This window comes from Lepidochelys olivacea (assembly GCF_965140295.1).
Source record: "Lepidochelys olivacea isolate rLepOli2 genome assembly, chromosome: 7".
NCBI classification, from domain to species: Eukaryota; Metazoa; Chordata; order Testudines; family Cheloniidae; genus Lepidochelys; species Lepidochelys olivacea.
The window spans coordinates 91,759,410-91,831,498 of record NC_140417.1 but is presented as its reverse complement, the minus strand read 5'-3'; the positions used below and the strand labels follow the sequence as shown (position 1 = coordinate 91,831,498).

At 42.7% G+C, this 72,089-nt stretch overlaps 1 protein-coding gene and 1 long non-coding RNA gene across 2 annotated transcripts; both read left to right on the top strand.

Annotated features, from left to right (window-relative positions):
* The first annotated feature begins 23,684 nt into the window (after nucleotides 1–23,684).
* Nucleotides 23,685–67,087, top strand: LOC311523312. The gene is made up of 4 exons (XR_014712308.1): nucleotides 23,685–23,798; nucleotides 26,490–26,600; nucleotides 65,918–66,022; nucleotides 66,310–67,087. It is a non-coding gene; the product is annotated as an uncharacterized lncRNA (long non-coding RNA).
* On the top strand, nucleotides 61,721–64,729 carry LOC311523311 (uncharacterized protein). The gene is made up of 3 exons (XM_084633121.1): nucleotides 61,721–61,782; nucleotides 63,683–63,922; nucleotides 64,053–64,729. Exons 2-3 carry the CDS (start codon nucleotides 63,785–63,787, stop codon nucleotides 64,602–64,604), a joined length of 690 nt encoding a protein of 229 aa, XP_084489247.1. The 5' UTR covers nucleotides 61,721–61,782; nucleotides 63,683–63,784; the 3' UTR covers nucleotides 64,605–64,729.
* Nucleotides 67,088–72,089: the final 5,002 nt, after the last annotated feature.

Below are 72,089 nucleotides of genomic sequence, written 5' to 3'. Positions count from 1 at the left end.
ACCATAGCTAAAAATAGATGCATACATATTAGAGAGACAATGTGGGAGAAGTAATATATTTTATTGGACCTACTTCTGTTGGTGAAAGACATTCTTTTGAGCTACACCAAGATCTCCAGGTCTGGGAAAAGTACTCAGAGTGTCACCATTAGCTACAAGGTGGAACAAATTGTTTAGCATAAATTAACACATATTGCAAGAGACCATTTAAGGTGAAGTACCCAGTTAACATCTTTGCAGTCATAGAACAAAAAAGGTGGGTTAGTGGGTTATAGATTGTTATAATAAGCCATAAATCCAGTGTCTTTATTAAAACCATGATTTTTAGTGTCTAGCAAAGTTATGAATTTAAGCTCCTAGGCTCATCTTTTGAGGGTTTTGTGCAGGCTTCCTTTGAGGATGAAGACTGAGAGGTCAAATATATAGTGATTGTTTTGTGAAAAATATTAACCCACAGGTGATATGGTGGTTTTTCCCTTTTTATCATTTTTGTACGTGAGTTCATTCAAGAACATAGTGATTGTTTGGTTTCACCCACATAGTTGTTATTGGGGCACTTAGTGCACTAGATGAGGTCCACATGCCTATCACAACTAGTGATGTAGGACCCATTGATCTTGAAAGGTGTGTCATAGGAATGGAGATATTTCTGGAAGTTTTGCATCTGTTTTTATGGCAGGGTCTGGTCTGTGGGAACCTTGCTTCTGATGATGAGCTTGGCAAGGTGTGGTTGTTATCTGAAGGCCAGAACAAGGGGTTCAGGAAAGTTCTTTCAGGATGTGGTCCCCATCACAAGTATGGGTTGTAGTTGTTTAATGAAACCTTGTATAGGTTCCTGTGTGGGGTGGTAAGTATCAACTAGGGGGTGTGCAGTTGTTGGGCTTTTTTTTCTGTATTGAAGCAGGTTCTCTTGGGGTATTTGAGTGGCCCATTCCACGATACAATCTACTTCTCTGGTGGAGTGTCCTTGTTTGGTGAAGGTGGTTTTAAGTGTGTTAAGGTGTATATCCCAGATTTTTTCCTCTGAGCATATTTTGTGGTATCTGAGTGACTGGCTGTAGATAACAGATTTCTTAGTGTGTTTAAATTTGTGAAGGTAAGGGTGGTGAATTTGGCGTTTCTTCTATATAGTTGTCTGTAGGGTACTATTGTTGAAGCTGATCCAGGAAGTTGATGCTGGTACGGGAGTGTTCTAAAGAGAGTTTGATGGATAGGTGCTGGTTGTTGAAGTTGTGGTGGAAATCTGAGGAGTCTGGGTTTTCTGTCCAGAGGATGAATATATCATTGATGTTTATCATTGGTTTTATGATGCTTTTGTCCAGAAATTCTTCCTCAAGATGGCACATGAAGAGGTTGGCATACTGGGGAGCCATCCCAGTACCCACGGCTGTTCCCATAATTTGTACAAAGTATTTGTTGCTGAATGTAAAATTTTTATGGGTGAAGATTAAATGGATCCATTTGGTGATGTGTTTGTAGTGGATATCTGAGTGCTGTCCATTGTCTTGTAGATATTTGAGTCAGGGAGTGATGCAGTCATTCTGAGGGATGCTGATGTATAGGGAGGTTGTTAATGTTAAGGAGTTTCTGGAGGAAGTTGGTTGCGTCCTGGAGAAAGCTGGCCCTTTGTGTGGTGAGTGGTTTGAGGATGGCTTCTATGAGTCCTGCTGTTCCTTCAGTAAGAGTGCCATGGCCAAATATGATGGGTCTTCCTGGGTTTCCTTGTTTGTGTATCTTGGGAAGCATGTAGAAGGTCCCTGGGGTGGGCTTGTGGGGGATGAGGTTGTAGAGTTTTTCTTGTAGTTGTTTGGGGAAGGATCTGATGACATCCTTAAATTCTTGGAAGAACTGGCATGTTGGGTCTTTGAGTTCTTTATAATAGGTGGTGTTGAAGAGTTGTTGGTTGGCCTCATTAACATCGTCATCATGGTTGAGAACTATGATGCTACCCCCTTTGTCTGCTGGTTTAGTCTTTTCTAAGTTCAGTTCATGCAACTTGCTTCATAGATTTTATGATACCTTATACTGAAGGTATACTACTAGTGTAGTAACCCTGGCTCCAGCACTGGCTCCTGCTGTAGCGGTGAGTTATTGAGATGCTATTAGGAACTGCAGCTGTGATTAAGTAGTATGGAATGCTGTCCTGGGAGAGTAGCTTAAGCTGAGAGAGTGGTTCTGAAGGTGTCAGCAGAGAAGGAGAGGGAGGCAGTTGGAAGACGCTGTGAGAGAAGAAGGATTTAGATGCTGAGCTAGTGGAGCAGAGGTAAAAGCTGAGGTGAAAAATGAAAGAAGAAGAGGAGGAGAATAAGACTAGGGGACAGGGAAGTGAGAAAGAGGAAAGAAGAAGCAGTAAAAAAAAATAGAACCGGGCATGTGAGCAGACACTATTGGAGAAGGGAAGTAGTAGAGGGAAATAAAATCTACAGACGTACCGGAGATAGAGTATCAAGGGAAAAAACAACTGAAAAAAAATGGGTGAAAAAGGGAATTGATTGAAAAGCTGTGTTAGATTAAAATAGATCCTGAAAACAGTAAATGAAAAGTCCAGCTGCCAACAACCTACAGGAAATGAACAGAGAAAATGACTGTGTGAATATCTGTTGATGCAATACAGTTTTAAAGTTCTTAATAGCCAAGTGGGGATCACAAGGTGAAGAAACTAATAGAATGTTAGAAACCATTAGGAAAGGGATAGATAATAAGACAGAAAATATCATAATGCCTTTTTATAAATCCAGGGTATGCCCACACCTTGCGTTCAGATCTGGTCACCCCATTTCAAAATGATATACTGGAATTGGAAAAGGTACAGAGAGGGGCAACAAAAATAATTAGGGGTATGGAACAGCTTCCATATAAGGAGAGATTAAAAAGACGGGGACTGTTCAGCTTGGAAAAGAGATGACTAATGGGGGATATGATAGAGGTTTATAAAATCTTGACTGGTGTGGAGAAAGTAAATAAGGAAATGTTATTTACTCCTTCACATAACACAAGAACTAGGGGTCACCCAATTAAATTAATAGGCAGTAGGTTTAAAACAAACAAAAGGAAGTACTTCTTCACACAATGCACAGTCAACTTGTGGAACTCTTTGCCAGAGGATGTTGTGAAGGCCAAAACTATAATAGGGTTTAAAAAAAGATTAGATAAGTTCCTGGTCCATCAATGGCTAGTAGTCAGGATGGGCAGGTATGCAACACTATGCTCTGAGTGTTCTTAGCCTCTGTTTGCCAGAAGCTGAATGTGGATGACTGGGGATGGATCACTTGATGATTGCCTGTTCTCTGTTCATTCCCTCTGAAGCACCTGGCATTGGCCACTGTCGGAAGATGGGTTACTGGGCTAGATGGACCATTGGTCTGACCCAGTATGGCCATTCTTATGTTCTTAACTCTACTTGTAGAGAAACTTGGTGAAGAAAGAGAGAGCCACAGGAACACTGAATCTAAGGATCACATCAAGTCAAAGAGCAGCAAAGACTAGAACAGCAAGAATGGAGCTGGACTTACAACCAAGGAGACCAAGAGTTGATTCTTCTCTGAAGAGATAATGGATAACTTGAGTAATTTCTTTTGTTCTTGTTAGTAATGATGCCTTTGGTGTTAACTGCACAAAGTAAGGAAGAGTAGTGTGTACAAGTAGTGTGTACAAGCCTGCGAAGTAGTGTGTTACAAGCTTCTGGTAACATACAGTTCATTATTATATTATTTATGCTCTGGTACAATTTTGGGTTTCCCTTATAGAGATCAAAAAATTTAAAATGATCCTCACATTTAGCAAAGCCTAGCCTAGCTTGGGGTCACTGTCCCGGGACCATAAAATCAGCTAGCAGAAAAATATTGATGATTTTGGTGATATATGGTGGAAGTCACTAGAAAAGGTGGAAGAAAATTAAAAAGGGAGAAAATGTGTGGAAGGGTGCAGGGGGGAAATGAAGAAAACTTCCTCCCCCACTCCACTTTCTCTCCCTCTTCTGTTTTACTCTCTTTTACAAAGAGGAAAAAAGTAGGGGGGGAGAGGTGAGAAAAGGAACAAAAAATAAAATATTAAATTTTGGTCAGCTTTCAAAAATTGAAATGAAACGTCAATTTGAAATTAAGCAAGTATTTTCATTTGAATTTTTTTTTAACCAAAATAGAAGCTTCTAAAATGGAATTGTTTACAAAATATTTTGATTGGGATGAAACTGCATTTTTATATAAAAAAAAAATTGGCTCAGGTCTACATTTTCCCACCTCTGAAGAAGCTGTTTATTTTCACTTACAAAATACAAATCCAATTAATGCACCATGATTTTACATGTACAGAAACTCTGCGCCTGGGTAATTTTTGTTCAGTACAACACGTGCTGTATTTTCAGTGTCCGTCACTACTTTCTTGATCCGGAAAGTCTCCCCAGATTTGAGATGTTTCCTGAGATCTTTACGTGGAATATGGAAGTTGAATAAAAATGCTGACATATCATGCAGCAACACCACAATGCATATACAAAGTGTCCACTTGTTTCGCTGCCTTTGCATTTTAAGGCTCCTAAACTGGGTTTCAGTCAGAATTCTGACTGAAGAGAATCCTGAAGAGAATTTGTGAGAATCCTGCTCAGTCGATGGCATGTACATTGTCCCCTTAATGCCTGCTTGTTATGTCATCTGGGTGAGTCACCTTCCCTACAAATATAATAACTTAAAAAGTGGAAGGAGTATTCATTTTACTAAGCCAAAATTAGATGTGTGCCAAGCTTCAGACTTACGCAGCTAGCCATGTATGCAGGAAATCATATTTCCATAAACGTAGTTCACTGCCTTTATCTCCGAGGCCTTCACCAAAAAGATGTTTCTGTCACCTGATGAGAATTCTTCTAAGTGTACAGTGTATTCACACATTCTGGTCCATGAACATTTTTTCTTCAGCTTCCACATTCCATATAAGGACCTCAGGAAATATCTCAAGTTTGGGCAGAAGTTCCAGATCAAGGAAGTAGTGACTAAAACTGAAAATACAGCACGTGTTTTACTGAAGAAAACTTAGCCAGTTACAGAGTTTCTGTACATGTGAAATCATGTTGTAGTAAGTGGATTTGTGTTTGGCAAGCTCCTTCCGTTAGTCGTCATTGAGTTGGGAAAATGTAAAGCTGATCAGTTTTTTTTAAATAAAAAACACAGTTTCATCAAAATGAAAATATTTTGCAAACACAGTTCCATTTTGACTTTCTTTTTTTTAGAAACTTCAATTTTTGATGAAAGAATTGAAATGAAAATGTGTTTAATTTCAAATTGATAATTTCATTTCATTTTTCCAAAGCTGACATTTCATTTTTTGTTTCTTTGCCCTCCCCCCCACCATAAAAGACAGTAAAAGTAGTATTGCTCTCTCGCTCTCCACCCAGTTACCTTCTTTAATGACAATCTGCTTACAGGTGTTGATGGACAGGTCTGGGTTCTTCTGGATCCCACCACCAACTCAGCAGGGTGTGTCTTCTTTATTTTTCCCTATGAATTTATATGGCAGTGCCTCCACCCTGTCACTCCTTCCTGGCAGGGTCACCAGGGCAGCTTGGGAGGAAAATTCTAACCACAGGGTAACCCCCACTTACTTGCCACATAGTTGGAAACTCCCAAGAAATAACACAAATACATACAATATATTCAACACAGTAATTATATTAAACAGGAGACAAATATAACATAACAGGGTAAAACACTACTCTTTGGGTCACCGGTGCCCACGCTGATAATACCTGTGACTTTCCCCAGTCACGTGACCTGATGTAGCAAATGTAAGATCAGTGTCCCGTTGGTACACGTACTTTGTTGGGCCCTTGATGACTTATGGCCATCTTTGCAGTGGTTTAGCAGTGTGGCTGACTGGGTTCAGTACAGCCCAAAGAACTCACCAGTGGGAGGAGGTGGTAAGTCCCTCCACAGGTTTGATACGCAGCAGGCTATAAAATCCCCAAACCCTTACTTCTTGGCTTGAGGACACAGTTCAGGGAGTAGGGGGTCCCCAAAACAATTTCCCTGACTGCCTAAAAGATGGTGCACTCACAAACTCCATGAATGATCCTCAGGTTCAGAGATGACTCTGGACTCCTCGGTCACTGCAGAGGGGCTGATCTCTGCTGGCAGGGATCCTCTTCAAGCAGGAGTCAGGCTGCTTCTGGTCCCAGGATTTCCCCTCACCACAAAGGGGTGCAGGGCTCAAGGTGCAGATTACACAACTATACTAAAAATCAAACTGTAGTTTCCTAGCCCAGCGTCCAGACACACTCACAGCAGGCAGCAGCTCTGGACTAGCAGCCAGAGCAGAGCTGACCATGTGGTGGCTGGTCTCACCTAGGGAGCTGGAGGGCTAACTCAGCCTGGCTGAGGAAGTTTCCCAGCAAAACTCTACAAACTGGGAATCATCAGTGGAAAAGGAAAAGCCCAGCTGAGGGATCTTGCTTTCAGGTCCCTAGAGGCCAGTTCTCAGGGGGAACCCTGCATGCAGGCCTGGGACTCACCAGCTCCCACACACCCAGTCCTGCCTTTGCCCTGGCTGGCTCCAGACTGCCTCAAAAATGGCGTCTCCGCTTTCCTGAGCTCCCTGGGAAGGGCATCTCACTCCCTATTGGCATCTTACTCCCTCTCCCAGCGCTATAAAACCCCCACCTCTACCCAGCACTGATGCGCTGTCTCTACTGACACATTATAGCGCTGAAACTTGCAGCGCTCGGGGGGTGTGTGTGTGTTTTTTTCACACCCCGAGCAAGAAAGTTGCAGCGCTGTAAAGTGCCAGTGTAGACAAGCCTTAAATGTTGGACTGGAGGGACTTTTTGTGTTATTTGTCTGTACAGTGCCTACTAGAAGAGGTCCCTCCCTCCTGTCTGAAGTCCCTGTGGTGCTACTGCAACACAAATAATACACAAACAATAGTTAAGTATTCTGACTGTTTTTCAGCTTTGGGAGGAGTTGTTTATTTGGCTAATTGGGAGTTACACTATTGTTGAGATCTGGAAGTGATGATCTACAGGAGTGGATCATGATTTCGTTAGCATTTACTTTTTAATCCTCTGTGATTTTACGGTAAAGGGACTATTTGATGCTATTGTTGAGACAGGAGAAAAAATGTCCTGTTCTTTCTGAGGAGGGGGAATTGACCCCGTTCTGCACTGTAAGCATTGTTGCTGGAGCTCCTGTGGCTGCAGCACTCTAGGGTTTCTCCGGGGTATGCTGGTGTTACTTGTTGGAATTTGAACCTAGACCTCACTCCTGTAGAGCAGAGTGAATTGAATTATACTGTCAAATAATGTTAACAGTGGTTTTACTGGCGATATAGATATACTGTGGAGATATTTCTATATGTACTGTAGTTATCCACCCGTTTCTTTATGGCATAGAAGGCCAGCAGTCTCTTAATATTTTTATAGCCAGTCTGAAGCACATTTAATGTGCTCCTATTAAGCCCAAGCATTTGTTATTTAGGATATGGTCAATTTCCAGAACAGTACTAAACTCAATCCAGTACCAAATGTAATGACGTGGTTCCACCTCTATACTGAGCCAAAAGCTTAATCTGTACACATCTGCACTTTGGGAGTTCAAAATCCGAAATTTGTTGCTTAGACCCACCTCTGCAAATCAACTATCAGAATAGTAAATGCAACATAGAAATAACAACACTTTAAAATTGGAGTCTGATTCCACCACTAGTGATTAGACACTAGTTTAAATCCTGCTGGTAAAATTTTCAAAGGGGAGAGGTTCTCAATTTAGCCTCTACAATTGCCAGCACCATGTTGAGTATGTGTAAACTTTATTGTACATATGCTTTTCAACTTTCACATGAACAATCTCACATGTGTACGCACACTGTTTGCTCCTACAGAGCAGCTAGTTAGATGGCTATGTTACTGATTTACATTCACAACTGAGATTTTGCATATGCAAATTCTTAACACAGCAAAAAATATATGTACAAAAATATACCCATTCAAATTTACAACTGAAATTTCAAAGCCTGCTTTTTTGAAGGTTTTACATTTGAGGGGTTTTCTTGTTTTGTTTCTATTTCTTGGGAGGATTATTATTTTTATTTATTTATTATTTATTATTTTGAAACTTTTATAAAGCTATGGTAGAATCAGACATGGACAAAGGTTAACATTTTTCAAATGTGCCTAAGTTCTATTTTTAAAGGTGTCTTAGAAACTTAGGAGCCTAAATCCCATTTTCAAAACTGACTTAGGCACTAAGGGATGTCTAAACTGCAGTTATATACCCACGGCTGGCCTGTGCCAGCTGACTTGGGCTCACACGGCTCAGGCTAAAGGGCTGTTTAATTATGGTATAGATGTTTGGGTTTGGGTTGCAGCCTGAGCTCTGGGACCCTCTCATCTCACAGGGTCCTAGAGCCCTAAGGTGACCAGACAGCAAGTGTGAAAAATCAGGACGGGGGTGGGCGCTAATAGGAGCATATAAGAAAAAGCCCCAAATATCGGGACTGTTCCTATAAAATCAGAACATCTGGTCACCCTATAGAGCCCAGGCTCCAGTCTGACCCCAAATATCTACACAGCAATTAAACAGGCCCTTATTTTTAGCCCCACAGCCTGAGTCAGCTGGCACAGGCCAGCTGTGAGTTTTTAATTGCAGTGTAAACATACCTTTAAGGGCCTAAATTCCACTCACGTTCAATGAGGCAGGCTCGTAAGTCACTTAGGTGCTTTTGAAAAATGTTACCTCAAATCTTTAACAATTCTGGAGTCTGCGTGGTATGATAGTTAGTAATAAAGTACAAAAGCTTAGCAAATAATCCCAGCTGAAACAAAGAGGCTGCTTTCACCAAATGCTTGCTAGATGAGCAACCCTTTTGGCATGGGTTCAAGAACTGGTATTAAAACATCATATAAAGGTTTTAACATTTCTGAAATTGATTACATATGTTCTTATGGACTTTAAACTTGAACTGGCAGAGCCTACGATTTCTGGGATAGAGGTTCTGTGTAAAAGCAAAAAGAAAAGGAGGACTTGTGGCACCTTAGAGACTAACCAATTTATTTGAGCGTAAGCGTTCGTGAGCTACAGCTCACTTCATCGGATGCACACTGTGGAAAATACAGAAGATGTTTGTTTTTATACACACAAATCATGAAAAAATGGGTGTTTATCACTACAAAAGGTTTTCTCTCCCCCCACCCCACTCTCCTGCTGGTAATAGCTTAAGCGATAGCTCAGTGGTTTGAGCATTGGCCTGCTAAACCCAGGGTTGTGAGTTCAATCCTTGAGGGGGCCATTTAGGGATCTGGGGCAAAAAATTAGGGATTGGTCCTGCTTTGAGCAGGGGGTTGGACTAGATGACCTCCTGAGGTCCCTTCCAACCCTGAGATTCTATGATTCACTACATCACTCTCCTTACAATGTGTATGATAATCAAGTTGGGCCATTTCCAGCACAAATCCAGGTTTTCTCCCCCCCCCCCCATACACACAAACCCACTCTCCTGTTGGTAATAGCTTATCTAAAGTGATCACTCTCCTTACAATGTGGGGTGGGGGGAGAGAAAACCTTTTGCAGTGATAAACACCCATTTTTTCATGATTTGTGTATATAAAAACAAACATCTTCTGTATTTTCCACAGTATGCATCCGATGAAGTGAGCTGTAGCTCACGAAAGCTTATGCTCAAATAAATTGGTTAGTCTCTAAGGTGCCACAAGTACTCCTTTTCCTTTTGCGAATACAGACTAACACGGCTGTTACTCTGAAACCTGTGTAAAAGCAGTCATAAGGTCAAATCTTTTAATTTACTTTATGAAAAACCTCCTTAGATTTAGCTATGTTACAACTGTTATGAATATCATGTGGATTTTGTGAACTATAGTTTTATAGAGAAGAATCAAACCAAATAGCTGGATAGAAAAAAAAATAAATTCATGAAAAAAATATCATAGCTAATATGAATGGTACAGAGTGTAAGGATTTGAACCTGGGCCTGCAGGGATACCAGGCAATGATCCCCCCTGTGCCACCCGTCTGCAGCTGTAACCTGACTACTCCTTGCAATCCACAAAGGTTTTACACCACAAGAAGTTCTGCCTTGAGTGATCTGACTGGCAATGGTTTTAGCAATCCCTGATTGGCTCCTTGATCCTACATAATCCCATGGGGCATACTAGGAAGTGTCTAGGACACAGTATGGATTCCTAGTTAGCTGTCATGACTGCCCTGCTTCTGAACTCCTGGTACTGACCAAGGCTCTGACTTGGATTCTGACTCCCAATTGACCTCTGCAACCCCAACATGGGCCCGATACCTGGTATTGACCCTTGGCCTGATTCCTGACTTCATCTCTGGCTTTGGCCCTTTGCTTCACTCCTGACTCTGACTCTGGCTTAAAGCTCAGCTTGACTCTTGACCCTGATATTGGCTCTGATCACTGGCTCGGCTCCCAAGCTCCTGCCAATTTTCACCCAGGATCTTGACACAGGTAAACTAACTCTTCCCAAGAAAGTTATGCTCCTAGGAAAGTTCCAGGAGCAAACAACCAAACTTTCCTTGTGAAGGTTAGCCAACCAATAATGTAGGGCAGTGGTTCTCAAACTTTTGTACTGGTGACCCCTTTCACATAGCAAGCCTCTGAGTTTGACCTCCCCCTTATAAATTAAAAACACATTTTTTAATATTTAACACCATTATAAATACCAATAAAATAAAAACCAGCAGGATCTTATTAAAGGGAAAAAGGCAAAATACCACATTTATTGTGAATACAGAAAGAATCATAGTAAGCATTTAGTTATAGCTATAACATTCCATTCAATCTCATATTTATTCACACATTCATTCACACACACACACACACACACACGTTCTGCAAGGTTGTTATCATAGTTACCGGCCGTAGAGTTGCTCATGCCAAGCCACTGGCCAGGTGGCCTGGACATGAGGAGGGAGCAGGGCTGTCATAAATATAAAGGGAAGGGTAAACCCCTTTGAAATCCCTCCTGGCCAGGGGAAAGCTCCTCTCACCTGTAAAGGGTTAAGAAGCTAAAGGTAACCTCGCTGGCACCTGACCAAAATGACCAATGAGGAGACAAGATACTTTCAAAAGCTGGGAGGAGGGAGAGAAACAAAGGGTCTGTGTCTGTCTGTATGCTGGGTCTTTGCCAGGGATAGACCAGGAATGGAGTCTTAGAACTTTTAGTAAGTAATCTAGCTAGGTATGTGTTAGATTATGATTTCTTTAAATGGCTGAGAAAAGAATTGTGCTGAATAGAATAACTATTTCTGTCTGTGTATCCTTTTGTAACTTAAGGTTTTGCCTAGAGGGGTTCTCTATGTTTTTGAATCTAATTACCCTGTAAGATATCTACCATCCTGATTTTACAGGGGGGATTTCTTTATTTCTATTTACTTCTATTTTTTTATTAAAAGTCTTCTTGTAAAAAACTGAATGCTTTTTCATTGTTTTCAGATCCAAGGGTTTGGGTCTGTGGTCACCTATGCAAATTGGTGAGGCTTTTTATCCAACATTTCCCAGGAAAGGGGGGGTGCAAGTGTTAGGAGGATTGTTCATTGTTCTTAAGATCCAAGGGTCTGGGTCTGTAGTCACCTAGGCAAATTGGTGAGGCTTTTTACCAAACCTTGTCCAGGAAGTGGGGTGCAAGGTTTTGGGAAGTATTTTGGGGGGAAGGACGCGTCCAAACAGCTCTTCCCCAGTAACCAGTATTAGTTTGGTGGTGGTAGCGGCCAGTCCAAGGACAACGGGTGGAATATTTTGTACCTTGGGGAAGTTTTGACCTAAGCTGGTAAAGATAAGCTTAGGAGGTTTTTCATGCAGGTCCCCACATCTGTACCCTAGAGTTCAGAGTGGGGGAGGAACCTTGACAAGGGCCTTGTCAGATGCTCATCTGATGCTCCTGGAAGTTGGTTTGCAGAATCAGACCCCAAAGTTCTCACTTTCTAGAGTCCATTTTTATAGGAATTTCTTCCTATGCCACTCTATGGGAATTGCTTCATCATGCTGTTGCTGAATCAATCAGCAGAAAGCACATTCCTGACGGCTCCGTGCTGCTAGATGTTATCTTGTTCTTTGGTTCTCCCATTCTTGAGGCTGTTGGGTGGATTCCAGTCTGCCCTCTGGGGGTCCTCTGGTTATTTCCACTTGACGCCTTCTTCAAACAATGGACACTGGATTCTTAGGCTGGCACCTCCCTGATCATTCAGTTATTATCCACACCAAGCATCCATCCACATACACCCTCTATCTCTATTTTTAATCACAATTGTTAATACAACAAAAGGGCGGGGAGTCTCTGGGTGCTGTTTCTGTTGTTACAGAGTATTGCTTTGAGTCTCTCTCTGCGTGAATTGCTTTGAGAACAGACTCTGTCTTAGAATGTACTAACGCAATTAGCAGCTTGCAAGTTTCACACATAGAGGGAGAGAAACAGTACCAAAAACCAAGAGACCTCTTAATTAGTAACACTCTGGAATTTAAACTATGGGGAATCAAACTTATTTGTGATTTTAATACAGAACTTCTTTAATATGATCCAACACTGGAGGCAAAGCAGGGTTTGAGGTGGAGGCTGACAGCTCGTGACCCCCCATGTAATAATCTTGCAACCCCTTGAGGTTGCACCCCTGCTATAGGGCCTGATCCAAGGTCCACTGTAGTCAATAAAGGTCTTTCCAGCTCACTAAGGAGCTGTGTTTTCATTTTGACCATCTCACACTAGATTTGTGAAATTGAGAAAGTTTGCAAGCTCAGGGGTGGCCTGTTCAATTGAACTTATTGATGGAACAAATATTGTCCAACTTTCCTCCCTTCTCCTATATCATAACTCTCCCTCAGCATACTCTTGTTTCTTTGAGCCTCAATAAACCCTTCAGCTGTTGTTGAAAACTTCCTCCAAAGAAAATTGGCTGAAACTCAAAGAATGAGTTTGCCAACTTCTGCACTGTTTATATTTGAGCAGTAGGATAGTTGCTCCCTGATGTCTGAATGATGTTTTCTGTGGTTGCATTCTGCAGCCTAGAAGAATTAATATACTGCTAGTACCTATCATTACAAGGACCATATATAAATATTTTTATAATGTAGTTAAACTTTAAAGAGGAGTACCGACCTTGCAATACATGAGATACACTAAACTCACATTTTCATTGAACACATATACTATATGTTGGGAGGACATATGCTTGAATTTTTTTTCCTCTGTAGCCAGTCATATGTATATGTAGGTAAGATATAAGTACTGAATGATGCAATAATGCCAAGCAGAGGACCAACAGGCCCAGGGCCTGTAAGGTAGTTTGTTTAGCAAAAGTAATCAAGGCTTAGGCTGAAGCTTGACATAATTAACTGATAAGCAAGCGACTGTAAATCACAAGTTGAAGTGTAGCAATAAGTGTAATAAGTCAGTTGGCTGGTATGAAGCAAGAAACTGGAAACACAAGTTATTGATATTTTAAAGTATTTTTTAAGAAATATGTCTACACAAAACTCACAAGCATTAACTCAATATTGCTGTGGCAACTAATTGATGTAATGTTAATGATTGTAAAGTAGAGGAATATTTAACTTATAGGAAGTGGAGACACTAAAAGAACTGGAGTGTGGAAGTTCAGATGAGGAAAAGGAGATCAAAACCATTATCAATATGCATAAGATAAAGTGAGCATTAGTTTAACACATTATAAAAGATGTTTCTCGTCCTGAGAGCCATGGGAGACAGCAGGATGATGACCACATACCAACTCTTGGATATCTCTGCAAAGGATGGTGTGAGTAAGGCAAATATTGGCCATTCTGTATAATTCCTCTCTCCTTTGCCAGATTGCAGTGTGTGTGTGTATCTTTGTTCGGTTGGCTAATAAAAAGTAATTAAGTGGGAAAAGCAGTCTGTTGTCCCAGTGCATCTCCAGGTCTTTATACTAATGACAACCTTTCTACTGTAGCTGATCTGGAGGCTGACCCCTTGCAGACCATTGCATGCTAATTCATATTTAACCTCAGAAGAGCAAACAGTCAAAGATAACTTAATTATTACAGATGAGGCTACACCTCCCAGGGCAAGATTCATTCTGACATTTTTCTCTCTAAATCTTTTTCCCTTGCATGTTTTCATCCCTACTAGTCTTAGAGGGCTCAATTCTGGAGGGTGCTTTTGCCTCCCAAGTCCTAATGCTTCAGGTCCTGGTTTAGCTCCCAGCTCTGGTTAAGGCATTACTGGCTGCTCAGGGCTTCTACGGGCCTTGTAGTAATCAGGGAATAGCTAGAACTGTCTCAGTCCTACTTTACCCATCTATGGAATTTCCCCAGCTCACCTTGACATGACCACAGGTCTCTGGCACAGTGGCTGTCTGTGTTGGGGGAGCTGCAAGCAATGATGAATCAGGTCCAATGTAAGTGCGTAGTAAGTAATAGACAATGTCAGAATCACTGCCGCGAATTACTCTGTCTGTATTTGGAGCATCATCTCTTCTGATTGTTTGGTCTCTTTAAAAGCTGGATCCAGTGTGCTAAAGGCAGGAATCCAATTCCTATAACCTGGCTTGAGCACAGGCCAGGCCTCACTACAGTCAGGAAGAAAAGGCTTAGCAGTTTGGTATTAAAGTTTTGCGTGTCTGGAAGAGAGCAGCGTGTTCAGTTTACTGGGGTCCATAGCAAATCTAAACACACAACCTACACCATCCCTTAGTTTTAATGGGACATTCAATCACCTCTATTTCTCAGTCGTCTTTGTTCTCCACACTTAACAAATCAGGCCTCATGGAGGGATTGACAGAGAGACAGGGCAGCTTCCTGCAATACCTTTGGGAGACCGTAGTGTATTAAGCCCTGTTAATATTAAGTTGCTGTTGATTTCAGTGAGAGCACGTTCAGACCTATATGCATAGGAATGTTTATTGATTTTAATGTTTTCTCTGTAATGCTTTTACCTTAAGAATAAATGTACTTGCTTAGAAAGAGCTGTGCTGTAACTTGTAACTATGGGCAATACACCGGCCATAGCTCTCAGAGAGAAAGCAAAGAACAGGCCCTGGCCTTGTTAGGCAGTCTGGCTTGCTGGGAATATCACAGTGTAAGGCAGGGAACTGTGCATCCTTAAAATCCCTGTTCAGGAGGGAGTGAGACATGGGTCTCCACCCAAGAGAGGTGACAGCTGAGAGCTGGAAGCCTAAAGTAGGTGCCCTTTGCAGACCCTGGAGGGGGAATACAGGTGTAGTTGCCCTGTGACAGAGGATTTCTATCTCCGCCAAGTCTGATATATGGAAACCAAGTTATTTGAGCTCAAAAGAATGAAACAAATCAACAACAAAAGAAACTCTAAACATTTTTCTTGAATTATTAAAAAAAATCACTCTTTCCAATTAAGATAGTGACCTGAGTAAATTTATCAAAACTTCCTTTTAAAAACTTCACCATATTGCTGTAAATAAGCATTAAAAGGTTTGACCCAAAGAAGGAGGACCCTGCTGTTTACCTCTCTCCATTGTGAAAACTGACCATTTTCTCCTACCCTTTTTTCCTGTCTTTTAACCAGTTACTGATCCATAAAAGGAACTTCCCTCTGATCCCATGACTACCTACTTTGCTTAAGAGTCTTGTCAAAGCCTTTTTGACAGTCCAAATACACAATATCCACTGGATCACCCTTGATCACCCTTGTTCACCCCCTCAAAGAATTCTAATAGATTGGTGAGGCATGATGTCCGTTTATAAAAGCCACGTTGACTTTCCCCCAATAAATCATGTTCATCGATATGTCTGATAATTGTGTTCTTTACTATTGGTTCAATCAATTTGCCTGGCACTGAAGTTAGTCTAACTGGCCTATAATTGCTGGGATCGGCTCTGGAGCCTTTTTCAAAAATTGGTATTACATTAGCTGTGCTCCAGTCATTGGGTACAGAAGCTGATTTAAGTGATAGGTTACATACCACAGTTAGTAGTTTTGCTATTTCATGCTTGAGTTCCTTCAGAACTCTTGCGTGAATACCATTTGGTCCTGCTGACTTAGTTCTGTTTAATTTACCTATTTGTTCCAAAACTACTTCTATTGATATGTCAATCTGGGATAGTTCCTGAGATTTGTCACCTAAAAAGAATGGCTAAGGTGTGAGAATCTCCCTCACATCTTCTGCATTGGTGGTCCTCTTCACAATGACCTTGTCTTTCTTGAATCCTCTTTTAGCACCTTGCTTGTCCAGTGGCCCCACTGATTGTTTGGCAGGTTACCTGCCTCTGCTGTACAACACATCTTTTTTTTGTTAGTTTCTGTGTCTTTTTCTAGTTGCTCTACAAATTCTTTTTTGGCCTGCTTACTTATACTTTTACACTTGACTTGCCAGAGTTTATGTTCTTTTCTATTTTTCTTTGTAAGATTTGACTTCCAATTTTTCAAGGATCCCTTTTTGCCTCTAATTGCCTCTTTTACTCTGTTGTTTAGCCATGGTGGAATTTTTTTGGTCCTCTTTCTATTGTTTTATTTTAGGTATACATTTAATTTGAGCCTCTATTATGGTGTTTTAAAAATGTTTCCATGCAGCTTGCAGGCATTTCACCCTTTTGACTGCTCCTTGTAATTTCCATTTAACTAGCTTCCTCATTTTTCTGTAGTTCCCCTTTTTGAAGTTAAATGATACTGTTCTACTGTGGTTGGCTTCTTTGTTATTTCCCCCTGCTGCCCCACCCCAAGGATGTTAAATTTAATTACATTATGGTCACTATTACTGAGCAGTTCAGCTATATTCATCTCTTGGATCAGATCCAGTGTGCCGTTTAGGACTAAATCAAGAATTGCCTCTCCCCTTGTGGGTTCCAGGACAGTTTTCTCCAAGAAGCAGTCTTTAATGGTGTCTAGAAATTTTATCTCTGCATCCCACCCTTAAGTGACATGTACCCAGTCAATATGAGAATAGTTGAAATCCCCCATTATTATTGGGATTTCTATTTTTGCAGGCTCTCTAATCTCCCTGAAGATTTCACAATCACCATCACCATCCTGATCAGGTGGTCAGTAGTATATTCCTACTGTTATACTCTTTTTATTCAAGCATGGAACTTCTATCCATACAGATTCTATGGTGTAGTTTGATTCATTTAAGATTTTTCCTATTTTTGACTCTCTGCTTTCTTTCACATACAGTGCCACTCCCCCACCAGTGTGGCCTATTCTGTCATTCCTATATATTTTGTAACCTGGTGTTACCATGTCCCATTGATTATCATTGTTCCACCAAATGTATGTGACGCCTATTAAATGAATATCCTCATTTAATACCAGACACTCAAGTTTACCCATCTTAGCATTTAGACTTCTAGCATTTGTATACAAGCACTTATTTAGTTGTCTGCCTTCATGTGATGTAATTGAATGGGACTCTTTCATTTGACTATTTCGCTTCAGCTTCTGTACTTTAGTAACTTTTATCCTCCCCTCTTTACTAGGATATAGAGAACCCCCATTAATAGATCCTCCCAGGGGATGTTTCTGTCTGAATGGTGTGGTTTCTGCACCTGTCGGCTTTCCCTCAGCCCTTACTTTAAAAACTCCTCTACAGCTGTTTTAATTTTACATGCCAGCAATCTGGTTCCATTTTGGTTTAGGTGGAGCCCATCCTTTCTGTATAGTCTCCTCTTTTCCCAAAAGGTTTCCCAGTTCCTAATAAACCTAAAACTGTCCTCCAGACACCATTGTCTCATCCACACATTGAGCCCCTACAGTTCTGCCTGTCTAACTGGCTCTGTGCATGGAACTGAAAGCATTTCAGAGAATGCTACCATGCAGGTCCTGGACTTTAATCTCTAACCTAACCTCCTAAATTTGGCCTCTAGGAACTCTCTCCTTTCCTTATGTCACTGGTACTTTGGCAAGGCACCTACTTCATCTCCTCCCTAATTCTCCCTTTGGAGTTGGGGGCATGGAGTAAGACAGTCTGACTCAGACAGGTTTTCTTTATTCTTCATTCTGCTTTATATTTTGATATTTACAAAGTAGACCTCAGGGTAGGCCCAAGGAGTTACCCATCAGTCAAGCAAGAGAAACAAAATCATGACATGAAAAGGGAATACTTTTCCCTACCCTCTCTCTGGGGTAGGGAATCCCCCAGTACTATTGCCGGTCTCTTCTTAATACCTGGGGTCCCCTCCCCTGCAGGGGTAACCTCAGTGCAAGAGGATTCCATGACATCATCTGGAAGGCAGTTTCCCAACTATGGAATTATTTCCCTCTGCTCCAGTTTGAGATGTTCTCCTTCCCAAAGACTTTCATCCCCCTTAGCAGCACAGAGGCCATCAGACTGTGGGTGGGACCATTCTACTGTGTCCCACGAAGTGTTCTCTGTGTACTTCTCTGCCTCTGTTAGCTCCTCCAGTTCAGCCCCTCTAGTCTCAAGAACCCGCACTTGGACTCTGAGGGCCATAAGCTGCTTGCACCGAATGTGCACACATGGCATCTGCCTACAAGGCATGTAATCATACATGCTGCATTCAGTGCAATAAAGTGGATAGCCTCCACTCTGCTCCTAGACTTCTGCCTGCATTGCTTTTATTCTTGCTGGGGGGGTTTTGGAGAGGGAGTGGAGTTTATTGACCTATCTTTAGAGAATGTTAGGGGTAGCTGGCTCTCATGCTCCTTCTCTAAACTCCCTGTTGTCTGCTACTGTTCACTAGCTCCTCTGATTACTTAGTGGCTGGCTTTTTAACCAGGGACGACCACGAGGGCCCTGTGTACTGCCCCCACCCCTAGCACCAGCTCAGCAGCTCCCATTGACCAGGAATCATGGCCAATGGGAGCTGAGGGAGTTGTGCCTGCAGGCAACGTGCAGAGCCACGTGGTTGCGTCTCCACCTCGGAGCTGGAGGGAGATGTCACTGCTTCCCAGGAGCCACCTGAGGTAAATGCTGCCTGGAGTCTGCACACCTCACCCCCTCCCACGCCCCAACACCCTGCCCCAGCCCTGAGCCCCCTCCTACACCCCAAACCCCTGCCCCACCCTAGAGCCCGCACCCACAGCTGGAGCTCTCAATCCCCCTGCTCCAGCCTAGATCCCCCTTCTGTACCCTGAACCCCTCATTTCTGGCCCCACCCCAGAGCCCGCACCCCCAGCCAGAGCCCTCACTCCCTCCCACACCTCAACTCCCTGCCCCATTCCGGAGCCCTCTCCTGCACCCCAAACTCCTCATCCCTGGCCCCACCCCAGGGATGGGAGCACGCAGCCAGAACCCTCACTCTCTCTTGCACCCTGCCCCAGCCCAGTGAAAATGAGTGAGTGAGTGAGGGTCGGGGAGAGCGAGCGACAGAAGGAGGGGGGAATGGAGTGAGCTGGGGCGTGGCCTTGGAGAAGGGATGGGGCAGGGGACAGGGCAAGGGTGTTCAGTTTTCTGCAAATAGAAAGTTGGCAACCCTGCCTAGCAGGCTACCAGGCTTAGTGCACAGCCCCACAACAGACTACACTATAAACTTCAAACAACAGGTACACGGTGCTCTGTTAATAGCTAGTTGCTATTGATTTCATTGATGTGCAGGATCAGACCCAAAGTATTTCCCCTTCCTGGACAGTTACTTGTTCTGTTTTCACCAGACTGTTTGGTCCTTCTTGTGGTTTCCGGGGTGGAATTTTTTGCTGTTTATGACGTACTGGCTCTGTTTTCTCTTGAGGTTTAATATTATGTAACATACTAGGTTTCGAAACAAAGTAATTAGCTTACCACAGGCTGGCAGTGATCTAAAGCCAGCAACTACATTCATCTACTTCCATTCTGTTTCTTGTTTTGTTTTCTTTTTCTTGAGTTCTGCAATAAAGCTAATATCCTGCATACATCTCTTTCATTTAATGGAACTTCACCTGAATTTCTGTTTCCTGTACCCACTCATTTGACTTTCCCCTATGACTCAGACTTCATTTTCTTATCATAGAGGAAATATACCCCTCCTTTCACTAAGGAGTATTTCATAATCACTCCACACTTGGTACAAAAAGCAGATTTGTCTTTAACAGCTTATGCAGGCATTTAATCAGTTTATCATCATAACTAAAAGATCAGAGCATGCAAAACCCAGTCTAAATTTAAGCTGTGCTTCCCATTTTATTTCCTTCGCATATTGAGCAACAGACACTGCTGGGTTTCTAAACATGTTAGTTTTAAAGACTTATGGGGTTATATTAATGGATACTTTCTTGTGCTCCAAAACTAGTATCAGGATCATGTTCAAAAATTATCCCTACTGAGCAAATCAACAGGTGATGGCAATAATAGAAGGTGCAGAATGTGCAGAGGTGAATTCTTAAATAACTAAATTTAGTTGTCTTCCTTCAGCAAGTTTACTGAAAAGTAACATCATTCTGAAATGCGATGGAATAAAATGGAATGCAGTGCTTCCAGAAAATAATCCTAAGTATCTCTTAATAAAAGAAGGCCACACATGTAATTAATAGATGGTAGTTAAACTATTAATTGTGGACACAGTAATTAGTGCTAATGAAGGTAAGGTACTAATATTATTATTATTTATATTAATGTAGTGCCCAGGAGTTCCAGTCATGGACCGGGACCCCATTGTGTTAGGTGCTGGAATAAAAAGATAGTCCTTGACCCAAAGAAGTAGTAATTCTGACTTAAGTTAGGTGTCCTAAGGACCCCATGTATTCCACAGCAGTGGACTCTATATATTTCTGTATAACTGCGTCCTGTATCTAAGGATTAATTTAAAATACATTATGTTTGTAGCTCTTATAGATGCAAAACAAACAAACAAAACCTTTCAAAATACAAGCCAAGTGTAAACCAATGCAGTTTTTCCCTGAGTCTGCAGAGACCCTGAAACTACAGCTGTAAGAAATATAAGAACTCCCCTTACAATATCAATGGGCTGTTAACTCAGAAATGTAATGAGGGCAATTTAAATGTCAACATTCACTATTTCACTGCAAATCTTTGTAACATAAATGTTCACTAATGGGCTTACACCTGAATCCCAAACAGTTGCCAGTGCCTTTCCTGGTGCCCAAATGTCCCTTATCCAACTGCCCACATGTTCAGATCCCTTTCCCCTCCTCACCCCCCGACAGTTCCTACAATGGAGTTATGAACTGTGTACGTACAGAAATTCTGCAGTGTAATTGTGAAGCTTCCTCACAGGACTGTGAGTTACCTTGTTACTCTCATGCCGCAGTGAGAGAGGGATTCTTGTGCTAAACTGGGTGTCATCTCCCTGTCTCTCCAGTTTGTTAGCCACCCAAACAATCTCCTTAGAAGTTCTGCCAGCCTTTACTTTGCCCTGCAGGTTAACTGTAGGTGCACCCTACTCCCTGTGCCCCCTTGAAGAGTGTTCCCCTGTAGCATGCAATCACTGTCACTGGACATGCATAGAATTAAGAAGTTCGCTGTCTCCAGAGACACCGTTTACACATCAACCTGTATGGTTCAGCTGAGGCAGGGCCGCGGGGGTGTGTGTGTGTGTGTGAAGAAACATGGTGACTCTCAATTTTGAGTGCCCTGAGGAAGCATCACAGTTGGGAAGTCAGGCAGGATTTACACACAGTTTGCTGGCTGGCTGAGGTTCACACTTCAAGCACTCATAAACTAGATTTTGAGAGATTCACAAGTGGTGGGAGTGGAAACCAAGAAATGGTTACAAGGCAAGTAGAACGATGAGCAAGGTAAATAGAAAGCCAGAAAACCAGGCTGGGGCAGGCCCTAGTGAATCACACATGAAGTTAGAGCTGGCCCCATTAGAGAGAGAGAAAGCAGACAACGAACATTTGTACCAGCAAGTCTCTGTCTTGCTGAGGCAGGGGGGTAACACAGCAACTTACAGCTCTGGCACTCCAAGAAAGTGTCACAGTATTTTAAATTGAAAATGTACGGGTAGCAGAAAATAAATTCAATTTAATATCGAAATAACACAAATAGTGCACTGTTTGGTATTATTCATTTTCACACTTACTTCAATAAAAAAACGCCATTATTTATTTACCTGAAGCTGCTACTGGATTTGCTGTCTTCCACAACAGAGTCTCTCAGGGTATATCTACGCAGCAATTGGAGGTGTCGCTGCACCATGTGTAAGCAAACTCTTTGATTGAACAAGCTTGAATAACAACAGCGGTGAAGCCATGATACCTCAAGTTAGCTTCTTGAGAACATCCCCTGGGCATGTGGAACTAGCTCCTGCTGCAGCCCATGCTGCCAAAGTTTCAGTGGTGCTGTTATTCAAATTAGCTAGATCAAAGCTAGCTCGGGTATGTGTATCCATGCTGCAATCACAACTCTGATTGCAGTGTAGACATACCCTCAAAGATCAGCAGGTCTTGCCATGGAATTTAGGACTCACTTGCCACACAGCACACAGGAACTAACTTTGTGCAAGGTTCCCCGGAGAGTTAGAGTAACACACCTTTTACATGGCTCATAGTTAACGGCCCTGCCCTTTTGTGTGGAAATTCTCAACTGTGGCAAATGAACAAAAGTAGGATTTGAATGTGGTCCACAAAAGGTGAAAGATAGTTCACTAAACCACTGTTCCATCCAGCTTCCCAAATCTGTGCCTTTCAGAAAACAGTCACATTTTCATCACAGAGGTAGGTGAGTTCATGATGGAAGATGCATAACATGCAGGTACACAACAGTTTAGACAACAGTCCAGCATTGGAACTCCATGAACAGGTAGTTTTTAACACGGTCAGTGTTTAACATTCGCTATTGCTGTGTGATATTTAAAGTGCTTATATTATAGTGGTGTGGTAATTTTTTTTAAAAAGGCTTTTTTTTTTAATGACAGTGTGCTTATTCAGATATCAACATGTATTTGTTTACTGAAGTCTTTTTGATGTGAAATAGTACTAGCAGTCTTTTATAGCAGGATCCTTCTTATCTGCCGCCTTCACTACAACGTATTAGGAACAGCCTTTCTTATCTTTCCACACAGCTAAAACTCTTGTTCAAGCTCTCAGATCCCATCTCAAAACTCTCCTTTGCTATGACACCTACAAAAAACTTGACAATGGTTAGGCTGTAGATGTGCTGAGACCACTGCTTATCATGCTGACCAGTTTTGTCTCATTGTTTTCCTTGTGCTCCCTCATCTATCTGTCTGTCTGTTGTTTCTTGTCTTACACTTAGCATGAAAGCTCCTTGAGACAGGGTCCATCTTTTTGTTCTATGTTTGTACAGCACCTACCACAGTGGGTCCTAATCCATGACTGGGCTCCTAGGCACTATGATAATAGTACTACTACTAATAATAATTAATAAATAAGCAGGTTTCAGAGTGTTAAGGAAAAGTTAGCACATGTGACTCCATTTTGGTTTGGGGCCCACCATTGTTTAAATACCAGCACATCATACACCAGGAGGAGTAATGCTTAGATATTGAATCCCTGTGAAAATCCTCCTCCTTGTCTCCAGCCTGCCTTGACTCCCAGTATCTGGTTTTTGTCAGTCTTTAACTCCCGGTTTCTTGGCCTTGATGTGAGGCCTCCCATCCTGATAATAAAAGTTACTGATGCATGGCTTTAGGACCATGCTGTGTAATTAACATACTGGCATAGCATGAGGAATGCACCAAGCAGGGATAGGTGGTAGATAAAACAAGGGTTTGTTTATTGGCTAAGGTTTCCGATGCACGAGGGCAACATGCTTTGCTAAAAGGTATATAATCTTTGTATAATCTGCATTCAGGGTCCCCTCCTGGCTAGCAGGAGGGCACCACGCTCGAGCGTAATAAACTTAGTGTCTTTTGGGAACTCTGCAGTTGTGGACTTTGTTTCTGTGCCTCAGCCTAGATTCGAACTGTGCGTGACCTATCAGGTATAATTCGCAGCATTTGTGTGCGTGTCCTACAAGGTGTAATTCGCAGCATTTGTGTGCGTGTCCTACAAGGTGTAATTCGTAGCACTTATGTGCGTGTCCTACCAGGTGTAATTCGTAGCACTTGTGTGCGTGTCCTACCAGGTGTAATTCGTAACAAGAGTAACAGCCGTGTTAGTCTGTATTCGCAAAAAGAACAGGAGGACTTGTGGCACCTTAGAGACTAACCAATTTATTTGAGCATAAGCTTTCGTGAGCTACAGCTCACTTCATCGGATGCATACTGTGGAAAATACAGAAGATGTTTTTATACACACAGACCATGAAAAAATGGGTGTTTATCACTACAAAAGGTTTTCTCTCCCCTCACTCCACTCTCCTGCTGGTAATAGCTTATCTAAAGTGATCACTCTAAATAAGCAGTCTAGCTATCCAAAGTTCAAGTGCTGTTAGGGTGGATCCCTGTGTGCTTTTGTGTTTATTATGTGATTTATCATCTGAGCACTTTGATAAGAAGGTTCAAAATATGTAATAAAATGATAGTGTTCAAGCTCTTCAGTGAATTTTTGCAGCTGCTGTTGACTTATGGTAACGCTGACATTTGTTTATTTCCAAAGCTAATGTACAATATGCTGTCTTGGGAAGAAGCTCATGGGAGAAGGTGAATAGAAATGAATACTGGAATAACAAATTTCCACTGTCAAAGTCAAGTGCAACAAAAACATAAAAATAGAACAAAATGGAATCTTTACTGTAGGGAGCTCAAACAGAGCCTTTATACATTGCCTAGCTGTGAGGGACAGTAATAGGTTGCAACAATGACAGGGTTTTCAGTAATAACTATTTGTCCTGTTGGCAGTTGGTGGCAGGCAGCGTCTACCTTTACAAAATAATCTGTGCTCTAAGGTCTTGATCCAAAGAACCTTACAGTCAATGGCAGGAAGGACTCCCTAATGTAGGACGTGTCAGTGCACTTTTCTGCAGTTTGGCAACATTTTGTGTGTGAGAGAAAATCTGCCATTTTACTTACACTGAATTTTAAATCTTCCTTCTGTTTTTGATCATCACTGCCCATTTTTTTAAACAGTTACAAAATCATTGGCTTCTATTTCTTGACAATCCAATAATCGTGTTTGTTTGTTTGTTTTTATACAGGAACTCAGTTTAGATTAGTTTAGGATGCACGGCCAGATGTTAATGATGCAGTCAAAATTAAATAATGTAGCAGAGACTTTTGCCATCAAATGAAGTAGCCTCTTGTGACATCAGTTTAGCCCGGGGTACTCTGAACATAGCATACTTGAAATGAAAGTGAGATCACTGGAAAGAATTGTTACTGCAAATTGCATGCATTGTCCTCTTTAAAATTGGGTCTGTAAGGTCAGGCAGCTGCCATGCAGCTTTAATTTGTCAGACTTGTCCTTACTGTGCAGGATTAACTGGGGTGTCATTGTGCAGGATTAACTGGTGTGTCATTGTCCATAGCTATGGTATTATAGTTGAACTAGTTCGGTCTATATAATATGGGCCTTTTCTTTATTATTAAACATGCTAATTCTCTGCTTCCACCAGTAATTTGCTTCAACCAACGCTCCTCTTGTGGCAAAGCAGGAAAAATCCATTTTTCTTCAAAATCCCTCTAGTTTCCTTACAGTACCTGTGATTAAGTAAGCATGAAAGCTTTCCAGACTGAGTTCCTTTGTAAGACTTTAGTGCAGTCTTAGCAAACAACTGCTAGTTAGAATGTATTGTTATTTTTTCCAGCACCACTTCCTTTTTTTTTAGAATTATTTAAATTTATTACCCTCGTTTTGGCTTGTCAACATCCAGAAAGCAGCCCCCCCCTTCTTGCCAGGAAGTGTGTATTTGGCATTCACACCCCAGGGCATGGCAGCTGCCCAGCTTCTCTTAGCCTGTGTACAGGATAGGTCCCTTAATGAAGGAAAACTGAGTAGGTGTTAATGAACACTCCCAGGAAAGGAGTTCTAACGTGGCAAGATCAGTATAATTAATTTAAATCAATCCCAAAGGAGGAAGTGCTGATGAAGAATTTAGCAATGCTCCCTAATTGCTGCTCTCTGAGGCAAAGAAATTTGAAAAAGAGCAACTTGGGCCAAAAAAAAAGGTGCTTTTGCAACCTTAAAGTACAGCAATGAGGGGAATACCAGACTAGTAGGATGGAGAAGCTGGGATTTTTCTTGTGGTGAAGGAAATTCCACCTACTTACACAGTATTAAATTGGACCCTGAGAAGTGCTGAAGCTGTCTAAATGGATAGCACAAACCCTGGTTAAAAATGTCTGTGCCTGTTTTCCTCTCACACCTTCCTTTTTATGGACCTTAAACATTATTTAAGATTTTGGGAAATAGAAGTGGTATGTCTGAAACATTCACGTTCTTGCAGCCCTTTCCAGTCCTAAGAATTCTGACTCACATCTGCTTTATTTTTCCATCCTAGTTGCCCTTTGCCTCTCTTCACTAGCTCTACATTTCCCATTCTGTAATTCTAGTGTTACCACCACCATCTTTTAAGCTCTTACTCAGTTAAATTATTGTCCTTCTGTTAGACAAAATATTCAAAGATCATCAAATATTAGAAGTAACATCAAAAATATAATTTTGTCATGCATTATAAGCAAACTAATGACTGGAGACAGTGCACTAACCAATGCCTTTCATCTTTATGTTTCAGCTATCAGGATTAGTCGGAGTCATATTCTTAGCTTGTTGAAGGCCTCAGGCTGATAGTCAAAAGGATTACAAGTACGCTGAAAATGAGTGGTTTTTTCCCCCTTATGAATGGGTGAGTTACCATTTTGTATGGCATGTTGCTCTAACTCACGATAGTTGGAAGATTCTGCAGAATTGATGGAGAATATAAATGGTGAATTTTAGTCATGCACATTAAATATGTTAACTACTTTGAGAACATTTAAGAATAAGTTTCTCCTGTAATTATTTTTATTTATTATTTTAATAGCTTAGTTATTATAAGACGCCCTTTTGTGGAATGGAGATGGCGGAATCAAATCTGGGTAGGGTGGTTCTGATGGCAATGGGGTTCAGATTATTATGCAGAAAGATTGATGATTTAGAATAGAATAGAATAACTAAATAATATGAGTCTGGATAAAAGATTTTTTAAAAGGAAAATCACAACTGGCCTCTTCTTGTCTTGTCTTTTGATTACAAGTGGTGGCTTTCAGAAGACCTACAAAATGAAACTTAAATGGATATTGCAGTTTATCAAGAGGTACACTGAGATGTTGCAATAATTTAAAAGTTCCATGCACACATTTTAAAGTAAGTGGAATCTGGTGATATCAAAAATAGGTAGAGAAAAAGGTGTGCTCAGTGGTGATTTAGAGCAGTGGGTAGAAATAATCTTGTAACTAATTCAGAATAGGATGTATTTTAGCCTATCCAGGGAAACCTCCAAATTATGGTAACTTTATAGGGGTCATCACTCTGGATAGTGATTTGGGACTTTGAAACTGAAAAAAGACTAACACGGCTGCTACTCTGAAACCTGAAACTGAAAAGCATCCAGTGTACAGTTTCAGATCAAAGACCAGAAATATTCAAATGATACAAAATTAACAAGGCACACATAAAATGGATTAAAAATTGGCTAAGTTCTCAAAATGTAATTGTAAATGGGCAGTCATCATTGAGCAGATGTTTTTCTAATGGTGTTCCACAAGGATCAGTTCTTGGTCTTTGTTACTTAACATTTTTATCTATGACCACGAAGAGAACATAAAATCATCACCAATACAGTTTGCAGACAACCCCAAAACTGGGAGAGTAGTAAATGATGAACAGAATAGGTCACTGATACAGAGTGATATGGATTGACTGGTAAGCTGGGTGCAAGCAAACAACATGCATTTTAATATGGCTAAATGTAAATGTATACATCTAGGAACAAGGAATATAGGCCATCCTTTCAAGATGAAGGGCGCTATCCTGGGAAGCAGTGACTCTGAAAAAGATTTTGGAGTTGTGGTGGATAATCAGCTGTACATGAGCTCCCAGTGCAATGCTGTAGCCAAAAGGATTAATTCAATCCTAGGATGAGTAAACAGGAGACTTTTGAGCAGAAGTAGAGTGGTTGTTTTACCTCTGTATTCGGTGCTGGTGTGACTATTGCTGGAATACTGTGTCCAGTTCTGGTGTTCACAATTCAGGAAGGACATTGATAAATTGGTGACATTTCAGAGAAGGACCACATTGAGTAAAGGATTGGAAAACATGCCTTAGAGTGATAGACTCCAGGAGCTCGATTTATTTAGCTTAACAAAGAGAAGGCTTAGAGTGACTTCATCACAATCTATGAGTACTTACATGGGGAACAAATATTTGATAAAGAACTCTTTAGTCTAGCAGACAAGATCTTGACAAGAAGTTGAAGCTAGATATATAAGGTGTAAATTTCTAACATTTAGGCTAATTAACTCCTGGAACAATTTAGCAAAGGTCGTGGTGGAGTCTGCATCCCTGGCAATTTTTAAATCAAGACTGGATGTTTTTTTGAAAGATATGCTTTAGTTCCAAAGGAATTTTTTTTGGCGGGAGATGGGGGGAACAGTTCTGTGGCCTGTGTTATACAGGAGGTCAGACTAGATGATCATAATGGTTCCTATAGGCCTTGGAATTTATGAAACATATTTTTAATAGGTCCTGGTACTACAGGCATGTATGCACATGAATAACTTCACATATCTAAGTAGTTCCTTTGAGTTCAATGGTGCTACATACCTGAGAAGTCAAAGAAGCTACTCACATTAGTAAAGCTATTCATATGCATAAGCATTTGCAGGATCAAGCCCTAAAAACGAATGCTGGTTGAAGAAGTAACTGCAGTTGAGCCATATCTTACAGATACCATAATATAATTAAATGTAACATCCCTATGAAAGGGATCATGCCACACACTAGCCTCCCCCATCTTGTTTGTATGGCTAGAGGCCTGGTAGTGCACTTATTGGTAGAAATATAAAACTGAATTTATAGGTACTAAAACTGGGCTAACTCCTAAAGTTCTTATTCAGGCCTCACTCAGGCAAGTCACCTATTGAGTTCAGAGGGAGGTTTGTCAGAGTAAGAGTTGAGGATTTGATCTTCTCATATTACACATGGTTATTTTAGTTATTTCAAATGACAGTGTTTGTAAACTGGAATTGCCCAGCTTGGCCCCCTTCCAACATTTAAAGTAACATTGGATGAATCTGTTATGCTTGGAAATAATTGGCAATAATTTGGAAAGTGCTGGGGAAAAGAAAGCAATTAAATGTACATTGTACAGTGGGGATTTTGTGTTTTTATCTTGGCATTAAGTCCAAGGTCTCTGATAAATATTTGGAATGTGCTTGGGGCCTGTGGCTTTGTGGTTCTGCAGGCTAGAACTTGTTTTATTTTCCATGCATTTCCCTTATTATAAACCTGAAACCAGCAGAACAAATGTTTCTTATCTGATCTTGAGCTTCTCAAATGCCAGAAGGTGCTCAACAGGATTCTTCGTAATAATGTCATCAATATGTTTATTTCCGTAGCTAAAACCTTTCCAAATGATACCGATTCAGATAGTCTGCCCTCTCTCTCTTGGAGTGTCAAGGAAAGAGTAGTGCAGTCAGAATCTCAGAAGAGAGGGACATCAGCAAATTCATGGCTGAAGTATCTCCTTTGCTCAGCATAAAGTGGGCTATATAACTTGTCAGTGGTTCCCTCTGCTTTGTCTGTAATTAAGGTTACCTGATATTCTCCACTAAAAGACCCCATTTTCAGTTGGTTATAACTTTGTAAAACTTCAACCGTTTGGACTGAAATTTTCCATGCTGGGTGTCTACCTCAAACTGACTTTTTTTGAACGTTTCAGCTAAAACAGTTCAGCCACTTCCAAGAATAAGGTCAGGGAAAAATCAGTTGTTTTCCCCGTGAGAAGAAAATTCTAATGACTGTTCTGTTGAGAACTCTAGCACCTACAAGATTTGGAGCAGGGACTTGAAATTTGGCAGAGGTGTCAGGTGTCCCTGGTGTCAGGGAGATGCCTTTTGTTGTCCCCGTAGAAATTTGCACAAATGTGGCTAAATTATAAGATGAAAAATCTCCGTTCACACATGCTCAGTAGAGATGTGTTAGAGGTTGGCAGTTAAATTCCCTGGAGATTCCATCTGAGCTGAACATGCTATAGTGACCCTTCATCGCATCTATGTGTCAACTGGACTGTGTTTGTGGCATCACTACAGAACAAGACAGCATACTCCATCCCGGGGCTGGCCAAGAATTTACCTGTAATTTGCTCCTCCTGGATGTCAGGGTTTTTGGTGGTGCTTGGCACTAGAAAGGAGAGCAGAGAGACTATATCTTCTGTGCTCTCAGTCACCACCCCTCCAGCCCCACCCCACCCTCGTTTGCTCCAGGCAGCATGGAGGAGAAAGAGGAAGCAACCTGACTCCAATGCAGAGGGGTGAGAAATGCTGTAGGAAAGGGAAGAGATGCAAAGGTGTGGGGACAGAGACAGGAGATTGTGGGGTAGGGAGGATAGGAACCTGGGGGAGGGGGCTTAGGAGCAGTAGTAGGGAGTGTGGGATGGGGCAAAAAGACTGGGTGGGGACAGGAATAAAGGTGAGGGAGAAAGACAAAAACTGGTGATGGGGGCAGAATAGGAGTGGGAGGCAGGTAAGGGCAGGATTTGTAGAGGGGGAAGATAGAAGAAGAGAGGAGGAGGAACATGGGCAGGAGCAGAAGGGGGAGACCGAGCAGAAGAGGGATGGGGCAGTGGCAAGGACAGGAGCTGTGAGGATGATAAGAAGGGGGAAGGGATGGGGCAGGAGTTAAGTGATGGTGGAGGATGGGCAGGGTGGGAGGATTGCGGGAGAGGAGGGGACAGGTAGGAGCTGAGAAGGGGCATAGGAGCAGAAGGAGGCGGGGACAGGCTGGGAAGGATAGGGGCAGAAGGGTCTATAGAGAGCTCTGTCCTGCAGAACCTGGAATGGAACCTCTTATCCATGAGTCTCAGCAGTCCTTTTTGGTCTACCGAGTAGCTAGATGAAATGGTAAAGTGTGTGTCTCCATCCCCCTCTAGCTACAAATCCACACAGAAAATAACAGTCTGCGACTGTGGCCAGTTACTCCATTAGCTCAAGTAGCAGAGAAGTGTGCTGTGGATTTAAAGATCCATACAGATGATGCATGTGAGAGGTAAATATGGTTCCACGTGATGAAATTTTTGTTTCTTCTGTTTTTTGTTTTGTTTTTTTAAATATAGGACATTACATCCAGAAACCTAGGATAAAAGAATGTTAAAGTTGCAAAGTCAAGCACTGAAAAGTTATGAAATGCCAGAATTATGGTTGCCTTCCATCAGCAAATATAATTAAACCTTTTTTTCTGTTTGTGCAACTTAAATTTCCACTTTCCTTTTCTCTTCTTACAGGAGGAGGCTAGCCTTGAAGGATTCTGGTGTCAGGGCAAGAACCCAACAGGGTCAAAGTTTATTTATATCAATGGTTTTCAACCTTTTTGCATTTGCAGACCCCTAAAATATTTTGAGTGGAGATGCAGACCCCTTTGGAAATCGTAGACATATTCTGTGGGCCCCCAGGGGTCCACGGACCACAGATTGAAAACTATTGTTCTGTGGTAACGACAACCTTTCATGGTCCCCTTAGACATAGTCTGCAGACCCTACAGGGGTCCGCAGATCACTGATTTATACTGATCTTCCCACGTTTCCTCTGGAAATTTTTTTTTTTCCTTTTGGACTTTGAAAATGAGCTGTAAGTCACTGCACTTTCTATTATAATGTTCTTGCTTTGCATTGCCCTATTTGGGAATTTCCATTTTGGTTGTGTCTAAGACTGTAGAAAGAACACAGGAAAACTACCTTCTGTGTAATGTTATAAATATTTATTTTCAAACTTTATTTATGAAAAGATTTCCTCAGTTGGGTTATTAACAATTTGTGTTAGGTTTTCTGACCCCCTGATTTCTTGGTTTGTGAAGGGCAGAATCAGAGGGGAATGCAAGGTGAGCCCTACTATATGGGTGCTGTCCATGAGTCTTTTGTGCCTACAGCTACCCTGATTTGGATTTAAAGGTCAAGGTGATCACACAAGTGTGAAAAATAATGTCATTTCTCAAGCTGGGCTCTAATGCTTTGGGATTGTTCAAAATCTAAGCCTAGAATCAAATTTTGCAGGTGTCTCTGATCTTTCTAATGGGCCAGAGCAAAACACTGTTTCCAAACACCCCCAAATTTGGTCAAACAGATCCAATTCTGTATTTTAGAGCTTGAGCATATTCCTGACATAGTCTTCTAATCATATATGAAACTCATTCATCTGTATTAATCCATTGTAATTACGTCTCTAGTAATTTAGCAGAGGCAAATAACTAGTTACAAGAGGCAATAGAAAATGCAATGTTGTTGGACTGAGAATAAAAACTAGTTTCAGTTCTCCATGTTAACATTCCTCATAAAGGAGGCACTAAAATTTGTCAGAGTTTCTTCTTTTTTTGTTTCAGAGTAACAGCCGTGTTAGTCTGTATTCGCAAAAAGAAAAGGAGTATTTGTGGCATCTTAGAGACTAACCAATTTATTTGAGCATAAGCTTTTGTGAGCTACAGCTCACTTCATCGGATGCATACTGTGAAAAGTGTAGAAGATCTTTTTATATACACACAAAGCATGAAAAAATGGAGGAGGTATTTTTTCATGCTTTGTGTGTATATAAAAAGATCTTCTACACTTTCCACAGTATGCATCCGATGAAGTGAGCTGTAGCTCACGAAAGCTTATGCTCAGATAAATTGGTTAGTCTCTAAGGTGTCACAAGTACTCCTTTTCTTTTTTTGTTGAAATCTTGTCTCTCATCAGAGTCAGATCTTAATGATGTAATGCACATATAGAACAATGTTCAGCAAAAAAACACACTAATCTTATGTGTGGAGTTGGATGTTGAGAGGTGAAGCATGAGGGTTGTGGCATGTTGGGAACCAGTAACGGGAAGACAGTGTGTATTTCGGGAAAGCACTCCAAGAATGAATTAATGCCTGTGATGTATAATATAGCTTCCCAAAAAAGTGTGTGGTCAGAAGTGACACCAAAATTCCTTGCCCACTACTTCCAGACAAGATTTTCAGTAGATGTGGGAACAAAGGAGGAAAGAGCATTACGGCATTAATGAATACTATCCACCAGTAAGAGGCTTCTGGTTTCCCATGGATGAAGACTTAGTAGCACTGATTGACTCAAAAAACAGATCAAATGTTTTTTGGGAGTAGAGAGGGAGAGGGGATTACAAGGTGCTACTGGCTCGGTGGAGGTTGTGGGATCCTGAAGAGTAATATGGGAAGAAAGGAGGGACATAGTAATTACTACTGGAGAATTGTGGGGAAGAAAGTTGAACCGTAGGGTACAAGAAGCCTGTGAAGACAGTGAGGAGTTGATCAGAATGGGTTGTGTGTTTGCAGCAAGGAGAAGGGGGATCTGGGGAATATCGGTAGAATGTGGCTGGCTGAGAGGGAGGGAGGATGGAATCATAGAGGGCTTGGTTTGGGGTAAATTACTGGATAACTGGGAGGATATGGTAGTATTTAGCAATGAAATCCTTCAGTGGGTGCTGAATGGTCAGAAATAATAGCTTGGCCTTAAAAATAATAATAATAGCATAATAATAATAATAATAATAATAGCATTATGGCTTGGCCTTAAAAAGAAGGGAAATTAAAACCAGAGTGCAAACAATGAACCATATTTGTTTTCTGTTTTTAAAGTATTTTCACATGTAGCAGACATTAGGTACCTGTGTCCACTATTAACTTTATCTAATTAAATGTATTCCTCTTGTAACCTAAGGTAGGCCTATGCTTAAAATGCTACAGAGGCACAGCTGTACTGCTGCAGTACTTCAGTGTAGATACTCTCTATGCTGATGGGAGGGGTGGTCCCGTCAGCACGGGTAATTCACCTCCACAAGAGGCAGTCGCTAAATCAATAGTAGTATTCTTCCATTGACCTGGCACTGTCTACACAGGAACTTAATGACGTTGGTCATGGCGATTTTTCACACCCCTGCCCAAGGTAGTTAAACTGATCTAATTTTCTAGTGTAGACCAGTCCTAAGACACATTTAAAATCATTACAATAAATAAGAAACCAACATCTTGGGTCACTTTATCCTCCTTCCAGCCATTGCATAGTTTTTCCTTGGCAGCCATAGACTAATTTTTCAGAGAAAAGGATTAATAAATGTGAACTTTGGTATTTAAAAGACATGGCTTCTTGTTTCACATGAATAATGTACTATTATGTGAATTCAGTCTAATGTCAATGAATGGCAATCATTGTTTGTTTAATGATGAAAACGTCTTATAGAGAAATCAGAGTTGCCATTTTGGTTCTAGTGAAAGGGGCTTTAAAAGGACAGAACTGCAAGCCTCCAGACTGCTGTACACCCTTGTCTGCACTTTCTTTCTCAGCCAACATTATCAATGCCATCCCAGAGAAGAGCCTGCCTGCAGGCAATGAATGCCTGGACAAAATCCAACTGTCTGAAGAACAGTCCAGGGAAGTCAGAAGTCAATGGTGCTGGTAGGGAAAGGGAAATGCTTTGAGCTCATCCATTCGCTGAGGAGACATGATCTTGTGGAGTGGGGTGTTTTTCATGAAAGTTTGGATTACTGTATTCGATAGGAAAGTAACTTAAGAAGTGCAGGCTCTTTGCATTTCAAGATGTTGTTTTGTATCATAACTATTTGTTTCCATCATGCTCTCTTGTTTCTAGTTGAATCTCTCTTCTTTCTTAAAGAGAAAAGGAGTACTTGTGGCACCTTAGAGACTAACCAATTTATTTGAGCATAAGCTTTCGTGAGCTACAGCTCACTTCATCAGATGCATTCAGTGGAAAATTCAGTGAGGAGATTTATATACACACAGAACATGAAACAATGGGCTAATACCAGCAGGAGAGCGGGGGCGGGGGGAGAAAACCTTTTGTAGTGATAATCAAGGTGGGCCATTTCCGGTCAAGGGTAGGAGCCCAGGCAGAGACAGATGCATGCTGGAGGTGAATGACTGGCTGTGAAGATGGTGTCACCAGGAGGGCTTCAGCTTCCTTGATGACAAGATGCTGTTCCAGGAAGGAGGACTGCTAAACAGAGATGGGGTCCACCTATCGAGGAAAGGGAAGAGCATATTTGGATTCAGACTGGCTAACCTAGTGAGGAAGGCTTTAAACTAGGTTCAAAGGGGGCAGGTGACCAAAGCCCACAGGTAAGCCAAAAACATGGAGACCTGGGAGAAGGGTCAGAATTTGTGGGGAGCATGGGCTGTTATAGCAGGGATAAAGGAGACGCAAGACAGAACTGGGGGGTGGAAATCGAATCAGTATCTTAGATGTCTGTTTAGGAATGCGAGAAGTATGGGGAGTAAGCAGAAAGTACTCGAAATGCTAGTAAATAAACACAACTCAGGAAGGACAGGCAGGCAAAAAAGGGAGGAGGTGTTGCCTTATATATTAAAAATTTATACACTTGGAATGAGGTTGAGATGGAAATAGGATACAGACTTGTTGAAAGTCTCTGGGTAAGGATAAAAGGGGTAAAAAACAAGGGTGATGTCATAATAGGGGTCTACTACAGACCACCTAACCAGGAAGAAGAGGTGAATAAGGCTTTTTTAAAACAACTAACAAAATCATCCAAAGCATATGACTTGGTGGTGATGTGGAACTTCAACTACTCAGACATCTGTTAGGAAAATAACACAGCAGGGCACAGATTATCTAAAAAGTTATTGGAATGTATTGGAGACAATTTTTTATTTCAGCAAGTGGAGAAGGCTACTACGGGAGAGGGAGGAACTGGTTTAAAATTTGAACGTGGAAGGCAGCTTGGGTGAAAGTGATCATGAAATGATGGAGTTCATGATTCTAAAGAATGGTAGGAGGGAGAACAGCAAAATAAAGACAATGGATTTCAAGAAGGCAGACTTTAGCAAAGTCAGGGAATTGATAGGTAAGATCCCCTGGGAAGCAAGTCTAAGGGGAAAAACAATTGAAGACAGTTGGCAGTTTTTCAAAGAGACATTGTTAAGGGCACAAGAGCAAACTATCTCCTGCATAGGAAGTATGGCAAGAGACCATCCTGGCTTAACCAGGAGATCTTCAATGATTTAAAAATAAAAAAGGAGTTCTACAAAAAGTGGAAACAAGGTCAAATTACAAATGATGAATATAAATAAATAACACAAGTATGTCGGGACAAAATTAGAAAGGCCAAGGCACAAAACGAGATCAAACTAGCTAGAGACATAAAGGGTAACAAGAAAACATTCTACAAATACATTAGAAGCAAGAGGAAGACCAAGGACAGGGTAGGACAGTTACTCAATGAGGGGAAAAAAATAAAAACAGAAACTGTGGAAATGGCAGAGGTGCTTAATGACTTCTTTGTTTCAGTTTTCACCAAGGAGGCTGGTAGTTATTGGACATCTAACATAGTGAATGCCAGTGAAAATGAGATTGGATCAGAGGCTAAAATAGGAAAAGAACAAGTTAAAAATTACTTAGACAAATTAGATGTCTTTAAGTCACCAGGGTCTGATGAAATGCATCCTAGAATACTCAAGGAGCTGACTCAGGAGAGTCTGAGCCATTAGCGATTATCTTTGAAAAGTCATGGAAGACAGGAGAGATTCCAGAAGACTCGAAAAGGGCAAATATAGTGCCCATCTATAAAAAGGGAAACAAGGACAACCCAGGGAATTACAGACCAGTGAACTTAATTCTGTACCCTGAAAGATAATGGAGCAAATAATTAAAAGATCAATTTGCAAACTTCTAGAGGGTGATAAGTTACAGCATGGATTTGTCAAGAACAAATCACATCAACCCAATCTGATAGCTTTCTTTGACAGGGTAACAAGCCTTGTGGATAGAGAGGAAGTGGTAGATGTGGTAATTTTGACTTTATGAGAAGGTCATGCAAGATAGTATCAAAAGCTTTAGTAAACTAGGGAAATGCAACCTAGATGGAGCTACTGGAAGGTGGGTGTAAAACTGGTTGGAAAACCTTTCCCAGAGAGTAGTTATCAGTGGTTCAAAGTCATGCTGGAAGGACATAACAAGTGGGGTCCCGTGGGGATCAGTTCTGGGTCCGGTTCTATTCAATATTTTCATCAATTATTTAGATAATGGCATAGAGAGTACACTTAATAAAGTTTGCGGATGATACCAAGCTGGGAGGGGTTGCAAGTGCTTTGGAGGATAGGATTAAAATTCAGAATGATCTGGACAAACTGGAGAAATGGTCTGAAGTAAATAGAATGAAATTCAATAAGAGCAAATGCGAAGTACTCCATTTAGGAAGGAACAATCAGTTGCACACATACAAAATGGGAAATGACTGCCTAGGAAGGAGTACTACAGAAAGGGATCTGGGGGTCATAGTGGACCATAAGCTACATATGTGTCAACAGTGTAATACTGTTGCAAAAAAAGCGAACATCATTCTGGGATGTATTAGCAGGATTGTTGTAACCAAGACACAAGAAATAATTCTTCTGCTCTACTCTGTGCTGATTAGGCCTCAGCTGGAGTATTGTGTCCAGTTTGGGCACCACATTTCAGGAACGATGTGGACAAATTGGAGAGAGTTTTGAGAAGAGCAACAAGAATGATTAAAGGTCTAGAAAACATTGCCAATGAGGGAAGATTGAAAAAAATTGGGTTTATTTAGTCTGGAAAAGAGAAGACTGAGAGGGGACATGATAACAGTTTTCAAGTATGTAAATGTTACAAGGAGGAGGGAGAAGAATTGTTTTTCTTAACCACTGAGGATAGGACAAGAAGCAATGGGCTTAAATTGCAGCAAGGGAGGTTTAGGTTGGACATTAGGAAAACTTCCTGTCAGGGTGGTTAAGCACTGGAATAAATTGCCTAGGGAGGTTGTGGAAACTCCATCATTGGAGATTTTTAAGAGCAGGTTAGACAAATACCTGTCAGGAATGGTCTAGATAATACTTTGTCCTGCTCTGAGTGCAGGGGACTGGAGAAGATGACCTCTCGAGGTCCTTTCCAGTCCTATGATTCTATCCCAGAGCCATTCCATTGCTTGATAATTTGCCCTCTTGATAGCAGGAATAAATGCACCCCTTGTCGGTAGCAATTTTTCTCCATTTGTCTGCCTCTTGAAAAACATCCACCAACTTAGCTCTGAAAGTATCATAATGTTGGTTTTCAAATGGTAAACTCAGCATATGAGTTTCTGACCTCGGCAGTAACAGTCTCAGCCATTCTGAGTGCTGCTCTGAGCACCTTCAGAATGAGGAGAGAGTTTTTGGAGGCTAAATCAAATGCCTTCCAGTATGGTAATTTGGTCTTTCCAGCAAGCTTTTCAAGGATGTGACACTTCTGGAAGAGCATGGAAACCTGGCAATGCGATGGCTTTTAATGGTCCAAGAGATAGGAATGCATCTGTGAGGGACATACAGGGATTCTGTTTCCCCAGCAGCAGGCCCAAAAACAGAATCTTGAGGAAGTCTCTTGGGTAGCATCTCACAGAGAGCACTAGAACAGCTGTGTCTTGTGCAAAAATCCAGAGTACAGTAGTACCTCTCTCTCTGGAATTCATGCCATGCAAGATAATTTTAGTGTCAGGTTCCTCATGGGAACTACGAAGAAACTCCAGTGAACAGTGCAAGACAGCAGCTTCATTATGCTATGCGGCAACAAAATTCTTTGAGCAATTCTTTGCATGCTGGAGCATTTTTCATGCAAGATATGCAGTTAACTCATCCAGCGTGAGAGTATGAAAGAGTAGCTTCTTGACTGTGACTTTGGAGATGTTTGTGGACTCAATAATTTTGTACTAAACATGTGCCACACCATGGAGTCTTTTCTTTCTGGTAATATTTTTAATTGATTTCTTTGCATATGTGTCAAACACGAGGTGGACTTTGTCGTAGTATTTTTTCTGTAGCCTCATTATGAAGTGTTCAGCCAAACCTTGATAGGTATTAATGGTTCCTGGTTCATTGTGAGCTTGTACCTCAGCCATACCATCTGTGACTGCTATGCTGAAAGGATTCTTCTGGCATAAGGTACTGGTCATGTTGTCATGCTGCTTAGGAAGACCATGCAAGATCTACATTGGTTTGCTTTCCAGCTGACACATATACATTGTTCTGTCAACACTCTACCATCGATTGTGGTCCCATGGAAAACTTGTACTTTCCCAAAATCTGACAAAGATCAACATCATGCTGAGATCTGGACATGACCAGGAGAGGAGCAAACAATGACTTGTTTGTGGTTAACTCTGTAATAGTCCCTGCCACTTTCACTCCAACTTTCTTCTTTGCATTCGATCTCAGCTTTAGTCTGTTCTTGATTGGAGCCCATAGATTGTTGGAGCCTTGGATAATTCTTTGGTTTCTGAAGGCTTCATAAAACTCATAACCCAAAGTATCCATTCGGCTGATACCTTTAGCTATCTCATCACTAAAGACTTCTTTTGTCATGATATTAATGAGGTCTGATCCATCATACACAAATGGGTTGCCAGTGTGAATAAGCTCATCCTGTAGTTTTAAAATTCTCCCTTCTTAGCATTTCAGCTGCACATAATGAATCTTGATGGGTGCTTGGTTACTGCTGGGAACTCATCCCAGCCATGCTTAATGTTTTGTTCCAAATTTGTCATTCTGGAGTTGTCAGGAAAAAACGGAAAAGGACATTGGGGTGCTGTGTTATGCCCATCAATCCCCCCAGTGACTTTCATTGCTCTGTTTTAATGTGTTAGGGCTTTGTCTGAACTAAGTGCAGAGAAGGAAACAGGTGACCTTTTATCAGCCCAATTTCCTTTGCAAAATTCTTTCCATATGTCTGTTCCAGTCTTTTTTATATTTCTTATTTCAGCGAGGTACCAGGCAATCATCCCACAATAGTTGGTTAAATCTAAAGCAAAAAAAAAAGTTTGTTTTGTTGCTGATTCAACCTCATTGAATTACTTGTACCATTCTGTGATATTGCAGCTCGCCATCATGCACAATAGGTCACTGAGAGTGTAATGTATATTGGATGTGTGGAATTAGTCTTGCAAGTCATGTACCTTTTGAGAAATGACTTCAAACACATCTGTGTGCTTTTCAAAGAAGACATGTAGGAAGCATTTTTGAAGGGCAACAAGTATTCAGGTGTGTGCTCCTTTTACATGTCGTAACCTTTTCCTTGCAAGAATTTGGTTCCCAGTACTGTGTCTGTACAAAATCCCCCAGATCTGCATACAATTTGTGGATGGATTCCAGTATTTTCTGGCTGGATGCGGACATCGTAGCCAGTGCCTCATAACAATTCTTTTGGCATAATAAACAAAGCTGATAATCAATACCATTTAACCGTTCCTTTTTCTCAATGATGGCAAATCAACTTGAAGCCTCCTTCCATTTATAGTAATCTGCAACATTGAAAAAAATAATCAGGTATCATGTTCTGAGCATTAACTTATGTTAGTCTGACATTACTGCCAGTCGAGGGCTACAATTTAACTTTATGAAGGCTGCATGTTTGACATCCCTGTGTTAAGGTAAAAGTTGATTTTTAAATATTTTCTTGAATATATAGCCACAAAATGGTCCTAGTTTTGTCATGTTTGTTACCATTGTGTTCCTAGGGAAAGGGCTTTTGAATGATACCTAACTCGACCCATTTCTGATTACATTGTATCATCAAGATTTCCATGAGCTGGAGGACTTGGAGCTGGGAGCCAGGGGGGCACTGACTTCACCCTGCCATTTTGCAGAGTGTGACACTAATGACATGATTCTGTAGATTTTTATGAATCAAACGATACCTCCCTTACATTTCTGTCACTACCTTTCTACAGAATTAGATTTTTCTACATGATGCCTTCAGGCTTTTTTCTCTCTTTTTAGAAGCAGAAGTACATTAATTGAGTTTTGGTTTGAGAGCTGTTAGTTTATAGCTTACATGCAGTAGACGTGTGGTGTGATTTGTCTGATTGACGTCGGCTCTCACATTCAGTTGGGGAAGTAGCTACTGGCTCTAACAGGGTTTTTCTAATGGGTGCCTTTCGGGGTGGGGGGACTTGCTTAGATTAAAAGTTCAATGTGAATCATAGAATATCAGGGTTGGAAGGGACCTCAGGAGGTCATCTAGTCCAACCCCCTGCTCAAAGCAGGACCAATCCCCAATTAAATCATCCCAGCCAGGGCTTTGTCAAGCCTGACCTTAAAAACTTTTAAGGAAGGAGATTCCACCACCTCCCTAGGCAACGCATTCCAGTGTTTCACCACCCTCCTAGTGAAAAAGTTTTTCCTAATATCCAACCTAAACCTCTCAACTGCAACTTGAGACCATTACTCCTTGTCCTGTCCTCTTCCACCACTGAGAATAGTCTAGAACCATCCTCTCTGGAACCACCTCTCAGGTAGTTGAAAGCAGCTATCAAATCCCCCCTCATTCTTCTCTTCTGCAGACTAAACAATCCCAGTTCCCTCAGCCTCTCCTCATAAATCATGTATTCCAGACCCCTAATCATTTTTGTTGCCCTTCGCTAGACTCTTTCCAATTTATCCACATCCTCCTTGTAGTGTGGGGCCCCAAACTGGACACAGTACTCCAGATGAGGCCTCACCAATGTCGAATAGAGGGGGACGATCACGGATGGATGAAAACATGCCACTTTTAGACAGAGTAATTTAAAAAGTCTAATATTTATTTATAGATTATAGTAATTCAGTTTAACAGTGTTATTTGTTTGCTCTTTCGATCAGAATTCATTTGCCTTCTGATAATATTTGTTTGAACTGTCAGCTCCACTTGCCATTACAAGTTACCTTAATTTTCTGTTTTTCTAATTTAGATTTTAAGCTTTTTGAACAGACTTTTTCTCTAATCTCTCTAAATTGCCTCGCACATTTATGGTGCTATATAAGTGATCATAATAATGTTTGGGCTCAGAGGGAAAGAAGCCAGATGGGAGGGAGTGGTTGAGCAGGGGGGAAGAGGGAGAGCGTGATGCAAGGCAAAAAAGAAGTCAGATTAGGAGGGAATAGGGACATGTAGAGTCAGTGTCTGAGTCAAAACCGTGGGGTAGGAAGGAGACAGTTTCCTTTCAGATGGTTTTGGTTTTCTCCTTAAGTCAATCTGGGGATATCCCATTTCTCCACTAAAGAGCAGCAGCAGAGAGAAGGTCTGGAGCCAGAGACAATATTGCAGAAGGGTTGGTGGGAGTTGTAAGCATAGGAGTCTCAGACCCTCAGAGAGTCAATGTTTTAAACTGGATTGAAATGTGTTGACAACAAACGAACAAAAGCTATTATAATTCATTCTGTACATCACCAATACAATCCAAACATCAGGGCTGCTGTTTGTTCATCCAGCTGAGATACCACTTACAAGAATAAAATAGTTGGAACCACAGTTTATAAGAGTTAACTCCTATCAAATCTTATTTTCATAGCTCAGCACTAGCATATTTGTGGGAATAAAGTGGATCAAAGTTTTGACTCATCTCTTAGGGAAACTAAGCCTGAAACTCCCTTGGCCATGTGAGGGAGGAGGGGAAAGCCAACCCATTAAAATTTTGGCAAACTGTCTTGCAGTCAACTGATGTGTTGTATTCCAACTTTATGTGGTCCTGCTGGTCTGAACAGATATGCACCAAAAACTACAATACCTAAGGCATTTCATTTGCAGCCTAAATCAGATATGAATCTAAGTAGATCAAGAGGAACAGATGCTGAATGAGATAAGATAGCATTTCTCCTCTTCTCCTCCTGCCAAGGCTAAGTATTTCTTTGGCAACTGTAAAGTATTGCTCATAGAGGATTATAACATTTCCCATGAATAAACATACTTAGACTTCTGTACATCTGCATTACAGAAGGCAAGTGGGAGTTTGTGTAGGCTAACAGGAAATCTGTGTTTAGGTGGCTTAGAATAACTTGGAAAATATCCCCCCAGCAATTCAGAAATGACATTTTAGTGCTTAGTTTTCATGTAAAGATATTTGTTGTATTTAATACTTTCATTTTAAAAAAAACCTATCTGTTGTGTTTTAACAAGTGTTGCATTGTTGTTAAGCCCCATCTAACACAGTGGGCATGATCCTGATTTCACATACACTGGAGTCAATCAAAGTCTCTCCACTGATCAGAATCAGGCCCAATACATTTAGAGTTAATCAGTCTAATTAAATGGTAGCTGCTTATTAAAGTACATGACAGTGATTGTATGTTACAGGCCAGATTTTCAAAAATGCTCAGCACCCAGCAGTTCCATTGAGCACGATGCAAAAAGCAAAACTGAAAAAAGAGAGAGAGAGCTCAGGCACAGAGAGGTTAAGGCCAAGATTTAAAAACATGGGAGTCTGACCTTACCTTCCTACCTCTATATTTAGACACCTAAATAGGCAGGCAGATTTCTGAATGCTGATCACCAAGTAGCCGCCACTGAAATCAGTTGTGGCTGAGACGGTCTACCATAGAGATGAGCTGAAAAACAAGTGAACAGCGTAACAGGACACCATTAACTCAAAAATCACCCTGGTGTCTGAAAAGGGTGGTTTAACTTACTGCTGATACATGCAACCACTCAGGTTACTGGAAATAAAAGACATTAGATAACCAAACTTTCTTTTTTTCATTTATTTTGTACATGTGACAGCACTTTGTGTACTAGCAGTTAACTGTCTAGCTAGTCAGTTTCCTCTGTTAACTGTGTGGTTCTGTTGATGAGCAAAAAGAGAGAGTATTTCTGAAAGGAAAATATGATTGTAAAGCCACATAAACTGGCAGGGGGACTTCAGCAAGTATAATACCTGAAACTACTTTTTCACTCATTTCTTTCTTTTTTCAAATTGACTAGATTTCAAATTGACTGTGTCCAAATTTCCTGCTACAAATGGAGGTGCACAAGTTATAGGAAATTTAATTTTGTTTGAAATTTCCCAGTAAAACCAAATCCTCTTTTAAAAATTTCATTTAATCTGGAGGAATCAATACTCAATATAAAACAGTCAGAACGGGATCTTTTGAGAGTTGAATTCCATTTACAGTATGTGCTATTTATGGGTAAATAGTATTCTAGTCAGGTTCTTGTAGCCGACTCCTAACACTGTTGTATCAGAGTGTAAGCGGGGGAATAATCCCGCTATTGTGGGGAACTTTTCTGGCTTCTGTACTACCCCGGTGAAGTGGGCTAGCAAAAGGATCTGAGTCCTTCCTTTACCCAGTGGCCTCCCTGCCCTTGAGGACTCCCCTTCCACACTCCTGTCTGGCAGAGTCCTCATAACCCCAACAAGGCTGGGCCCAGGATTCCTGGGGGGCTCGACCCCCAACCCTGCTGTGGTCACCTAGGACAGGAGCTGGGGTGTTCCCACTCCGGGGTACTCTCTCTACACTGGGCACTTCTCTGACCCACTGACCATTACATACAATTTAAAACAAATCAAGTTATTTAATCAACAATTAATTTTAAAAAGAATAAGGAAAAATGGGAAAGGTTAAAGGAAACACATCAACCTGCTCTGTGGCAGGGAACATCACAAGCAGTGTCTCTGGAGTGTCAGGGCAGTTCACAGTCTGTTCTTTGTAAGTCCCAAGACTCCTTCTCAGGCCCTGGCTGTGCTGCAGGGATGCTGTGGGTTGGACACTTGCTCTGGTGGTGGCCACACGCTCTCAGGCTGTAAGTGGTAGGACCCTTCTTCCCAGTGTTGCCCCTGACCTGGCGGGGTTACGATCCAAGCCTGGCCTGCAGAACCTCTTGGCTGAGGCGTCTCCCTGTGCTGGGCCCGTTGCTCAGGGTCCCCCTCGCTCTCCCCAGCTGCTCACCGCACCCAGCTCCAGACTGCTCCAGCCCCAGCTGCACCACTCTGTCTCTGCACTGCTGCTGCTCTGCCTCTAGCTCCCTGGGCTGCTTCTTTGGCCTCTCTGCCTCTGGTTGCTACAGCTCTGCGCCCAGGACAGGTCTGCTCTGCAGGCTGCTTCTGTGACTCTGCTCCCAGCACTGACCTGCTTCCTGAGCTGCTTTTCGGGCCCCTCTAGCTCTGGTTGCTGCAGTTCTGCTCCCAGGGCAAGTCTGCTGTGTCTGGGCTGTGCCTCTGGCTTTGGGGCTGCAGCTCTGCTCCCAGAACAGGGTCTGCTTTTCTGGTCCCTCTGGATCTGGCACAGCTCTACTCCACAGCTCAGTTCGGCTCCACTCTGTCTGACCCAGCCAATTCCCGCTCACACAGAGGATGGGACCTCCCTGGGCTCCTGACTCCCTGATTAGCCTGCCCGCCCTGTCATTCAGGCTGACCTGGAACATTGGCCTCTCCCAATTGTTCCTGGGGGCTGTCAGTCTCAGGGTCCTGATTCCCCATTGACCCTTCCCCCTTTTTAGTACTGGGAGCTAGCAACTAAAATACCCCCAATGAATGTTAGTAAGGGGGCAACACTCCCCTTACAAGAGCACATTTCAGGGAAATGTCTTACATCAACCAATTACATTTTACTCTCCTTCCTGGCCCCACACCCTGGGGAGTAAATTAAGTAGTTAAGTTTGTTTTGCTTTATGTAAATTGCGGTAGATTTAGAGTTCCTAGGAAAGCAAGGTCAAAGAGGTGAGGTTTGAATTTTGACTGCAAAGTGGCCAGGTCTGTGGTCATTCTTAATCTGTGGGAGTGAATTTCATAGTCTTGGGCAGGCTGCTGAGAAAATCCTGTCTCCTGTGCACATGCTTCAGGCAGGCGCAGTACCAAGGCTCCTGAGGAACAGAGCTGTGGAGGTTGTTTGAGGTCTCAAGGGCGAGGCAGTTCTTCAGTATCCTGGGTCCAGCTCACTCAACCTTTTGGAAATAAGGAGCTAGGCCTGAAACTTGACTCTGTGTTTGAAACTTGAAATCAGTGTTGTAGTGAGGGCTCACCTTTTTGTTTGGATTGCCTACTTGCTTTGGGGTGCAGAATCTGTCTAGGGGAGGCAGAAATTTATCCCAGAATAGCTACAGTTGACAGATATGTCTCAATATATCTATTGTGCCATTGACTGAGCCATTAAAAAAGACACCAAGGAGAGCCACACATATGCTTAATCACCGTCAGCAATTAAACAGTGAGGGTGGAATGCAGTAAGCTCCAGGCCCTTAACAAATGAATAACTGATAACTGAGAGGTCCAAACTGCCTTTCATTACTACTCTTTCGCAGTTGTATGCCAGCTCACCGTCCACCAGTTTCTCTTTCTGAGTGGCATTCCCATCCTTCAGTGGGGGGAGAGCTAGCAACAGGAAATCAGGGTGGGATTCCTATTACCTCTCTAAACTAATCAGGGATGAGGGGAGGACTGGCTCATTCATAGCAATGCTGCTGCTGCTATGTGGAGGAATGGCTGCACATTTAATAGGGAGCCTATAGGGCATGTAGCATTCAGGAATGATGGCCACTTGGTAGTCAGTGGGGCTGAATTGTTTGTTCCAGCACTTCATGCAGGAGGTGCTACTTTTTCAAGGCTTGTGTATTCAAGGCAAGATATAGTATGTTGCAATAATTAACTTTGGGGGTAACAAAGTCATTTATGACAGAGTGGATTATTGTCAGAAAGAAAAGCACAGAGTCTCTTAGCTAGAGGTACATAATGAATGTATTTTATGCCCTTCATATTATCGGAGAATCCAGTGTCAGTGAGGAATCTAGAGGAGCCCTTTGAGTGTGGACTAGCTTGACAGTTTGGAGACAGCTATCCTTGACTGAAGGAAGTACCATGGTGGCAGCAAAATGTTTTCCCCACCCACATTCTTCTCACTTGGGTTTATCTTCAGCCAGCTCCTCCTCATCAATGTGCTGGTGGTGGTTGTGACTGCATATGATGTGAAGGATAAATGAAATTGAGATTTTAGTGACATTTCACTTGTCCATTTTACTGCCTCCTAACCAGAGTGTAGGAAGAGGCCAATGAGCCAAAGAAGAATGGAAGCATGAAATCAACTTGTGGTAGGATTGGGAGTAGCACAAGGGTTTGAATTAAACAGCCTGAAGCAGAGGAAATCTGGAGGAGAGAGACCTTGGAGCAAATATTATTGGCGAGCATGGGCCTCAGCTCAAGGAAGTGGGGGAGGGAAGTGTCCTGAAGAGAGTGGGGGGATATAGAGCACAAAAAATGATCAGGAGAGGGAGGGAACCTGCTACAAAACCCGAGGAGGCAATGTTTAGGGATCTAGTTCTAGAAAACATAAGCTGCCTGCATGGGTTTTTAAATTCACATCTTGTGGAGTGAAATAATAGACAGTGTTTTAAATAAGAAATCTAAAAGGCATTCTCCAAAGATTTCTTTATGTGCATGAACTGCCTATTTTGACCATGTGCACCTCACATGCATCAATTTTTTAAGAATATTCATTTAATGTAAAAAATAGGTTTTTTTTAGAAATATAAATTGTTATACTTTGGCATCATTTGTCAAATTGAGACTTTCATTGGTCACATCAAGAGGGTGCTAGAATCACTCAGTTTTGGTCCAAGCATGCTGCTGGTTAATTTATTAATAAATGTTAATCCTTGGCACAGAACACGGATTCAATTATCTTTCTTTTTTAATTTGTCTTACTGTATTTTTGTCTTCCTCTTCCATATCAGTGTTATAATCAGGCTTGGCAGAATTCAGTTTTTTTAATATAATTTTGTGGATGTTTATATCACTATTTATTTTTAAGCATTTTTAATTTTTATATAATTGCATTTTTACAGTTGTACTAAATTATGGGTTTTAAGCATCTTATTTTTATTTTTGTCTATTTAAATTTTCACAGTTGTGGGAAATTATGAGGGTGGTCAGACAATTATGTAATGACAATAGATGTTGAGATTCAAAAAGTTAAACTTTATAACCATTATAACACAAATTGTCCACACCACGTGTCAAAATGTATAAAGTAAATACCCTTAAAGCAGACTCTAGTAAGATCTCAAGCAGCATTTTTCTTACTTTTCTCATCTGTAAATTTAAATGATCAATGAGAATATTTTTGTCAGTTTGTGTGTATATGGTGAAATCAGTGTCTACATACATGTACCAATAAAAATGTAATCCTCCCAAGCCTAGTTATAATTTATAAATATACCAGCATCGTCTTAACACTACAGTTGTTTTACTAGGTCTTGCAAATACAGTTTCTTCCTTTCAACAGCTCCAGATTCTCTGCTCTAGAGATTTCTCCTCAATTTATAAACCACAGATGTCTTCAGTATCTCTGGGGTAAGGGAAACTATTAAAGGCGGTTTGCAAGTTAGTACAGAAATAACACTTTTCTGGCTGCAGGGATTTTAATTTCTCAAAATAGAATACATATAATAATCAAGATGTAATAGCTGAAACCAAAGCGGCCTCATTTGGAAGGTCACAATTAAAAACCAAACCAAACAACCCCCTCTCCCCCAGTGCTATTCTGATTTCAAATGTAGCTCTCCTCCCACACCCCTCAATTTATAAATCTCATCTGAATGAAAACAGTTTGTCATATTCAATAACTGAAAAGTAACCTTCAGAGGATATCACTCATTTTACTCCAAAAGTTACTTATGTTCCATACAAATTTGGTGTCCCCTCATTTTTATTGTTGAGAATTATTTGCTTGAGAAACAAAGAATAAGTAAATTGAGGTTATAGAAAGGGTTATTTACTGTAGAGCAGGGGTGGGCAAACTTTTTGGCCCAACGGCCACATCAGGGTTGCGAAACTGTATGGAGGGCCGGGTAGGGAAGGCTGTGCCTCCCCAAACAGCCTGGCCCCCGCCCCCCGCCCTCCCACTTCCCGCCCCCTGACTGACCCCCTCAGAACCCCCGACACATCCAACCCCCCCTGCTCCTTGTCCCCTAACCTTCCCCTCCTGGGACCCCCCCTAACTCCACCCCAGGACCCCACCCCCTATCCAACCCCCCCTGCTCCCTGTCCCCTGACAGCCCCGACCCCTGTCCACACTCCCACCCCTGACAGCCCCACCCAGGACTCCCACACCTATCCAACCCCCCCTGCTCCCCGACCCCTGACTGCCCCACTGAACCTCCACCCCATCCAACCACCCCCTGCTCTCTGTACCCTGACTGCCCCCCAGGACCCCCTGCCCCTTATCCAACCCCCCATCCCTGCCCCCCACTCCTTTACCACGCTGCTCAGAGCAGCAGGAGCTTGCAGCCTCGCTGGAGACAGCCATATCGCCTGCATGGGGGAGGGGGGACAGCAGGTGCTAGCCTCCCTGGCCGGGAGCTCAGGGGCCGGGCAGGATGGTCCCGCGGGCCGTAGTTTGCCCACCTCTGCTCTAGAGGAATGAATCCTATGGGATTTTAAGTATCCTGTATGAATAATTTTTGTGTTCCTAATTTTTGGCTCTTCAATACACATTGTATCTGCTTACATTTTGGACTTGGGAGGTTGAGAAGTACAAACTGAAATAATAAAAAATGACTAACCTCTGTGCAAAAAAAAAGGTCAGCTAGTCAAATTATATATTGTGAATACTTTATTTGATTAATTTAGTTCTTTTTTGTGTTTGCAAGTTATCTGTAGTCAGGTTTTTATTTTTGCTAATTTGCTTACTGATAACTATTTTATTGAAAACCTCTCACTAAAACTTGTTCAAAAACATTCAAAGGCACAAATGGAAGTTCAGAGTTCAACTCCTGTGGCTTGTTGTGGAGCTGGCTGAGTATTTATTATTCATCATTCAATCTTCATGCCATGTGATGATTCATTTAAGTCTCATGATATTTCCCTGCTCGGGTGATATAAAGGCTTGTCGACAGCAGTGCATTAATCCACACCAGCTCGGGTGTAAATTCTGTTGTGCATTTGTCTGTCATGCACCAACTGGACCACGTGAACCAACTGTCATGCACCGACTGGACCAAGTTCCCTAATGCACATTAATATCGTCCCATTTCAAACAGTACTACACTAACACTCTCTAGGTAAATTTTAGCATGAGCCAGCATGGGTCTACATGGACCAGTTAGTGCATGACATACTGGTGTGCATAATAATTTACTGGTGTGGACTAATGCACCATGTAGACAAGCCCTACGATTTATAAAATGGAGGAGTTACTTTCTGAAATCTTGCATGATTTGCAAACAGGTCATGATCTTTGTAAATTTGTTTGCTATTTGTAATGGTTTAAATGTTTGTGCAAATAAAAAAAAAGATTTTCAAAGTGGCCATGAGAGCATGTGTAATGCAAATACGGTCACGGCAAGAGCTAGTCGGAAAGCACTGGGGTCCCTGGTACTGGGGCAGTCTGCATGGTGGGGCTGCCCTTGTAGACCCTGAGAGCCTCAGCTGCTGCTGACTGAATTGGCATTCTTGTCCATTGAACTATTGCCATTAGCAGTCGTGAAATTGACAATGTCAATTTCAGTCAGCAGCAGCCTGTCTGGGAGGCTTATTTCATTAAGGAAATACCAGCTGTTGGTTTTCCAAAACAATTTTTTTTTCAGAAATTCCAGTTTTTGAGAAATTTTGAGAAATGTCAAAATTTCTCGTAAACTAGAAATCTCAAATTTTGGCCAGATCTAATCATGAATATTTATTCACATTCTATTTGTGATATATTTTTGTGTTCTCTGACCATTTTTTCCTCATAAAACTTTCTTAGGGCTTGTCTACATGAACATCCAGTTTGTGGCAAGCTAGGGTGTAAATCTATCCCTCACAGGCCTGCTGTGCACTAACTGTCCACATGGACCATGCTGACATGCACAAACAGTTCTGTATTGCACTTTGATCTACTCTACTTTGAAACCAGAATAAATCAAAATGCTCTAAGGCAGTGTTTTTCAAACTGGGGACCTTCAGAGTACTCCAGGGGGTCCACGGGCCCTGCTGATCAACTCCTCCCCCTTTGGAGGCTCAGTAGGGCTAAGGCAGGCTCCCTGTCTGCCCTGGATCCGCTCTGTGTCGCTCCAGGAAGCGGCCGGCATGTCCCTGCAGCCCCTATGTCTCCGCACACTGCCCCCACTCCAAGAGACAACTCCGCAGCTCCCATTGGCCGGAGGGTGGTGTCTGTGAGCAGGGGAAGTGTGTGGAGACCCCCTGACCCCTCCGCCTAGGAGCCACTCCAAGAGAGATCTGTCGGTCCCTTTCGGAGCCGCCCGAGGTAAGCGCCACACCCCTCATCCCTTCCTGCACCCCAATCCTCTGCCCCAGCCCAGAGCCCACACCGAAACTCCCTCTCAGAACATGCACCTCACGCCCCCTCCCGCACCCAAACTCCCTCCCAGATCTCGCACCCTGCACCCCTCCTATACCCCAACCCTCTGCCCCAGCCTGGTGAAAGTGAGTGAGGGTGGGGGACACTAAGCGAGGGAGGGAGGAGGGATGGAGTGAGCAGGGGCCAGGAAGAGGTGGGGCCAGGATGGGGCCTTGAGGGAAAGGGTGGAGTGGGGGCAGGGCCTGGGACTGAGCGGGGAGGGCTTGGGGGTCCCTGAAAAATTTTAAATCAAAACGGAGGTCCTCGGGTTGCTGAAGTTTGAGAACTGCTGCTCTAAAGAACTGTTAGTTAATTAATAAATTTTGGTGTAGACAAGACCTTACTTTCATTTTCATGCATTTAAAAAAGGCTAGGAAATTACAGCACCACTTCTCAAGAATATTTATGAATATTTTGGCTATTTTCATCCACCTCTATTCATTGTCATGGACATGAATTTTAAGTGATGCAAATCCCTTTTAAGGTTTATGCATTGAAACCACGCCACGTTATGTCAGTGTTTACCCTTAACCACTAGTCTTGTGCATTGAGTAAACTTAATTTGAACTCTTATAAACATTTCATTATTAGTGTACATAAAAGTAGAGGAACAATTCTGTAGAAAAGCCATTTAGCTAACTGTCTTACTTAGTACAAAGAAAAGGAGTACTTGTGGCACCTTAGAGACTAACAAATTTATTTGAGCATAGCTAATTTGTTAGTCTCTAAGGTGCCACAAGTACTCCTTTTCTTTTTGCGAATACAGAACTAATACAGGCTGCTACTCTGAAACCTTAGTACAGTAACTCCTCGCTTAACATTGTAGTTATGTTTCTGAAAAATGCTACTTTAAGCAAAACGATGGTAAGCGAATCCAATTTCCCCAGAAGAATTAATGTAAATAGGGGGGTTAGGTTCCAGGGAATTTTTTTTCGCCAGACAAAAGACTATATTTCCATATACACACACACACACATATATAGTATAAGTTTTAAACAAACAATTTAATACTGTACACAGCAATGATGATTGTGAAGCTTAGTTGAAGTGGTGGAGTCAGAGGGTGGAAGAGGATGGGATATTTCCCAGGGAATGCCTTACTGCTAAATGATGAACTAGCACTCGGCTGAGCCCTCAAGGGTTAACACATTGTTGTTAATGTAGCCTGACACTCTAAAAGGCAGGAGGAATGGAGGGAGGGGAGACAGCATGGCAGAGAGAGACAGAGACGCGCACCCTGTGTGTGAGAGAGAGACTCGCATTGCCCCTTTAAGTATGCTGATGCCACTCTAAGTACATTGCCTTTTTAAGTAGATCAGCAAGTTGAGACTGCAGTTGCTGCCAGCAAGCTGCCTCCGTCCTGAGTCCTATCATGTCCATCCTTCCCTTCCCTCCCCCTGCTCTGTGGAGATAAGGTTGGGGGGGCAGGAGCGGGGGAATGGGGACACCCTGACATTAGCACCCTGCTTTCCTCCCCTCTGCACAGCAAGCAGGAGGTTCCCAGGAGCAGCTCCAAGGCAGAGGGCAGGAGCAGCAAATGACAGTGCGGGGAGGGACAGCTGAACTGCCCAGCAATTGATAGCCTGCTGGGCAGCTGCCGCACAGGGAACTTAGGGGAGCAGGGAGCTGATGGGGGGCTGCCGGTACACCCTGGTTCCAAGCTCCCACCAGCTAGCTCCAATGGGCTGCTCTTCCTGCCAGCAGTGGACAAAGCAGGTGGCTGCCAAACAATGTTATAAGGGAGTATTGCGCAACTTTAAATAAGCATGTTCCCTAATTGATCAGCAATGTTACAATGAAACAACGTTAATCAGGACAACTTTAAGTGAGGAGTTACTGTATTGTGGTAAGTCATTTTAACCATTACAGACCACACTTTCAAAATGTGGCTTCCATTTGCATGTGCAACTTTGGAGCATTATCACTTGTGCATGCACATAGTAGAATTTATGTACATAAAACAGTGTTCATTAAGCTTTCCACTTTTTGTATGTAAACTGAACGTAAATAGGATTTGTGGGTGTATATTTATTTGTATGCAGCAGCGTTCAAAGAATTTTCACATAAATGTTTAAAGTACATAGAAACCTCTTCAACCACATTACATGTTTGTGTCAGGAGACTGGGTTGTAGGTGGTTATGTCTAGTGGCTGGCGCCCAAATGCCAGAGCCAGAGGTCAAGACAGGGCCAGAATCAGGGCCGAAGGTCAGAACTGGAGTCAGAGTCTGAATGTCAGAACCGGGGTCAAGACAGAGTCAGAGTCAGAGCTAGGAGTCTGAGCCAGATTACCAGGAATCAGGGAAGGCAGCAGCAGGGCTGGTTCTGAGGCAGGTGCAAGGCTGGGACAGGATTGGAACAAGGCTGGGTGCAGTGTAGGACGTGGGCTGGTGCTGTGGAGGAGCAGGGCTTGGCAAGAGATGAACACAGGGAGGCAGAGAGTTCCTGGGCCTGTGCGTTGAGCAACTAGCAAGCTGCTGCTGTTGCTGAGTTTAAGAACCAGCCTGCTAATTTCCTCAGCCAATCACGCAGGGCGATCCATCAAACAGCCTCCCTGGCTCTTTAGGCCAGCTGCAGGGCCTTACTCCTGACAATTTGCCTCTGCATGCCCAACCAAATAACTTTGCTTGATGTTGCAATTCTCAGACATAAAATCAAAGGAATTTTGCCTGCAGGATCAGACCTTTTTTTGGAGCAGTTCAGTTCTAATTTAGTTTTTATCTTTTCATACCAAAAGCTGAGCCACGTGGCTGAAGCAGTGCCTGTGTAAAAGTTCCAAGAGGTATATGGTTAGAGAGGAGCAAAGAATGCATTTTTCGGTTGGGGGACCAAACTCCCAAATAAAAAAAAATCTGATTTTATTCTAACCAGAATCAATCTTTTTGAAATTTGTTGTCTAATAAAAAAATTTGGAAAAAAAATGTTTAAAATTGACCAAAGCGATTGGATTACCTCACAACAACTTTTTTCAAGGTTTTCATTTCAATTTGACAGTTTTGGGGTATTTTTCACCTTTTTGTGTTTTTTCTTTTTTAATTGGCCAAATTTGAAGACGAAATACTGGTTTGAATTAAAATGTTTAGAAATGAAGAAGTCTGAGCAAAATGTTTTAAGGTGGTTGAAACTGGGAATGTTTTGACTTTTTTGAAAAAAAATTATATGAAAAATATATATATATTTTTTACCAGAACTATTTGTTGAATTCACTCCAAAATTCACAAATAGTTTTGGAGCCCTCCCAAAAGTGCATTTTTGGTTGAAATTTCTAGTTGCCAAAAATAACTGCTCAGCCATTCTGAACAGAGTGGGTTAGAACCAGCTGAACTAATCCTGAACATCATGGGTTAGAGTGGAATTAAACGTAAGTGTGGGACCCAGAACTGAAAGCACAGGGACATTTCTAGATGGGGCACAGGAAGGATCTCATAGCTTGCCTGACTGCACTTGCCATAAGGGTAGGGAAACACCAACGTTTTTGGAATTATGTGAAAAATTCCTTTTGTTGCCTCACCTATGGGAAGCGAGGGGATGAAAGGTAACACAAACTCCCTTCCCTTCCTCCAAAAAGCTCAAGATTAAGTATACCTAGGCCATCCCTGACAGTTGTCAGAACTATATCTGTCCTGTCTTGCTAGTGATCAGCCTGACACCCCTTCCACAGGGCGGCCAACCTGATGGATTTTCCTAATGGACTGCAGGTTTTCAGATCCTCTTATGGGGCTACAGGAAGAATCCCCTGAGTGGTTCCTCCTTTCCAGTTCCCTGCACTGCCTCCCTCCCAGGGCAGAGTGGGGGAGGAGCCAAAGGAACTCCCTCTTGCCCCCCCCAGGCCTTGGGAGGGGGACAATTAGAAACTCCTGGATGCCACCCCCACCCAACCTCCTGCAGCACCAGAAAGGGAGTGAGGAGCAGAGCGGCTGTAGAAGGAGCAGAACCCAAGCTCATCACAGAGAGGAGCAGCAGCAGCAGAATCTGAAGCGGTGTTTGTGGGGCATAACCGGTGTTGGAGTGTGTGCCATGAGTGTAGCAGATTAAGTCATTGCGGGTGGTGGGTGTCCACAAACCTTATTTGTCCAAACCACCATTTACACTGAGCCACATTATTGTGACCTCTACTCAGTAGCAATTACTCCAGGGAAAAGCATGCTAGGAAAGGAAACTAATCAAAGAGCATTTTGACACTGTAATGTCTTCCCCAGGAAGTTGCACTCAGTTGTGGGACTTTCAGGAACAATTCGAAACAATACTGAGAACCAGTTTGGCTAGATGTTGCATGGCATAGTCAATCTATTTTTCCAGATTCATTCAGTCCATGTATAATTCCTTTGTTTATTCCTGTAATTAAATTTTAAAAAAAGTAATTATGCAAAGGTGGAAAGAATTACTATAAAAAATGTAACTCACAAATTCAAAAGGTACACTTACTTTCTGCACAGAGGAGAGAACAGCCTAGTTCAGTCAATACACTTATTTCTAATGGAGAGTTTGATCCAACTCCTAAAGAAGTCAGTGGGAATCTGTAAAACAGTGGTCTGCACCCTTGAGGGTCAGAGGCCTAGAGAGGGCCAGCCTGTCCAATTAGCCCTGCCTCACGCACCTGGGAGGGGTGGGACTTACCTGACTGATTAAGGGCTGCAAGATCTGGGAGAGACCTTAAGCAAGCAGGGGGAGAAACTGCAGAGCTCTGCAGGCAGTGGAGAAGCCTGGGCCCTTACAGCAGACGCAGGGGTTGCTAGAGGAAGCTGAACTAGTAAGACAGCCAGGGTGGACTGGAAAGGAGCTGCTGAAAATCTCTGTTTAGAGAGGTTTCAGAGTAGCAGCCGTGTTAGTCTGTATTTGCAAAAAGAAAAGGAGGACTTGTGGCACCTTAGAGACTAACCAATTTATTAGAGCATAAGCTCTCTGTGGTGCCATAAGTACTCCTTTTCTTTCTGTTTAGAGAGGCAGCACAGCTGGCAAGGGAGACTGATCCTGTTTTAGCTCCCTGAAGACTGGCTTTACCAGGCCTAGAGACTTTTGCTTTGGGACTTTGAAGTTCTGAGTAGTCCTAACTTGGGCTCTGAGGTAAGAGCCTTTAAGCTATTATTTGTGTGCTCTTTTGAGTAGATGTCATAAGAGACCCATGTGGCTGTTAATTAGAGAATGTTTGGCGTCTCTTTGCAGGCTGTTAGAGTGAACCCCTTACCTCTTTGAGGGGGAAACTGAGACAGGCTGCAGCAGGGACATTTAGAAGGGGGTGCTATAGAACAGGCATTTCTTGTTTACAGAACATTTACAGAGTCTTTCCACTGACTTTGACTTTAACAGGAGTTGGGTTGGATCCTAATTTAACATGATTTCAGCATTCCAATGTAAAGCTAAGATCCAACAGAAAACTGAACTGATGTCAGTGCATCTCTTACATGTACATCTTTTGTGAGTCATGTCAAGCCTCTGACAATTGACGTGTGTAACTCATAAAACAGCAGAGCCCTGCTTAAAACTACAATATTGGTCCAACCAAGCTGGCATTGTTACTGCTATAGTTCTTCTTTGCATAATGCTTGATATAATTAGGGAATATATCTGCTGTAAAAACATAAGCACAATTTCTGATAATGTTTTACCTTCTTGTGAACAAGTAGCCATAGACAACACTTGGCTTCCAAAAAGTAAAATATTGTGCTAATTAGACCTTCACATATTGATAGTTCTTGGCTGATGATTGGACCATTAGTTTTTCGAATTTAGTTTATCTAAACATAGACTTAATAAATCTGAAGGTGTTGGTAACTCAGGGTCATATTCAGATTCCATCTGTTTTTGACTGAGCAATGATCCATTTGACCTTAGAAGGTGATTCTCAAGTGATGGCCACTGGAAAAAATGATGTGATTGTGGTGGAGGATTCCACAGATTCCCCCCAGCTTTTCCTTTGTTAGTTTCAGTTCCGTGAAATTATATTAACACATGGGGCAACTTCCTATGTGTTGTGAAATGTCACAGTATGTCATTTAAATGTATGTGCTAAAAAAGTCTGTCTGCAAAACTTTTGTAAGGTAAGACGGTCAGAAATACCCTATCATGGTGGGTGAACACTTTTCACAAAGTGAGCACTCTGTTCAGTCCTCTTCCTCAAAGAAACCTGCCCACCACTTTCAAAAGATGAGCCTTTGAGGCTCAATTCATTACTCTGCTAGATGCTAAAAATCATGAACTGATCAGAGATGCTAGTTTTATGACTTATTGCGACGATCTGTAATCGCTAAGCCTTTTTTTGTCTTATGACTGCCGAGGATTTAACAGGTTACTCTATCTTGACTGGTCCCTTACGATATGTGCTAATTACTTATGCTAAACCATCTGTTCCACCTTGCATTTTGCTATGGTCTGCTTTCCCAAACCTGAAAAAGAGCACTGTTTGGCTCGAAAGCTTGTCTCTCTCAGCCACAGAAGTTGGTTCAATAGAAGGTATTACCTCACCCGCCTTTTCTCTCTCCTATCCTGGGACTGACATGGCTATAACTACACTGTATGCTTTGATTCAGATGTCAGATCCAAATGGGATCCAGCCTTCCGCTGTTTCAGATAAAATCAAAATGATGCATTCTATGTACTCATTGAAACCTGTCTAATTAAAGATGGTGGATGACACAGAGAAACCCCCTTTGTGTGGATGGAAAAACCCAGAACAATCCTCTTTAGTTGTGTATTATGTCTGATTATGCAAGTAGCTGTATCCAGTGTAGTGATTGAGTCCTATGTGCCTATCCCACTGAAGGAACCAGAGCAAGCACAAAAGTTCTCTTAGTGGAACACAGGAATAATATTGCATTCGCTATAGCAAAAACTACTTCAGTAGTAGTGGGCTGATTATTACCACTTCCCCAAAATAGGACCCAACATGTCCTTGGGAGATTTGACTTTTCTGAGAGATCTGGTTCTGCACCGCTCCCTGTAATTAGTAGAATGCAGAGAGTTGCAGGTCTGTAGGTTTAGAAACTTTTGATCACCTGCAACGAATAATTCCAAGGGCATGATCTGGAAGTCAGTGGCTCTCTTGGCACATGTAGGAAATGGACTCTTAGCCTTTTATTATAATAGCAGATACACTCTCACATCTCTCTCCCCCTAAACCTGTTCCTAGTTTGTGAACCAAACATTTTCTGAGACTTACGCAATTCAGTTAAGAGGCCTGCCTCCAGCCCTTAGGCTCCTTGAAACAAAGGGAAGAATGGATCTGTAGAATTTATTCATCGGAGTGCACTGCAGTATGACAAAACTCTAGAGATCCTTTTATACAGGTGGATCAGCAGGAGCCAATGATATGTTCGTGAACCTCAGTCTGAGGGGAGAAGCCCTTGTGGGTCTGACAACTCAGTTTATCAGATGTAGTCACAAATTAGTCTTGCAACAAACCATCTAGAAAAGGATCTATGACTCTGTAATATACACATACGTTTGATCTGTCACAAGGCTACTCTGAGTATGTCTGCCAGTTGAGCTGGCAGGTGTGATTCACGTAGATGTATCTGTACTACGTCTCCTCAACTAGTGGCTAGTAGTGTGTCCACACCGGCATGGAGTAGCTGCTTGAGTACATAGCCAGGACATTAGGTGGGATTGTTCTTGGGGGAGGCTAGCCTGAATGGCCATCCATGGTGCTGTGGACACATTGCTGTTTTTACGCACTAGCTCAAGCAGAGCTCCTTCTGCAGGAGGGACTGGGCTCCAAAGGTACAGTACTCAAGAACATTAGGGGTGGTAGAGAGGGGATTGCTACCTAAATGGTCTGAGGAGGAGTGAACCTGCTACCTTCATGAAATCAAGCCCTAAACTAAGGAAGGTGAGCTATTCTCTCATCCCCTGAATGTAAGACCTTAACAGTAGGAGCAGCAGTCTCCAGCTGCTCTTTTCTACCATGCCTCCCTCCTGTGATATTCCCCAGGGTACTGTCTGCATTGATGGACAGCTGTGTTCCTTCAATTCACCAACAGTGGGTGCCTCTTACCCTGCTTTGCTGTAAGAGCAACCACTCCTGGTCTGCTCACACACAGCCTCCGGCATGTAAATCACTCTCCGCTATAGTGAATAAGTGCTGTAGTCAACCACTCATGAATTACAATGCAGCGTAATACCAGCAGGCTCCCAGTCCTAGCCTTTCTTCCAGAAATGTGCATCTTGTACTGCCCACCACCCTTCTAGGCAACACACGCTCCTATGAAAAGTCTGTCATTTCATTATCTCAAATGAAATTCCCCAAACACATACTGGTTTAGAACTGGTGTTGAAGATGGTACAATACGACTGCTAGCCATCCTCATCTCTTGCCTGTCCGGCAGAAGATGGTACAGTACGACTGCTCGCAATCCGTATCTCCTGCCTGCTCACCATAAGATGGTTCAATAGGACTGACTGCAGGACTAAAGAGAATGACCTGGTCAAGTCACTCCAAATTTAGTCCTTGCGCCCATGTCTGCCCAGGCGCTCCTGGCCGATGTGGCCAGGAGCACCTCGGACATGATGATGACGGATACCAGTCGTATTGCACCGTCTGGTGCCACAAGGCAATGGGTTGCTGCTACTGTGTAGCAATGCAGTATCACGTCTGCCAGCACCCAGGAGACATACGGTGTCGGTTAGCTGAGCGGGCTCCATGCTTGCCGTGGTATGGCGTCTGCACAGGTAACTCAGGAAAAAAGGCGCGAAACGATTGTCTGCCCTTGCTTTCACGGAGGGAGGGAACGGGGGCCTGACGATATGTACCCAGAACCACCCGCGACAATGTTTTAGCCCCATCAGGCATTGGAATCTCAACCCAGAATTCCAATGGGCAGCGGAGACTGCGGGAACTGTGGGATAGCCACCCACAGTGCAACACTCTGGAAGTCGACTCTAGCCTTGGTACTGTGGAAGCACTCTGCCGAGTTTATGCACTTAATGCACTTAGAGCATTTTCTGTGGGGACACAGACACTCGAATATATAAAACTGATTTCTAAAAAAACGACTTCTATAAATTCGACCTAATTCCGTAGTGTAGACATACCCTAAGTGAATTCAAAGCAAAGGTTTCTCTCACCACCTGCTGTAGCAAACTTACTGACTGAACTCCTTTCAGAGACGATCTCTCCCCAGTCTTTCTTTGTTCTTTAAGTGTTGTTGAGACCGTGAGTAGAGATGAAGGGAGAGAGATGATTTGGGGCCTCTGTTCCTCATTTTTATCCTTTTCCTCTTCTTTGAGAATCCTCTCCAGCTGATGGTCTATTTCATTTTGTTGACACCTGGCTGAGGTGATGTCACTTTGCCTTTTGTCTCTGAGGAACTGGTTTGTGCCTGCTTTTCTAAACTTGGAGCATGTCTCAGGAATGTCCTAGTAGAATTTTATAACTTTACATACAATCTTGTCACACATTTTACCAGGACAATAATGATCAACAAATGACTTTTCAAATGATACTTCAAAGGCATACTTTTTACAAAATTTAGCAGAGTCTTGTAAAAAGGGTGAACATAAGGGTACAGACTGTCACATCCTACTACTAGCAAAAGACATTGACTCAAGAAGAGAACACCTCCAATAAGCAAAAATGGCCTGTCTTGGCTGTACGGGGACCATCCTAGTCTCTTCATATGATGCTCCTATGCTACACAGTAGAGCCCCAAAAGGAACCAGAGGAGGATTACTTATAATCAGCTCTTCCTGGGGGGTGGGAAGAGGGAGCCAGAGGGTGAAAGGACTTGAGGGTACCCCACAGGAAGGAATTCCCAAGTGCGCCTTTCTGGGTCAAAAGGATATTTTGCACTTGGGTGGTGACAGTAACGATGCTGGTGAACTGTACCATAGAATCTCTATAGATAGAAATTCCACGCTTGAATAATAAGAGTATAGCAGTAGGAATATACCGTTGACCACCTGACTAGCATGGTGATGTTTGTGAAATGCTCAGGGAGATTAGACAAACTACAAAAACAAACCCAATGATGATGGGGGATTTCAACTGTCTATATTAACTAGGTACATGTCACCTCAGGATAGGAAACAGAGAAAATTTCTAGACACCATTAAAGACTGCTTCTTGCAGCAGACAGTCCTGGAACCCACAAGGGTAGAGGCAATTCTGGATTTTGTCCTAAGGGGCGCACAGGATCTGGTCCATGAGCTGAATATAGTTGAACTGATCAGTAAAAGGGACCATAACTTAATTACATTAACATCCTGGGGCGGCCAGGGTACCCATGAAACCCATTACAGTAACATTTAACTTCCAAAAGGGGGAACTACACAAAGATGAGGATGCAAGTTTAATGGAAAGTAAAAGGAATAGATACAAGAGTGAAATGCCTGCAACCTGTGTGGAAACTACTTTAAACCATCATAATAGAGGCTTCTACTGAATGTAGGACGACTGGACATCCCATTTTTAATGGGACAGTCCTGTATTTTAGCTGCCTTCCAGATGTCCTGACTTTTTGTTAAATATGAGTGAATTGTCCCGCATTTTCTGGGATCGCAGCACAGAGGCGGCAGTGGAGGGAAGCAAGCGGCCGTGCCCCCATCTTCTCTCCCCAGTGTCTTTCCGCACTGGTCTCCTGGGCTGCCTCCTGGAGCGGCAGCTGCAGCAGTACTGGGGATGGGCAGCGAGAGCACGCCCAGACAAGAGCAGCCAGGGCTCCGCCGCTCCCGCAGCCGCTCCTACCCTGCCGCCCCCCTGTGCTTCCCAGGAAGCAACCCCGCCGCGCCACCATCAGCTCCCGCCTTGCCCGGGTGAGTAGCCAGGGGAGGGCGTGCCCCCTCCTCCTCCGGGCACCTACTGTGCCCTCTGCCTGGCGCTTGGGACGGCCTGTGGGGATGCGGGTCCCTGATCCCCCAAGCGGAGGGGCCCCGCTGGCCCCCTGGCAGGGGGAGCAGTCTGCAAGAAGCATTTCACCTCGCTGCCGACCCCCCCGCTGGATGTGGGACCTAGTGTGGCACGGAGGAAAGGGGAGGAGTTGCAATGCCAGCCCCGCACTGGAGGGAGGGCTAGGAAAAGCTGCTCAGGCTGGCTGGCCTTTGGGTGGCCCCTGGGTGGGCATGTGGCGGGGGGGCCTTGGACCACCAGCCCCATGGGCAGTGGGAGGATCGTGGGCGGGCAGTGTGGGGGACTCGGAGGGCCAGCCCTGCGTGTGGGCGGGCAGCTGCGGGGCTCAGACCAGGATGCGGAGGCTGTGGGCTGGCTCAGGCAGGACCCAGTGGGGAGGGGGACCTCAGGCTGGTCCTGCATGGGCGGGAGGCAGGGAGGGCTCGGGCAGCCCTGCGTGGGGGTGGGGGGAAGGGCTTGGGCCGGCATAGTGGTGTCCCATTTTCCTTTTGGGAAAACATGGTCACCCTAACTAAATGTATACCCCAATTAAAAAAAACAACAGCACAGCAAAAAATGCTACCATGGCTAAACAAACAGAGTAAAAGGTGGTTAGAGGCAAAGAGACATCCTTTAAAAATTGGAGGTCAAATCCTACTGAGGAAAATAGGACTATAAACTCTGGCAAGTCAAGTATAAAAATATAATTAGGTTGGCCAAAATTTTTTTTGAAGAGCAATTAGTTTTTGTTGCCTTTGCTAACAGCAAACTTTTTTTTCCCCAGTGTGTCAGAAACAGGAAGGCTGCCAAATAATGAGTGGTATCAGAGTAGCAGCCTAGCTTGTATTTGCAAAAAGAAAAGGAGTACTTGTGGCACCTTAGCGACTAACCAAAGTAGTATACGGGCCCTACCATCAATCAAACCCTAACCCCGCCCCTTGACCCCTTAGCCCCACCCACTGGAAGTCCCGCCCTCATGAGTTATTACTTCCGGGGTCAAGGCTGCCATGTGACCGGAAGCAAGGTGTGTCATGTGACACCCACCCCTTAACCCCACTCCTTGACCTCTGCCCCCCCCACCGGAAGTTCCGCCCCATGGGGTATTACTTCCAGGGTCAAGGCTGCCACGTGGCCGGAAGCAAGGTATATCATGTGACCCCCCTCTAACAACTCCTCCCACAGCCCTCTACCAATCAGGATGGGTTTTGCCCCTGTAGGACTTCACCCAAGAGGAGCTTTGACCCATCAGGGCGAGTTCTGGGGCGGGGTGTCCTCTCCGGAAGTGGGTCTTGTGACCCATCTAACAACTCCTCCCTCCCCCACCAATCAGGGTGGGTTTTGCCCCTGTAGGACCGCCCAGAGAGGAGCTTTGACCAATCAGGGCGAGTTCCGGGGTGGGGGTGTCCTCTCTGGAAGTGGGTCTTGTGACCCCTCTAACAACTCCTCCCCCCACCCCGCTACCAATCAGGAGGGGTTTTGTTCCGATAGGACCAAGAGGAGATTTAACCAATTAGGATGAGTTCCGGGGGCGGGGTGACCCGTCCGGAAATGATTCGTGTGACCCCTCTAACAACTCCTCCCACCAACCTCTACCAATCAGGCCGGCCCGAGAGCAGATTTGACCAAAATAGGGCAGGTTCTGGGATGGGGTGAACCGCCCAGAAGAGGGGCGTATGACCCCTCTGCCAATCAGAGCGCAGCACCATCACCCCATAAGGCCCAGCGTCGGGCAGAAGAGGCTGTCTTTTACCAAGAGTGCGTGTTTTAGAAATCGTGGAAACATGGACTCCTTCACCACCCCCGTGAGAACTTCAGACTTTGTTTTAGCCCTCGAGGGCCTTCGACAAACCACGGAGAAAGCGCTACATCAGCGACAGTTCCGAGGAGGAGGAGGGGGCGATTGAGGGGAGCCCTTTGGCCCAGCCATTGATGGATACCCCGGAACCTGAAACCCAGCCACTTGTGGGGCCCCGCGATGAGCGTGATGGCCTCTTGTTGTCCACCCCCCTGGAGGAGGAAGGTGATCGCAGCTCGGGGAAGTCACTAGTGGACAAGATGAACGCTCAGGTAAATGAATGCTTAAGAAGTGACGGTCGGGGTGGGGTGTAACGGGGCTAGGAACCAGGGATTGTGTAAATCAAAAACCAAGCAGTGGGGTGCTTACGCTGTTTCTTTTTTGAAAAAAATCTCTCAACAGCTCGATGATGCCTTTCTAGAGGACCCGGAGATGCTGGACAGCGTTGCACCAAGCAGCAAAGATGAACCGGGCCCACCTTGTTTTTGCTCAACGCCGATACAAAATGTTGAAGAGGACTCCGAGGATGACGGCTATGAGGAGTTTAGGAGGAGGCTTGGCATGGAACTGACTGAGCCAGTGCCACGTCGTGAGCATAAAAAAGTCATGCGGACTATTGTACGCGTTGCTGTTTATTCTGTTATTAATCACTGTCTTAGGGAAAAGCTTTTTGAAGATTGTGAGGGCTGTGTCATAGATGCACCAGGCCAGCGGCACCATGACTGCGTGACTTGGACTTCAGCGGATATAAACTGCAAGCTCCTGGGCCTGTGTGCTGAGCTGTGTTTGGAAAGCTTATTAAACACTGTTATTGCCGTAGGTTATGCTATGCAATGTCTGTGCCTAACCCAAGAACATTTAGCACAAGGGGTGACCTTGATAAATGCTGTGCAATTCAGTGGAGACCCTGACCACGTTTTAAAGAAAATGACCAACCGGAAGATGCCTGCTTAGAGCGTTATATTGACCGTCTGGTCCGCACAAAAAGTTACAGAACTCTGCTTAAGAAAAAGGCTATTTGTAAGAAATCTAAAAGGATTAAGTTAGAAAATGGTGAGGGGCCAAAGATGCGATATAAAACTTGGTAGCTGTAAATTAAAAAAAAAATCTATTGAAAAGGGCTTTGTGACTATCTGTATTTCTGTTAAAAGGTCTCTGGCCCTTAAGGGAGCTTAAAGTCTTTTCTTTCTTTCTTTCTTTCTTTCTTTTTTTAATGGAGCATCTTGGTTTGTTTTCAAGGCGCTGTATGTCTTTTAAATAAAAAAAATTGTTTGTGAGAACCTAGCTCTTGTGTCTTTTGTGTAAGAGAGATCCATTTACAGCAAAAAAAAAAAAAAAAAAAAGCTGAAATGTATGTTGTGGGAGGGGGGAAAAATAACCTAAAAATGTGTTTACAATAAAACAAACTGGGATGGTTCAGACATGTGGTTGAGTACAATAGAGCTGACTTATTCTGTTGAACTGAACGGGTTTAATCACCCCCCTCACTGAATAGCCAGGGGTGACTGTGATTACTCACCCTTGTTGCCATAGGGTTAATTTTGATGGGGGTGCACCCATAGTAAGGGAGGTGGGTGGGTGAGGATGGTGAGTTCTGATTAATATGAAATGAAATAAAACCTCAGGAGTTTGCAGATGCTATTGGGCAGTTTAAATATAACCCCTGGAGTTGGTGGAATGCTATAGGCCAGTTTAAATATGGCCCAGGAGTTGGTTGAAGGCTACGGGGCACTTTTTTCTAGAAATCACCCCCCGCCCCACCAAACTTTAAGCATGAAAGAAACATGTTTTTAGAAACAAAACAAGCCCCAAGACATTCATTGATATCTGCAAAGGGCCCCTCACTTGAAATGGTTACTGTAAGAAGGCCCTACGGGGGACGGGGGGAGTATTTGAACTTAAAAAAGAAAAAAAAGAAAAGCAGCCCAATTGTGCAGAAAACTTATTCCCCACCCCCGATCACAAAAGGGAATACTAGGGAGGGGTGATCCAATCAACCAATGGTGATGGTGTGTTTCCAATTAACAGGGTTTTTACTTTGCAAAATGAGATGTATTTTTTAAAAAAAATATTTGTGGGGGTTGTTTTCAAAGTGGTAGAAATAAACTCAAAACCTGTGTTTGTTGTACAGCCTGAAATGGATTATTTTGTTTTAAAGCTATGACTTTTTTAAATAGAAAAAAAACCCTAATGGATATTTTTTTATTTTATTTTAAAGTTTACTAGACAGTTTCATATTTTTTATTAGAATGTTGTTTGCTTTACAGCATGGTCAAAACATGAGCGGGTAAAAATGCTCAAAAGAAAAAGGAAAGAGAGAACTGAAAAGAAAAATTCACAAGTATCAGTGACAGATGGATGGATGAAGCCGGGTAAATATATTTTGCTTATTAGTCTGGTTAATTATGAGGTTTTGTATTTTAAGTACATACATAGGTGTGGGTGAGAAAGCTGGCAAAGTTACGTTTTTGTAAAATGCTTTTTTTTCCCACCTGCCCCAAGCAGGCATATGCAGCCCTTCTGATAAGGCTGTAGTGGGAGTTACAAGGACCCCTCCCCGAGAACCACCAAAAGAACCAGGAATCTGGTCATAAAAAGTCATAGCTTTAAAACAAAATAATCCATTTCAGGCTTTCTTTCTTTCTTTCTTTCTTTCAAGTTTTCTGCACAATTTGGCCCCACTGACAGACCTAACCAAAAAGAAACAGCCAAATGCTGTTCAGTGGACCGGAAAGTGTCAGAAGGCCTTTAACAAGCTTAAAGCGACACTCATGTCTGACCCTGTACTAAGGGCCCCAGACTTTGACAAACCGTTCCTAGTAACCACAGATGCATCCGAGCGTGGTGTGGGAGCAGTTTTAATGCAGAAAGGACCTGATCAAGAATTCCACCCTGTAGTGTTTCTCAGCAAAAAACTGTCTGAGAGGGAAAGCAACTGGTCAGTCACTGAAAAAGAATGTTATGCCATTGTCTACGCTCTGGAAAAGCTACGCCCATATGTTTGGGGACGGCGTTTCCACCTGCAAACCGACCATGCTGCACTAAAGTGGCTTCACACCGTCAAAGAAACTAACAAAAAACTTCTTCGGTGGAGTTTAGCTCTCCAAGATTTTGATTTCGACATCCAACACATCTCAGGAGCTTCTAACAAAGTGGCTGATGCACTCTCCCGTGAAAGTTTCCCAGAATCAACTGGTTAAAATCGTCCTTGAGATGTGGAAAATATTGTTAGTCTTTATGTACTTGGTAGTATATTTAGAGATGCATGTGTCTTATTAACTCTGTTTTCCTAGAGCTCCAGGAAGAAATCCCAGCCAGTGTTTCACCCTAGCTGAGATTTGGGGGGCGTGTCATAAATATAAAGGGAAGGGTAAACCCCTTTGAAATCCCTCCTGGCCAGGGGAAAGCTCCTCTCACCTGTAAAGGGTTAAGAAGCTAAAGGTAACCTCGCTGGCACCTGACCAAAATGACCAATGAGGAGACAAGATACTTTCAAAAGCTGGGAGGAGGGAGAGAAACAAAGGGTCTGGGTCTGTCTGTAGTCGTCTTGGCCAGGGACAGAACAGGAATGGAGTCTTAGAACTTTTAGTAAGTAATCTAGCTAGGTATGTGTTAGATTATGATTTCTTTAAATGGCTGAGAAAAGAATTGTGCTGAATAGAATAACTATTTCTGTCTGTGTATCTTTTTTGTAACTTAAGGTTTTGCCTAGAGGGGTTCTCTATGTTTTTGAATCTAATTACCCTGTAAGATATCTACCATCCTGATTTTACAGGGGGGATTTCTTTATTTCTATTTACTTCTATTTTTTATTAAAAGTCTTCTTGTAAAACACTGAATGCTTTTTCATTGTTTTCAGATCCAAGGGTTTGGGTCTGTGGTCACCTATGCAAATTGGTGAGGCTTTTTATCCAACATTTCCCAGGAAAGGGGGAGTGCAAGTGTTGGGAGGATTGTTCATTGTTCTTAAGATCCAAGGGTCTGGGTCTGTAGTCACCTAGGCAAATTGGTGAGGCTTTTTACCAAACCTTGTCCAGGAAGTGGGGTGCAAGGTTTTGGGAAGTATTTTGGGGGGAAGGACGCGTCCAAACAGCTCTTCCCCAGTAACCAGTATTAGTTTGGTGGTGGTAGCGGCCAGTCCAAGGATAACGGATGTAATATTTTGTACCTTGGGGAAGTTTTGACCTAAGCTGGTAAAGATAAGCTTAGGAGGTTTTTCATGCAGGTCCCCACATCTGTACCCTAGAGTTCAGAGTGGGGGAGGAACCGTGACACTTACCTACAGAAACTGAGGGCTATCGCCTTACCAGATGACTTCTTACTATTCAGATAAAGGATGTCAAAATCTCTACATCCCTATAATCCCATAGGAAGGGGAGAGGCCTTAGGCACTGCAATTAGTTTGGGCATGTTGAGAGAATATAAAGGTCTAGTTTCCAAGGGCTGATTGGTCAGTTAGCAATGGGTTTACAGGCCCAGAGTTACATTATTATTAATTTTTAAATCCTTACTAAAGGAAAATGTTTGGAAATTAGGAAACCCTCATGTTCGGGGCACAAAACAACCATTAATGGATTAGGAAGAACCTCTCCATGTGGACAGATTATTGGAGACCTGCCTGCTGCAGAGTTTCTTGCCTCTGGATCAAAGTGAGATATGGTGCTAACAGTGAATGTCATTGATCAGTAGGTGGTTGTTTTTTGCACCACCTGGACCTCCACCTGGGATGGCTTTGTGATTTAAGTGATGGCAGGGTATTTAGAGCTAAGGGTTCATGCCCTGTTTTAAAAATCAAAGTAAATAAAATAAAATAACTTGGCTGGGAGTAATGTTTTAACTAGCTGAACAGGCTTCAACTCATGACGTTTTTCCTGTGAACACCTACACCAGGAGTATGCATTCTTCTCCCCGATCAGATCATGACCCAGCAGCACTTCATTCAATTAAAAAATATGAAATAGTATCAAGGATGAAACAAATGCAGTAAGGCTGGGATTATTTTTCAAAGGAGCCTAAATTGAATCAATTTAAATGATTTAGAACATTAATATCAGTTGAGAATTATGTTCCCCTTACAGGTTTATAAGGTGGAGGTCAGGCCTGAGGAAGAACTTTAAAACAAAACAAATGAAGTAGACCTGACCTGCTGCTTATGATGAAGAATGGGGGGATGGTGTGGGGTGGTTTTTTTTTAAATAAAAAGGTTCCCCATTTCTTGCAACTGATGGGGGAGCAGAGAGGCAATTTAATCATGAAGCCACCCCATCCCACCAGCTGCTTGACAAGAATGTGATTTGAAAGCTGATGTATCTCTGAATCTGGCCAGGTCATGTGGTGTGGGAAGTAGGGTGGTTAAAAATGAAGTGGTCCAGCCCACTCTTACCAGGTGCAGTGCACTTGTGTTACACCCCAGGAGGTACTTTCATCAGCACTCAAATACCATACTTTGCAGGCCAGCACCAAGGCAGTCCAGGATGTCTTTGTGTCCTGTATTGACTTGGTGTGCATAGCTCTTGTGTGCATTCAGGATATATACATATATGTTGGCTGGCAAACGCCCCCTCTTTGGCCTCTTGTTGTTCACTTAAAAGTCAAGCATTAACTCAGTAGTTAGTTAGGTGCCAAGTCCGGCGTTCATTGTTTTGTATTTCTCTGGCAACATCTCCTTACCTCACCAACTACTCAGGAATTGCACTTTCTACTGTCCTGCTGTAGAGGCTTGTCAACAATTGTTTAAACTGTATATGTGCAAGGCAAAATGCCACTTCATTAATTGGTTTTATTTACACACTTCAGTTCATCTTTAAATTGTCGATTATATTCTTTACCCATCTTCCTGTTGATACTCCATTAACAACGATCTCACTGAACCATCTGCTCCTTTTGATGCTTTGTACTGAAGGCTGTGGCAAAGTACATTGGGCTCCAGTGATTACTGAGGCAGATTGTGGGAGAATTCTTACATAACAAAGTACTGATGCTGCAGTAACCCCACCTGGTGCATTTTGTGTGGGAGGACAAAATTTTGCACTTCAGTGCAGCCTCCATGGTGCTGTAAGGGATGGCAGACTGAGTGGCCTGGCAAACAGCTGGGCCAAGATTCGGGATTGTTTTGTGCCTCTTGGTTTAAGCAGTGGATCTGGCCCTTTGCCTGTGTAGTTTGGTTCTCAATCTGTATGTGGCAATCTGAGAGTCAATAGGAACTGTATAGAGTGTCCAGCACGAGGACTGGCAACCTGAAACTGACTTTTATTAGCCATTTCCCTGTCTTCAAAGAGTGGCCCAAAGTCTCCCCAAATGTTCTGATTACAGTGGGATGCCATTTAGAAGACATAGAGAAGAACAGATGCAATACTGCACTGTCAAGTCACTGGGGCAGATCCTCAGCGGCTGTAAATTGTCTTAGCTCCATTGAAGTCATGTCATAGCTCCATTTTTGAAGTCCATAGTGCTATGAACATTGACACCAGCTGAGGAGCTGTCCCACTGTACTTGGTGGTCTCTCACCCAGTTGCATGGCACACTGCAAGATTATTCCCCGTCCATCTCATTGTCAAGCATTGCTTTTAAAGGGTTCACTCCTCACTGTATTTTACTTGTGAGTCTCTCAATGTGCATACAATATATTCTTTTAACTGATTTATTCCATTAAGAGATTTATTTTATTGGCCTTGTTGGACTAGGAGAGGGAACATGTATTTTCACTGTAATAAATATGAACAGTTATAGAAGGATTTCATATCCATTGTCAGGACAGTTAGGATTGTTTCTGGCAATGCAGTGTATTCAAATGCAAGAAGAGCCCAAGGAGTTGTGTAGGCATTTGAGCGTACCTCTTTAATCATCCTGAAAACCCCCACCACAGGCTTCAAACAGTCTACAGATATAATTAACCAAAGATACTCTTTTCACTAAGGAAATGCATTACAGTTCTTTTCTCCTCGTGGCTATGGAAATACAGGCTATGAGGATTTGAATTACAGGATATCCTGCAATTGTTCCTCATGTCTGACTGTAATGTGACAGTATCTCTCTCCCCCGCCCTCTCCCCTCTCCCCCCACAACAAATCAACATCACACGAACAATTGTGGTAATCTTGTCAATATTTACCTGTGACATTTCCTTTTGATTGCCAGGCTGTGTTTTTGTATTTTGCATCTACATTCCTCAACGGGCTATCCTCTGTTTTCAACTGATTCTGCCTTCCCCAACTGATGGCTTCAGCTGGCTTGAATTGATCTGTCTGCCTCAGTTCACTGCTTTGTTCAGTCTTGGTCTTGATCTTGATTGCATAAATAATCCACAGTGAATTGCTCACTATTCAAAAAACCATTTCCTCCTTACCACCTGTCACAAACATACAGATAAGGGTAGCATAAAATCCCCCCTTGCAGCTGTACTGAATCACTTTACCTTAAGGGGTTAAGAAGTTCAGATAACTTGGTTGGCACCTGACCAGAAGGACCAATAAGGAAAGAAGATACTTTCAAATCTCGGGGGATGGGGGTGGTTGGTTTGTGCTCTTTGTTTTGTTCCCTTTCCAGATGGAGAGAGAGACCAGTCAGGTAAAACATCTCCTGAAAACACACCTGAAATGATTCATCTAAGATTACAAATATTGTCAGTAAGGCAAGCAAATGCATTAGATTATCTTTTGTTTTAGCTTGTGAATTTTCCTTATGCTAACAGGTAGTTTCATTCTTCTTTTGTAACTGGGAAGCAGTGTCAGAAGGGAATCCTCTGTGTTTTAAATCTTTTTTTTACCCTGTAAAGTTACCTTCTGTCCTGATTTTGCAGGTGTGATTCTCTTACTCTTTTATAAATAAAATTCTTCTTTTAAGAAACGTATTGATTTTTTTTCAGTGTCCTAAAAAATCAAAGGGTTTGGTCTGTGCTCACATTGTAACCAATTGGTTAGTATATTATTCTCAAGCCTCCCCAGGAAAGGGGGTGGAGGCGGTTGGGGGGATATTTTGGGGGAACAGGGACTCCAAGTGACCCTTTCCTGAATTTTTGCGTGAATCACTTGTTGGTGGCAGCAATACCGTCCAAGGACAAGGAAAAGAATTTGTACCTTGAGGAAGTTTTTAACCTAAGCTGGTAAAATATAAGCTTAGGGGATCTTTCATGTGGGTCCCCACATCTGTACCCCAGAGTTCAGAGTGGGGAGGGAACCCTGACATCACTGCTGACATGATCCCAAGCCCTACCCTTCCTTATATTTTCCCCCATATACACTCCTCACATGCTCCTCCCTCATCACCTCACTGGCCCTTCCCTAGCCTACCTTATCCATATAACCCCAAGCTTCCCTTCTATAGATAGTCCCAGAAGCTACTGGGGCAGCATCACTACCACATTCCTTGGTCAGAGTGGTGGAGGTAGGGAGAACAAGCTCCTTTTCTCTCCTCCTACCAGTAAAATGGGGAAATTATGAT

Bases quoted from the DNA above. Each gene is read 5' to 3' on its own strand.
- LOC311523311 (XM_084633121.1), top strand. From the start codon at position 63,785: ATGGATACCCCGGAACCTGAAACCCAGCCACTTGTGGGGCCCCGCGAT. The intron at 63,923-64,052 runs GTAAATGAATGC...ATCTCTCAACAG, and splicing joins TGGACAAGATGAACGCTCAG to CTCGATGATGCCTTTCTAGA.